The sequence below is a fragment of the Ictidomys tridecemlineatus genome, chromosome 12 (assembly GCF_052094955.1).
Source record: "Ictidomys tridecemlineatus isolate mIctTri1 chromosome 12, mIctTri1.hap1, whole genome shotgun sequence".
Taxonomy (NCBI): domain Eukaryota; kingdom Metazoa; phylum Chordata; class Mammalia; order Rodentia; family Sciuridae; genus Ictidomys; species Ictidomys tridecemlineatus.
In genome coordinates this window covers 55104033-55176121 of record NC_135488.1, presented here as the reverse complement: position 1 = coordinate 55176121, position 72089 = coordinate 55104033, and the positions used below count along the sequence as shown (strand labels likewise).

The 72089-nt window shown below is 38.0% G+C and overlaps 2 protein-coding genes and 1 non-coding gene across 5 annotated transcripts; all 3 read right to left on the bottom strand.

Moving 5' to 3' along the window:
- Window positions 1-13373: 13373 nt before the first annotated feature.
- LOC101956570 (lithostathine-1) lies at window positions 13374-15767 on the bottom strand. Of its 2 annotated transcripts, none has more exons than XM_078029805.1 (5): window positions 15692-15767; window positions 14999-15117; window positions 14529-14666; window positions 13788-13899; window positions 13374-13561 (listed from the first exon to the last, which is right to left on the bottom strand). In XM_078029805.1, exons 1-5 carry the CDS (start codon window positions 15765-15767, stop codon window positions 13494-13496), a joined length of 513 nt encoding a protein of 170 aa, XP_077885931.1. In that variant the 3' UTR covers window positions 13374-13493. The 2 variants fall into 2 exon arrangements, with proteins under 2 accessions (XP_077885931.1, XP_005329464.1); XM_005329407.3 differs by having other exon boundaries at window positions 15704-15767.
- A 13002-nt stretch (window positions 15768-28769) lies between these two features.
- LOC144369586 (regenerating islet-derived protein 3-gamma-like) lies at window positions 28770-31947 on the bottom strand. Its single transcript, XM_078029804.1, has 6 exons — window positions 31871-31947; window positions 31070-31150; window positions 30390-30508; window positions 30066-30203; window positions 29312-29438; window positions 28770-29062 (listed from the first exon to the last, which is right to left on the bottom strand). The coding sequence occupies exons 1-6, from the start codon at window positions 31917-31919 to the stop codon at window positions 28995-28997; spliced, it is 582 nt and encodes a 193-aa protein (XP_077885930.1). The 5' UTR covers window positions 31920-31947; the 3' UTR covers window positions 28770-28994.
- A 2448-nt stretch (window positions 31948-34395) lies between these two features.
- On the bottom strand, window positions 34396-62502 carry LOC101957152 (uncharacterized). 2 transcript variants are annotated; one of them, XR_013428850.1, is made up of 6 exons: window positions 61867-62502; window positions 38320-45071; window positions 37743-37912; window positions 37290-37608; window positions 36756-36882; window positions 34396-36448 (listed from the first exon to the last, which is right to left on the bottom strand). It is a non-coding gene; the product is annotated as an uncharacterized LOC101957152 (transcript). The 2 variants fall into 2 exon arrangements; XR_013428849.1 differs by having other exon boundaries at window positions 37743-45071.
- Window positions 62503-72089: the final 9587 nt, after the last annotated feature.

Here is a 72089-nt window from a genome sequence, read left to right as displayed (position 1 = left end):
GATATATGTGAGATGCAATAAGCTGCAAAATGTCAGGTAATTCTCTTCCCTTGCAGGTAGGATAAACTTAGTGACTTGCTTTTCCCAACAGTAAATGACAAAAGATAGGATGCCATGTTCATGATTAAGTGATTACAAAAGACTGGGACTTCTCTTTTACCTCCACTCCTTTCTCCCTTGCTGACTCTTTCTTGTCCTCTTATAGTTACTGGCTCTGATGGAAAAAAAAATGTATTGTGAACACAGGAAGAGAAATTTGGATAAGCTCATGGGCAAGGAGAAAAGGGAAGCATCCAATCAGAAAATAGGAACAGAGGATCTCATCAAGCAATCCATGAAGAAATGAATTCTTCTAATAACCATGTTGTGATTATAATCAAATCTTTTTCCTGTCAAACCTTCAAATGAGACTACAACACATAACAACAGCTATTCACAGCCTCAACTAAAATTCTGACACTTAGAATTCAGCTAAACTATGCCTGAATTTCTGATGAAAGAAACTACGAAATAGTGTTTATTCTTAAACCACTACATTTTGGGATAATTTGTTATACAACAAAAGGAAACTACCATAGTATAGTAAAAGAACAAGCAAGAGTTTACCTTTGAGTAAACTGTTCTTTTTCTAGGAAAAGCACCAAATTGGATGTATTAACTATGCAAATAAAAGCAAATAGTCATTGTCAGACTTGAATTCAAATGTTTTAAATTGGAACTTAGTGCTCTGGTCATACAAACTGCTTTAGCAAATATTTGCCTCTGGACTTTGTTTTACTTTTTAACAGAGAAATATATATATATGTGTAGTTTTGGCCATCCTATGCCTGTTCTTATTTCTTGACCATATATAAAGGTTCATGGCAGGGGGAGTAAGGAAGAAAGAGAGTTTTTGTCTGAGATATTTGTTCAAGAATGTCAAGCTAGAGCTGGAGATATAGTTCAGTGGGAGATGCTTGCACATCATATGTGAGGTTCTCACTTCAATCCCCAGCACTGCAAAAAGAAAAAAAAATAGTCAAAGACTAATCCTTACTTTAAGCTAGAAGTTAAAAAAAAAAAAAAAAAACACTAGCTAGGAGCTCACCAAATAAAGTCCAAATCAGGAAATGGATCATGGGTTCATTTAAAAAAAATGCTCAAATAAACCATGATCTGGTACATTATTCTCCAATGAGTTCTCCTTAGGAGGGGCATGAAGGGCATGACATCCATTGTCAACAGTCCTAGATTAGGGGTAAATGTATACACTGGAAATAAGTAGTCAGGAACAGATCTTAGGGACAAAGATTTTTCTCCTTTTCAAGCCTTCTACTGTTTAACCTTAAATCTTGAGAAAGAAGGGCATGCTCTAGACCTTGCTCTTTTACATTCAAGGAACTCCTTGGAAATACAGAACTTCCAACCAAATGAATTATAATGTGCATTTTAACAATTTGCCCTGTTGTTGTAAATGCAAATGAAAGTTTGAGATGCACTGCTCTAGAGTTCAAACATATTTCAGCAAGAGGAACTGGCCTGACTCACAACCTGTGAACTGGAACTGGAGAAAGACAAACTCATTTGGTAGTTAAAAATTGATGCAACAGTCCAGCAGCAGAGACAAGGAGGCTTTGCTTCATCAACATGTCAACTCGGTACCATGCTTGATTCCTGCTGGTGGCATCCTTGGTCTGTTCTCTGTCTCTGTTTGGCTTCAGTGACCAGATTTTTCTAGGTTTTTGCAGCCCATTCCATTGTGAGCCTATAGGTTCCACTGCATCTCTACCAGAATTTGCCATATCATGTCTCTGAATCTGGGCAAGTGTTGGATGATTTTGGTCTTTGAGCCTTACTCTGGCCCATTTCCCTACTGCATTCCCATAAAAGAGCTCATGGAAGAATCTTGATCTTCCTTTCCTTTGTATCTCTCTAATACCTATTTGCAGGATAGCACTAGGTAGGGTGGTAGAGGGTGATGGGCATGTACAGGAAGGACTGGGCATGGCATTTGGTACTGAGATGATGATTATAAGCAAACTCACTCACAGAAGTCATAAGATTTCACTGAAGTACATAATAGCTCACCATTAAAACAACAAGAAGTGACAAAGCATATGCTTGTGACTTACAAAAACTGCTAATTAAACAAAATATGTGCATGCCATCAGCTTACTAAATGTGGTGTGCCACCACTTAGATTCCTGGCACCCACAACACCCTTCTACCCCCATCTGCCGACATAATCTGAGCTCTGCAAAACTGCCAGCTCTCCCTTCAGTGAAGTGCAGGAAGGCTCACCAAGAAAGAGAAGTGGGAGATCTTTGCAGGAGATCCCAGACACTCTCTGGATCTTGGTACCAAGTGAGAACAGCTGGTGGCACACTCCTGCCAGCTTCAAGCCCCTAGCTACCGACACCATCAGTCTCCCAATAAACTGTCCTTTGAGGGAAAAGAAGCAATAATTGGGAATGTTTCAAAGTGAGACTGGTTGTTTATTCTTCCTGAGATCCGAAAGCATCCACATTCAACTGCCAAGTTCCTAAGGTATTTGGAAACCTACAGATTCTCTCAGGTAGAAAACTCGTTCCTGTATGAAGCAGAAGCCATTGAGCACTTTGTTCTCGTATTTTGAGAATGTTTCCAGGGTTTTCAAGACATTCTTCTCTTTCCTTCACTCTGTCCCTCCCACTCTAAAACCCTTCAGTTTATACTCCCCCCCCAATAAAAAAAAGTCTCATAAGGAGTTCAGGCTCCAAAGGAATTGGAGAGTGGCTCAGGATTATCATCATGGAAAACCTTAAAATAATTCCAATCACTTCAGGGGACTCAGACAGAACACTGGGATGGAAAGGCCGTGCTCTAACCCATCCTGTAGGAAAACACCAGTATTCTAAGATACTCTGTTTATAGGATGACCCTCTAGATTCCTCTCTCCAAATGACCTTCCAAATAACAGTTCTCAATCACTGTCAGAGAAGATAAGTCTGTGACATTGAAACTGTCCCCAGAATTCTACAGGAACATTGGTCCAGCTCCCCCTAAAACCCAAATTTTGCCTTTCAGGCCTAAATTGTATAAAATTGCAGAAGAGAAAACGCCCTGTAATATTGATTCATCCTTCCTTTGGGATTTTTGTGACTGTATTACCTTTCCTAAAGTAAGCCACTGGAGTAATTATTCACCAAGAACTGCCTTATAGTCATACCTATAGACAGGAAACAGCTGGCAATGAGTGCTGCCTCAACTGTAGTCCAATTTATTCTTGGAATGCATTACCTTAGGCTTTGATCCATAAATATATGAAAAGGGATCCTTTGGCTATTACTCCAAAAGAGATACTCCTCTTTCCCAAATAATAAGAGCCAATATTTATTAAATGTTGAACAAGTGCCAGACAGTTTATGCAGTCTGTACATGCAATAACTTATTTAATCATCAAACCAAATTTATGAAGCAAGCATTATTACATTCCCAATTTTTCACATGATGGAGCACAAAAAACATCACAATTGAGTATCTTAGCAAAGATTACCCATACAGTGGTCTTCAGATTATAGGATGAATGAAGGAAGGACTCAAAATCTCCTTCAGGCTTCTTTCTTCATTAAGCAGTCCTTAATAAATAGTTAAATTGTTTAGAAAGAGGGATCTATTTATAATGAGATATTTGTGATTATTTTTCTAAACACTGCAAATTTTAAACTCAGATAACAAACATTGCTTATTCTGATTAATAAGTTTAGATGAGCTTTTAAAATTAATATGATGCTATGGTTTAGATGTGGTGTCCCCAAAAGCTCATGTGTGAGACAACACAAGATGGTTTGGAGGAGAAATGTTTGGATTATAGCCTTAACCTAAAGAAATGCTAAAGACTTTGCCCAGAGACAATAGAAAAGATAGCTTGAGGGTATCTCAGGAGCTGGCAAGACCACATCCATCTCAGGCTCAAGGGAGTAAAAGTGAAAATTCTCTTGAGACCAGTGGGGAATCCTTCTTGCATAAGGGGATCTAGGAAGCTTTTGAATGCTCAGACACTCAGAGGCTGCTGCAGCCAGGCTCCCTGGAGGCTTGTCCACTCTTCAAGATGGCGGCAAACTTTGACTTCAACCACATGGTGCTGATTCTGCAGGAATGCAGGATGCTGAAGTTAGGGGATCATGGAGGCTTCCACCAAGATTTCAAAGGAAGGCCTTGGAAGCCAGGTAAAATGCAGCAGGGTCAGAGTCTCCTGTGGGCATTTCCTGAGAAATCTAGATGTGGTGGCTTGAGGAAGAAGCCAAAACTGCAGTGGAGACCCCCAAGATTAACACATGCCAGTAACAAAGAACATTGCCCTAGGAAAGCTGCAGGAATTGAGCAGAGACAAGCCAACAGAAAAGCCACTTGGGCTGCAACCAATATGGCCTTGGGGGTGGAGTTACACAAGCCATTTGAAGAGAACATCAGGGAACATGTCCCCCGGAGGCTGGATGTGGAACTACAGGAATTGTTTGCTCATCTATATTTCAGTCTTGCTTTGGTCCTATACCTTCTTTCTATGCCCCTAATTTTGTGAATAACAATGTTTACTCTGTACCATTATATACTGGATACTTGTAAATTGCTTTTAATTTTATAGGAGCTCACAATGTGAGATTGGCTTGAGCCTCAGAGAAGACTTTGCACTTGAACTTTGAGCAATTTCCAAACTGTTAAGACTATGGGACTCTTGGGAATGAAATAAATGTATTTTGCATTGTCAGAAGAGTGTGAGCTTTTGAAGGCCAAGGATGGAGTGTTATGATTTACATATGGTGTCTGCAAAAGTTCATGTGTGAGGGCTGGGATGTAGCTCAGTGGCAAAGCATCTGCCTTGCATTCGCAAAGCCCTGGGTTCGAACCCCAGTTCCAAAAAAGAAAAAAAAAAAGAACTCCACCAAAAAAAGTAAGATTAAAAAAAAAGTTCATGTGTGAGATAATGCAAGAAGTTTTGGGTTATAGCCTTAATGCAATCAGTGAATCAATCCCTGATGGGATTAACTAGATGATAACTGGAGACAGGTGGGGTGTGGCTGGAGGAAGTGATTCACTGGGGACCTGGCTATGGGGTACACATTTTGTGTCTGGAGAGTGGTGTCAAGGCCAATGTCTCGGCTTGGCACCAGAATCACGAGCCACCACACACCTTTGTAGGTTCAAACAGCAGTTCTTTATTCCCGCTCTCACACCGCCTCCACACAGGTCCAGGGGCAATCCCGTTCTGCCGTCTGCCCGCACAATTCACCTACTCCACGAGGCTATCTCCAAATCCCATTTTAGTCTCATGAGAACTCAACGGAATAAGCAGCAGGAACACCCTAATCCCAGCAATAATCTTCAACCTCTAACTTCCCTAAAACCCATTGTCTTAAACTGGCAACGCCTTAAACTCAAGGAGCCCGTTACTTCCTCAAACCTGATCAGCTCTAAACCCGGATCCGCCTTGGTCCTTGAGCAAGGTCACCTTATTAAAGCATGCATGCAATGTCCCATCGAATGTCCTCTAAGCTGCATGGGGTACGCTTGGCAAGGAAATTTCGATGCGTCATTCCTACTTGGTAATGGCCCTCAGCAGAGTGGAGTCTTTGCTTTATGATCATCATGTGTGCTGCTTCCCTCTGCCACACTCTTCTGCCATGATGTCCTGCCTCACCTTGAGCCCCAAGGACAGAATCCAACCTCTTAGGGACTGAAACCATGAGCCCCTAAATAAACCTTTCCTCATCTACAATTGTGCTGGTCAGCTCTTTCAGTCATGGCAGCAAAATGCTGACTAAAACATATGATCTTTTAATTCACTTATTAAGATAGTTATATTTTCTTAAAACCTTGTAACCAGAGAAAGATGTCTTTTTTTCCCCATAAAAAAGAGATCAAGTTGTAATTTTTAGAGCTACCAAAGTATACAGTGAGTTGTCCAGGAACCATGACAGCTGTATCTTTCAAAATGAACAATTTCCTTAACAAATTAAAAGAAAAATATTTAGTTTTGTAATTTTTTATAAATATGAGAGATTTTGCTTTACTTGAAGACTTCAAGAATGCAATGAATTTTCAGATACAAAAGATCTACTAGCTTCAAATATGCATTGTAGCTAGCACAATATAAAAGAGATTTAAAACAAATAATAATTTACATCATTCTCTCATAAAAAATCTTTATTGCCCCAATATCAGCATAAACATTAAGATAGTTATCATTATTGCTTACCTATGTGACTGGCCAAATTCCACATACCTGGTAATACAGTTAGGGACTTTTACTGGCAGCAGTTTGGATTGCAAACTGATATCTTTTTCAGGAAAGCCATTTTTTCTCACCTTTCAATATTTATCTCATTGTCCCCAGAATGTTCAAGGTCCTATCCTCTGACCTAGTTTTACAGTGTTCCCAGAAGTTCATCTAAGGACTTCCCTTTCTATGCCTTCTGGAGGACTTATGAGAGATGTAAAACAGGCTCCTGAACATCTAGTGTTAGCTGTCCTCAGGTTGGACAATTTCTTGATAACCCTCCAATAAGGCTTACGAAGTTTCAAATATATAGCTGATGTTTGGTCATACTGGCCATCTTCCACTAGCTATTCCTTGATTTCAAGCCTGGTAATGGAGATTTTGGGACTTAATGCAGAAAATTCATCTCCCTCTTGTTTTAATCCATGGCAAGCAAGTGAAAAATAGGCTGCCTTCAAAAATTACATTGGAGAGAAAAGGAGCTGAAGTACTACCAGTTGAATGAAGGTCTTTCTGCTTGTGCTTGTGCTATATGGATGTAAGGACACCTACTTATAACTTAGCCTTTCTGTTTCAAAGGCAAGCTCTAGTTGACTTAACACATTTATCTCATGCTCTATGTTCTAGGCACTATTCCAAGTTCTTTACAAATAAGAGCCCATTTAATCCTCATGACAACCCGATAATATAGGTGCTATTGGAACCATATTTAACAAATGAGGAAACAGAAGAACAGAAAAGGACTAAGTAATTTATTCAAGATCAAATAGCTAAACAATTATGCTTCAATGTCATTTGATTATAAAAAAAAACACGTAGCTGACTTCCTTTTACTTAGTTATCTCTGTATCCAACCCATTCAGTTCTCTGGGGCTTGGCTGATTTCAGTAAATAGTGACCCATTAGTCCCAGTCATGGTCACAGATCCCACAAGAAGAGTATAAAAGTTAATAAGCACTTAATCTTTAGCCTCCAATTTTTGTCTGCAAACACAAATATGCATGTATGTATCAGGAGAAGGAGGAATTGTTCTTTTTCATCTTAGCATGGATATGAGCAAGGCTATGGTCACAAATACATGGAGTCAGATTACTTCAAATTATAATGGAGTCCTGGAAGGACAAACACAAGGTTAGGAACCCCACATTACCTGTCCTATATCTCATCACATGTCCATGGGAATAAAGAATGCAAAAACATTCAGAAAAGAACAAGCTATTCCAGAAAACAATCCAAGATCTCTCCCTCCTCTAAATCTCTCTTCCTTGAACAATCAGAAACACGTAGTCTCTAGTCACTAGTTATTTAATTTATTTAGAGTTTAGAGTCTCCAGAAGAGTTATAATTCCTCAACTCCAGAAACAGAACTATTTTCATCTAGGTTCCCTCTTCTGCAAGGAAAGCCTTTCTTGCATTTGAATTCCAAGAGGAGGGCACAGGTAGAAGTCCAGAGGTTCTACAAAGGCATTTGACACAAACAAATCCTGGCATCAGGAGTAACCTTTTCCTGATACACCCTGGGTGTGGTCACAAATTAGTAGGCAAATTGTATAAGTCAAAGACAGGTTTGCCCTTCCCCAGCAACCAGGTGTTCAGTTCCTATTACCCTGGCCAAGACAAACATGAGCAGAGACCCTCCAGAAATCCCCATGAATTATGAGAGAGGGAAGGGCCAAGACTGTGTGATCCTGAAGCAGGACAATCTGAGGGACCCAGGGATAAGAGAGGCAGCAGGACAAAATGCAGAGCATCTCTGCTTGAGGCAGTGGGAAAAGGGAGAAGCAGACCTGTCTGGTCTCCAACATCCCTTTTCTTCATGGAAGCCTCTTATCCCAGCCACGCATAACTCAGAGAAGAGACTGTGGAAGAGAAACTCCTATGGAGAAAACTGAAGAGATGGGGACTCTCACACCTCAGCATTCCCAAATTAATGATTATTCATTTCATGCCACTTCAGAATTATTGACGGATACACTAAGGAGTAAGATAAAGAGGAGAAGGAAGATGAGGGTAACGCCTCCGGCTTAGCGAACTCTTTTGAAAGTTCTAACTTTCTGCTAAATATTTGATATTGACAATTAAAGCTTAAACTATAATTTCCAATGTACTTGCACAATACTTTTAAATGCACTATTTTCTAGGCTACACTATTAGTTATAACAAATACTTTAGTTGTAATTTTGATGTCCTGAAAAATATTTCCAATGTGTTAAATAACGTTAATTCTGTTTTGGTCTCCCAACTTAGAGTGTACATACTGTATGCAAGAAAATTTAAACACAGAAAAAAGAAATGGCTCTTCCAAGTTACACAGGAGGCACCATAAATGTTCCATTTAGAATTTGGGGTCCAGTGAATCAGACACCAGGGCCAGAGTTCTTTACTTGACTACTGGATCACCACCCTGAAAAACTTCTTATTTTATAGCACATCTGGAAAGAATAGACTTTTATAGGTAGATGGAATCACATATTGCTCAACACTCCCTCTCATCAGGACACAGATATTCAGAAACTTAACCAACTTAACTACTATGCAGTAGTTGAAGAAAAAAAAATCTAAAACCTAGTTTGGTGTCCTACCTGATATCCCTTCCACCAATTTGATCTCTTCTTTGCCCTGTAGACTCCAACATCTTTCTTGGGAGATGATGATGATGATGATGATGATGATGATGATGATGATGATGATTGGTTTGAGTTTTGGTTTTTAGTTTTTTTTTATGTTGAAGGTCAAACCCAGGGCCTCACACATAAATGACCAAATAAATGACCTTCCACTGAGCTATACCTCTATGCTGTGATTATTTTGTGAAATCTTTCTATCCATAACACTTTATGCATATGCAATCTGTGGTCACTGACATGTTCTTATCTACAGTCTCACAGGTTTGTAGCTGCCATCCCACTTTCTCCATTTTTCATACTTCAGAGCCAAGCAAGGGCAAACTAAGACTTATAAAAAGACTGTCACTACTTTCTAGTTTTTGGGCTAGTTAACTATTCATTCATCTTATGTTGCTGATGAAGTTTGATTTCTTCCTTTGAGATTTCTAAAATCAATCACTCTGTCTGCTCTCTTCTGTATTCCCAAGGGCTGGAAGATCAGGCCGGGCTCTAGGAAGGATAATTCAAAGCCTGAAAATCCCAGGTTTTTATGAATGAGATATGTGTATATGAGATGGATATGAGGTCTTGGACTTACAAAAGTTTTCTTTAAAAGATTAGACTCACTGTGTCATGAACTGTGTAGCTTTTCTTGCATTTCAATTGTCAAATTCCTGAATAGCTGGAGTACTATCAGCTACCTTGGAACATTAAAGAAACATGTGGGAAATTAAATACATGGAAAAATATTGCATTGTTGCCTTAGCCCAATTTCTTTTGCTATTATAAAACATTCAAGCCTGAGTATTTTAAAACATAAAGGGATTTGTTTAGTCACAATTTTGGAAGTCGAAGAGCATAGTAAAAACATCATCCCTCATCTGATGAGGGCCTTTGCTTATATAACAACATGGTGAATGACATCATAGCAGGAACAGGAAGGAAGAGGGACTTAGGAGACATGCCTGCTCTTTTTACAGTAACTAACTTTCAAAGAAACTACTAGAGTCCTGTGAGAACCACATTAATCTCAAATCATAGCAATTAGAAAAATAAAAAGGTCCAGGGCAGCAGACATTTGTGAAATCCTCATAACAGACTTGTGTTTCTTTAACATGAGGGAGAGTGATTTCAGAATTATTTAGGCATCTTTTAATTTTAGTTTAATATATATATATATATATATATACACACATATCTGAACCATATTCCTAACTGAAACACATGGAACTTAATTAAAAGTATTCTTTCTGAATGGCTCTATTTTAAGGGTTCTGCTCAAGACAGGCCATTAGGGGGATTTCTTTAAGTTCTGAGAAGTCAAAAAATTGCCTTTCTTATCAAGAGCTTCTGGACAGAAGAATTTTTTTAAAGCTATTAAGAAAAAACTATAAATAACTTTTACCTTTGTTGTTGTTTGTTTTGTTTTGTTTTTGGTACCAGGGAATGAACTCAGGGGCTCTTGACCACTGAGCCACATCCCCCACCCTATTTTATTTAGAGACAAGATCTCACTTAGTTGCTTATCAGGTCACTTTTTGCTGAGGTAGTTTTGAACTCGTGATCCTCCTGACTCAGCCTCCTGAGCCATTGGAATTACAGGCATATGACACCATGCCCGGCAATAACTTTTATCTTAATCCCTTTTGAAACTTAAGAGAGATTAGACAAATTCTTAGAAAAGTCTGCCAAAGACACTAAAAAAAAGTAGAAAACAAATTTATAGCTTCCAAATAAATTGAAATAGCAGTATAAAATTTTACTCAAATTAAATAATAATCATGTTTATATTATTTTAGGGATGTGAAACCTGAAGGAATTAAAAATTAACAAGCCTTCAGGGAGTGGATAATTCTAATCTTACACAAACTATGAGTAGAGCCTAAAAAAAGGAAGAAATTTCCCCAATACATTTCATGAATATATTATAAATTTGATATCAGAACCATACAAGAAACTAAAAGTCTACATCAATTACAAATTTAGATGTGAGTGTCCCAAATAATAACTTAATAAATCAAAATAGTCCTGTGAAACCATGTGCTAAGGAGGCTCTAAATGGTCAAAATAACTTTTTCAACATAATCTCAGAAGTAACATCCATCCCTTTTGCCATGTTCTCTTTGTCAGAATCTAGTCACCAGGCCCAGCCTCCCCAAAGAGAAGAGAATTAGATGAGAGCTTGAATGTCAGTGATGGGGATTATGGTGTGATGCTTTATGTTTGACAATTTTGGGGGGAACTGTCAAGCTGTTTTCCTAATGAATTACACTTCTTTCTACTTTCTGTGAGCCTTGTGAGAGGATTCCAATTTCATCAGTGCTCATTATCTGTTTATATCTGTGAGTGTGTAACAGTTTCTTAGTATGGTTTTGGTTTGCATTTCCCTGGTGTCTAATAATGTTTAGCAGTTTTTCATGTTAGATTGGCCATTTATATATCTTCTCTGGGGAAATGTACATTTAGAACCCGTGCTTATTTGCTTCTTGGGTACCTGTTAGTATTGAGGTGTATATGTGTGTGTGTGTATGTATGTGTATATATATGATCTATCTTAAGTATAAGATAAATTATTATAAATTAAGTATCAGACAAATTATTTTTTAAAAATTTCTACCATTCTGTGAGTTATCTTTTTATTTTTATTATTGTCACCTCAAGCACATTTTTTTAATTTTGAGGAAATCTTGTATACATTTTTTCTTTCATCATTTGTGTTTTTGATGACATAATTAAGAAACTGTTGTCCTATCTAAGGTCACAGAGAGTTACTTTTATATTTTCTTCTAAGCATTTGATAACTTTAACTTTTTTTTTAAATAGAGAGTTTTTTTAATATTTTAGTTTTCGGTGGACACAACATCTTTATTTTTATGTGGTGCTGAGGATCAAACCCAGCACCCGGTGCATGCCAGGCAAGCACGCTACCGCTTGAGCCAGATCCCCAGCCCTAATTTTAACTTCTAAATTGATTTATATGAAGATTTTTTTTTATTAATTTATATGTACAGTATAAGAATTTACCAAATTCATTCTTTAGTATATAGCTATATGGTTTCCCAGCAGTTTGTTGAAGAATATTACTCTTCATTGAATTTCCATGATGTTTATCAAAAATTAAATTACCAATGAAAAATTAAATTACAAATGATTTCTGAAATCTAAATTGTATCAGTATTATCTGTGTTTATCATGCTTTTTCTCCACCATCTTCATTACAGTGGACTTGTAGGAAGTTTTAAATTCTGGAAGGCAATGTCCTCCAATATTATGCTTCTTTAAGATTGTTTTGGCTATTCGGGTTGAGTATTAGTTTAGCTATTCTAAACTTTCATATGAATATCAATGTAAACTTGTCAATTTCTGCAAAGGGACAGCTGGAACTTTGAAGAGGACTGATTCATTTATAGATCAATTTAGGGAGTGCTTCTACCTTTATATCAGGTCTTCTGATCCATGAGATAACTTTCCATTTATTTAGAAATTCTCTAATTTCATATAATGCTTTGTATTTTTTGGTATACAAGATTTGCCCTTATTTTAAAAAATTAATTTCTAAAAATTTATTCTTTCTGATGTTATTATAATGAAGTAGTTTGCCAGATGCCCTTTAAATAAATTTTCATTTCTAGCATATGTTTCATCCTAGATTATATTGCTTGCTTTCTTGAGAATATGTATTTAGCTGATGTTGGGTAAAGGATTTTAATGATGAATTTGCTGTCTAGTTAATTTAGAATGGTATTTTCAAATGTTTTGCTTCTGTGTTTTCTATGTGTTCTATTATTGATTGCAGTATATTGAAATTTCCAATTACTATTATCGAATCACCTATTTTCCATTCATTTCAGATCAGTCTCATGTATTTTGGGGACTCTATTATTGATACAATATATATAAAATTATTGTATCTTTCTGAAGTATTAAACATTTAATCGTAATAAAGTGCTCTTTCTCCAGCAACTTTTGTTTTGATTCTAATATGCCAAATACAGTCTATCAGTGTTCTCATGATTGCTGTTTACGTGATACGTATTTTTCTTTCTTTCAAACTATGTTTCTTTGAATATAAGTCATGTCTCCTGTAGATATAGAGTTGGATCTCATTTCTATTGCTATTATAATCCAGATGGACAATCCATGCCCTTTTATGGGACTTTTAAAATAAAATCACACTTAATGGTATCAGTGATAAAGTTTGTGTTTGGGGCTGAGTTGTGCCCCAACAAATTAATTTTAAAAAATTAACCCTCAGTACCTTCAGAATTTGACTGTATTTGGATATTGGATTTTTAAAGACGTAATTAATTATCCTGTATATTTTGTTTACTTCATTATAAATAAGGCCAGAGCCAGTTCATAAACCAACATTTACACTATTTGGGTGGAGTTCTAAAAGTGTCGAGGCGCTAGCATGAGCATGCTCTAGTGTCTTAGTCATCTCCATCACAACCACCCAAGCATTGGCAGTGGACATAGTCAATGCAGAAGACAGCACATGGGAAGAAACATATTTTTTTATTCTTGCAGGGATTCACAGACTGGGGTAGGGAAAGGTACTGAAGGTGAGGGGAACAAATTCAGCAGGGAACAGAGGGTATTGTTTGGATGGGTCTTGTTTAATTTTTGACTTTATGGTAATTTCAGGAACTTTAGCTGTTAAACTTGCAAACAAAGGACATATGAGCCTCACAATTGGTATCCTTCCATAACTTGAATCCTGTAAACCAATGAGAAGAGTTAGTCTGGGAGAATCAGAAAAAATGTAACCCACCCAACTCCTTTCCTGACTCTAGGACTCAGGAGAAGGAACCAAGGGGAAGGATGATTCCATTTCCTGGATGAGGAGGAGCTCTGCTTCCTTTATCCCCACAATCCCAGGTCTTTTCCCAGAGCTAAGCAGCAGAAGAGGATGACAACTCATGTGTGGATTCTCTGCCTCTCACCTGATTTTGCAGTCAAGCTTACACAGTAGCCACGGTTAGCAATGTTTGGGGATCCAGGGGCCCAGGCTTTGTAGGTATACAGGGACCCACTGCTCCAGTGCCAAAGGTGGGTCTAGTGGAAAAAGACCAGATATTCAGAAGTTAACTCAGAAATAGATAGAAATACCTACCATGTGTGGACACTCAGAAATGGGCCAAGATATGACAAAATAAAACTCATCCTCCTCTTCAATATCGAATCCTTTCGTCTGCTCTAGCTCTAAGCTTATCCTTTCTTGGAATGTCCAACTTCTCCCCTTGCCTCTACAAATAACAAGTGGTCTGAATTTCATAGAGCTCCATACAAGTTACAGAAAGTGGTTCCTGATATTTTCCTTCCTACAACTCTCATAATTTGGGATAAATTCGCCATTGCTTATCTTGTTTAGTGTAACACCAGATTCCCCAAATGCCAGTCGTAGATTCTCTTCTACTAGTCTTTTTATCCATATAGTCTGAAAGGGCTCTGTTCTAAAACAAATAACAAAGTAGGTAAGAGAATGACAAAATCCATGAATGCCTGGAACACCCAGGAAATCGAGTCTCAGCTCTTTCCAATGGTCTCCAAAACTCCTCATGCATTATAGGAGCCTGATTTTTTAAGGAAATCATACAAGCTGCTTCTTGAGGTGTCCGACTTAGTTCTGCCCATTCCTTCTCAAACGTGATCATTAGGAGAAAAAAATCAGTTTGCAGACTGACCTTTTTGGGGTCATGGAGGCCAATCCACACACTGGAGTCTGTAGTACCACTCTCCTTAATCATTGAGGCCACGAAGTTGCCCTCGGACTGGGTGAGCAGAGATACCAGGTGGCCTGCATGTGTGTTCTGACAGAAGAGCTGCAGGGGATAGAGGGGAGAGAAAATGGAGTACTCAATGGAAGAGCAAGATTTGAGCAGAATTTTGAGCAGGTCCTCCTCCCAAGGGATGTGGCAGAAAAAGGACAATACATAAAGGGTTCCTGATGATGTTGTCACTACTGACCACCCAGCAGCCCTGTACTGGGAAGGTACAAGATGGTAGGACCATGCAGAAGGGAATATTTCAGATGAGTTATCAGGTGAGTAAGTCATCAGTCTTATATCTCACTGAAGCCACCAAGAGCACCAGAAAATAGCAAATGCCTCCAAATTTGTGTGCATCCCCCTCCTAACTTTCTCTCCTCACATACATCTGCTTCAATCCAGGTCAAACGGTCTTCATAAAAGTAGTAGCAGTGGGAGCCATATGAATGGGTGCCTTCCGGGCAGCTGATATGGTGAATGGGGTGGTGTGCCTCATAATCCTGACCTGGAAAAGAAGAGGCAATTAAAGGAGATTAACAAAGGCTGGGAAAAGACTGGAAGGTGAGGGTCGAGGCTTTTGAGGTTCCTTTATAAGAATATGAACATGCAGTGCTGCAGGCACAGAGTAGCTGCCTACTTCTCTCCTCTTGCATCCTAGCTCCTTCTTTATCAGGCTTAATTTCCTTAAGACAAGACCTCTCAAGGAACTGGCTGATGATTTTCCCCCTTCTTTTCTGGGGCTCTGGCTTCTACTTATCAAGCGTCTCTTGGCTTTCCTTACACAAGTCTCCTGTCTGTTCTCGATCAGATCCCTCAAAAATGATCCCCCTCTTTTGCACATAGACCTCCCTGGCCCTGCCAATCAGATGAACTAATTTTCCAGCTACGGTGGTCATGCAAAAGGTAATTCTAAATTCTTTCTCAAACTCCCTAACAAGGTAAGAGTGCCTGAATGGGGTTAAAGCAGCAATAATGATCATTGATAAATAACCTCTTATGTTGACTCCATCTTTTCCAGGTAGTGGGTGACTGGGGAGGCTGGGAGAGACGTAAGGTCCCTGGTTGTAGTGGGCATGGGCGTGAAAGCTTACCTTGGCTCAAAGACAGGAACATCAGGCATGTGATCAGCATCAAGTATGAGCTGGTCTGAGCCATTTTGAGAAGCAGAGTGTCTCCTACTTAAGGAGCAAATCTACAATCTCTATTAAAGAAAACAGGAAAGAGGGTTCTAGAGGTGGAGATCCAAAGCACCTATTATCTTTTTCAAACCCCCCACCCCCGCCAAATTCGTGAAAAGCAAGAAGACCCCCCTGAGATACCCATACCTTCAAATACTTCTCAAGAGTTTATGCATTATACAGACCAAGTAACTGAAAGACAGCTCTGACTGTGGCTAAGGCTGATTCAGTACTTCTAGAAGTTTAGGTTTTTGTACGAAAAAAACACCCTGTTATCTTCCCCAAGATGTTAAGTGGAGCAGGCTGTTTTAGAAGACCTCATTTACCTGTTGGCTGCGTCTGAAGTGTGCGATCAGGCCAGTCAATGATAGGTCCTTTAGAGCAGGATCTGAGGAAAGAGCCGCATTATGAGCAAAGAAAGGGACAAGGAGTGTCACAGTGCCTACATAGGGCCATGTCACACTTCCTGGCATCATGAGTACCCTCCTTTCTGGTGTACTCTGGGAATGGTTACAGATGAGGTCCCCCTTCCCATAAAGAAGTTGGCAAAATGTTCTAAATCAAAGGCAGGCTTTCTCCTTCCCTAGAAGCAACCAGATGTCCAGTTCCCATGGCCCTGGAAATCACAAGGGCTAATGAGAGGGAGAGGGCAGCAGGAAGAGGGAACAAGAGTGTGTGAGCCTGGAGCAGGCCAATCTGCAGGAGTCAGGGACAGGGGAGGCAGTAGGACAAGAGCATTCTTGATGAGGAAGTGGGTAAAGTAGTTTAAAAAATCAAGTACATGTTTGACTTGTCCAGCATCATACTGTGAAAGAAAAGGTGGCAAAACAACTCTTTTAAAGTTTTTTTTTTCTCTCCTCTTTTCCTTGTCTTTTTAACATTGTGCTCTTCTCTTTCTTGTCTCTGAATATCTACCACTTGCAGATTCCTGTTCAGGCCCTGTTTTGTCAGCCCTTCTGCCATGTCAGTTTCCTGTATAGCCCTGTTATCTTCCTGCACTCTCAAAACCATGCAATCAGTTGAACATTGACATCTTGAAAGCAGCTAGAAAACCCATGCTGTTCTTCTTCTGTTAAGTACACTTTAAGATCAATCAGTCAATTTTCACCTGTGCACCAGGTAGGTCATCAAAGTACTTTCATAGAATCTCCCTAATTAGACCTGCCCTCAGATTCTGACATCTGCTAAAATTTCCTATTGGTTATTTTAAACTTTAATATTTATACTATTTTTATAATTAAAGAAAGCAACAAGTTCAGACCTGGGAACCCTTCTCCAGAAAGTTTTCCCTTAAGCATGGACTGAGATAGGCTTCAGATATACCAGAAGGTGGCTTAAAATCTACTAAGATTTTAGCATTATCTAGTTCTTGGTCCTTAGAGAGGGTAATTATGACTCACAGAAGGTCCAGGCTATGCCTCATATGCTTCTTCCCCTGGAAAGCCAGTGAATTAGTTTAACTTTGCTGTGTTTCAAGTTTTCACTCTCATGCAGGTTATTGACTAAACTCAAGTTTCTTTCCATTGTACAGTGACAACATTGAGGTTCCCCCTTTTCTCACTGGCTGTTAGCTTAGGTGTCAGTAACCTGCATTCCTTGGCAAAAGGCCATCTCCATTCTTCTGAACCATCAATGGGACCATGAATCATTTTGCTACTTTAAATTTTATGACTTCCCTTTGTGCCATCAGTCAAAGAAAATTCTCAGGTTTTAGAGGGTTCATGTAATCAGATGGCTCCACCATAAAAATATCCTCAATATCTCCATTTTTATTGAGTCCAAATCAACTGATTAGTGACTTCAATTGCATCTTCAAGAATCCCTTTGCCAAAGTCTAAAGAACTTGAGACCTGAAAAATTTCTTCTGTGGCATTGCATGTCCTTGTCCCTTCATCTAATTCTCCTTTTCTTCATCCAACCATTAGATTCAAGGACTTGAACTTATGATCCCTTCCTTTTGATATCTTGAGTAAATCCAGATTTTTCAAGTTATTCCAGATAATCCTTATTCTTGACAGAAGCTGAATGAAAACCCACATTTCCATTCTAAAGTGCTATGAAAAATTCTACCCTTCTAGTCTAAGTCAGAATGGTTCCTAGGAAGATTCTCATACCAAGTATTTTCACATAAATTCATGTTGCTGGAGTATTTCTTTTCTTTCAGTTTCTAGTGCACTGAATTGAACATGACTGGATTTTATGTTGCTTAGCTCGACTACATCCATGATATCTCCCCATCTCCAACTCTCAGAGACTGGCTAGCTGAGTAAGGCCTCTCTTGAGAGGCCTCTACCCTTCTCAGTATGGAATCATTGTCTAAGCCTTGACTGCCCTTCTCTCTCTGAGGTATGTACCTCTTGATTTGATTTGTTTCATTATTCAGGGTTTAGAAGGACAGGTAGAATTAGAGAAGAGATATATTTTGTTTCTTATTTTTTTCTCATCATTTTTTCCCTGCTTACATTTTATTGCCTGCTTTCAGCAACTTTTTAAAAAAATTTTGTTCTTTTTAGATATTTATGGCAGTATATTTATACCATACATGGAGTACATCGTATGCTAATTAGGATCCTAATTGCTCTGATGAGAGTTTCAAGGATTATGTTGAATAGAAGTGGTGAAAGATCCCTGACTTGTTCTAGTTTATAGAGGGAATGCTTTCAGTTTCTCTATTTGCAATGATATTGGCCTTGGGTTTAACATACATAGCTTTTATAAGTTTGAGGTATATTTCTACTATACCTAGTTTTACTAGTGTTTTGAACATTAATGGGTGCTATATTTTGTCAAGTGCTTTTTCTGGATATTTTGAGATAATCATGTTATTTTCATCTTTAAATCTATTGATGTGGTGTACTACATATATTGACTTTCATATGTTGAAACAACCTTGCATTCCTGGGATGAAATTCACTTGATCATGTGCACTATCTTTTCAACATGGTTTTGTATGTGAGTTTTGTGCAGGATACAATATAGAGATTAAATTTCCATCTACTATATATGGATTTCCTATTTTCCCAGCACCATTTGTTGAAAAGACTATTTTTTTCTCCAATGTATATTTATGGTGTCTTTGTCTAGTATGAGATAACTATTTAAAAACAAATTTAAAAAAATAAATAAATTTATAAAATTATTTATAATTTATTATAAAAAATAAATTTAAAAAATAGTTATTTATTTTTTGTAAGTAGTTGGACACAATACCTTTATTTTGTTTATTTTTATGTGGTGCTGAGGATCAAACCCAGGGCCTCGCCCATGCTAGATGAGACCTCTACCACTGAGCCACAATCCCAGCCCTGAGATAACTATGTGGGTATGTCTTTAATTCCATTCCATTATGATCTCATAGAATACAAAATAGACAGTATCTGCATTCTATTTGGTAAGAGTTGCTTTCTGGCCTAAGCCAGATAATAATAATCCTGATCTATTTTAGAAAATAATCCATGTGCTGCTGAGCAGAAAGTGTATTCAGTCATTGATGGATGAAATAGTCTAATTATCTGCTAAGTCTAAATTATTAATTGTATTTTTGGTTCTATAGCTTGTTTAGTTTTCTTTGGAAAATCTACCCAGTAATGTTAGAGGCACGTTAAATTCACCCAGTAATATTCTTTTGTATTTTTTCCCCACTCTTTTACCTTCAGTCTGTGGATGTCTTTACCTATAAAGTTGAGTCTCTTGGAGGCAACATATTGTTGGGTCTTGTTTTTTTAATCCAATCTTCTAGTCTATTTGGAATCAACCATTTACATTCAACGTTATTATTGAGAAATGGTTTTATTCCCATTTTGATTTATTTCTGGTTTCTAATTCAAATTAGTTTCTTCTTTGATAGTGATTATTCTTCTAGTGTAGTTCCTCCCGTTGCTGGTTTTTAGTTTTTTTTCTCTCTTCATAAAATATTGAGTACGATTTTAGTGCAGGCTTTCTAGTTATGAATTCTTTTAACTTTGTTTATTGTGAAAGATTTTTATTTCATCATGGAATCTAAAGCTTAATTTTGTTGGGTATAGTATTCTTGGTCTCCATCCATTTTGTTTCAGAGTTTGGTATATGTTGTTTTAAAGCCTCCTAGCTTTGAGGGTCTGGGTTGAGAAATCAGCTGAAATCCAGATTAGTTTTCCTCCAAATATGACCTGTAATTTTTTTGTGTGTGGTTCTTTGTAGTTTTGTATATTTGAGAGATCATGTAAGGCTCCTATATTTGATTTTCCATTTTATTCTTAATATTTGGCAAATTTATTGATATTATTTCATTGAAAAGATTGTTCATTTTTTATTTCTTAGTCTTCATCTATATTTGGTCTTTTCTTATATTTGGTCTTTTTGTGTTATCCTATATTTTTTTAAATTCTCTTCATGGTCTCTTAACATCTTTTCTCCACAATCAATTTTATTTTCAAGGTTATGTATTTTGTCTTTGTTGCCTGAAACTCAATTGTTCTAGTCTATTAGTGATACTTCCCCATTAAATTTTTAATTTGGTTTATTGATGCCTTCATCTTGAGGATTTTCATTTTATATATTTTTTTTTTAGAATCTCATTGATTTTTTGCTTCCTATATTTTCTAATTTCACTCCTTACATGATATTTTACCTAGCAGATCAGTTTGACTAGTAACTTTCTAAACTCCTTCTCTCACATTTCTTCAACTGGGTTGTTGGTGGGTTCTGATACTAAGATATTTTGGTTTATTTGGAACAATAAGTACTCTTGCTTTTTCATGTTATTTGTGTATCTACCCACCTAAAAGTATGGATCTAAGGCAGTGGAGTTTCTACTCTGAATTTAGAGTATCTATGAAGTTTCCCAGTACTTTTCCCAATTTGGGGGGAGACAAATATTAACCAACAAGGCAAATGAGATATAGCGTCAAGCCAAATAATTCCTACTATGACACGTATGATGTCATAATAAACATAAATGATGTAATCAGCTGTTGCCCATGGTTACAGTTTTGAAAAGTAAAAAGAAATGTAGGATGTGAGGAACATGAAGGAGGAGGAGAGAATACAGAAGTTAAAAAATATTAAAGGAAAGAGAGGGAGAGAGAAAGAGAGAGAGAGAGAGAATGAGAATTAGAATTTAGCTGTTAGTAAAAAAGAGAAAGAAAAAACCCTAGAAAACCAAAATATACTAATCATACTGGCCCCTCAAAAGACTAAGCCATACAAAAATAACTGCCTTCAAAAAAGCTAGAAATGAGAAAAAGAGATAAATATGTATATGTATAAATATCCATAAACCATTCAGCTCATAATTAAATGGGGGAATAAAAGGCTCTGGATGAGACATTAAGGATTTTTGTGTCCATTGCAGTGGTCAAAAATTGTCAATGAGAATGTCTGTCCATTGTCTATTCCCAAATATCTTTCTATTTCTTATTGAGATATGGAGTATGTACAAGAGTTTTGGCTGCAGGTTATCAAGTCCTTCCCATTTTTGAGTTTCCTATCAAGTCGGCCATCTTACAGTGGACTGGATTGTGATGTCTGCTCCACCCTGGGGGGGGGAGGGGTCACTGTAGTGTTCTGTGAGAGAAGTGCCTGTAGGTGGAGCTCCTGAAGGTGGTTTTTTGGTCTAGATTTACTCAGGTTTCTTTGTTGAATGATGATCTGAAACTTTGAATCAGTGTATACCTCCAGGGCCCAGCAGCTGTGGTCCATTCTGGAAGACTAAACCCTAGAAATATCCCTTCGGTTCCACTCCTATGGCAGAGGGGCCAATCCTTTGCCTCTCCCCCCTCCATTACCCCTGGGGCTCGCTTTTCCTGGACTTCTTATTTAATCCCCAAACTCATTCACTCCAGGTTCCACACCCTTTTGAATTCCCAGTCAGGCTTGACCCTCCCAGACAGACCTGCAAGTCACTGGTCTCAAGGGGGTATGGGGAGCCAAGTGGGTTTACACCATCCATGTTCCCCTGTATAAAACCCTCTCCAGGTCTTGGTTTTCTTCCAGGTCTCTTTCTTAGGCACACTCTAAACGTGAATTTGATAGGAGCTCAATTTCAGATGGAGCTCAAGTTTGCCAGGACTTGGCACCCACAGCCTCCGGCTCCCATGGAGACTATAATAGGGCTACCGTCTCTGCTCTCTGTGGGGCAGCTTAGAGAGACATGGTTTCTTTTCTGAATGAGAGTATGTACCACACACTCTTCTGGGTCCTTGTCCTATCTTTGATCTCTGAGTTTTTCATACCAAGACACATCACAGACCTCCTAAAAATTCAGGTTCCCTTTACTCTGCTATCCATCCACTTTTTGCCCATGAGGGAACTGCTCTGGCAGGTGCTGGCAGTAGTGGCACCAGGGCAGGTGGTTTCTTATTCTTTTATACCCAACCCTCCTGAGTCCCTAATCTACTTTAAATGTTAGTATTAATTCCTAGTAAAGTTCCCCCGCTAAGTACACTACATTTTTTCTCCCCACTCACCTTACTGAGAAGCTACTTACCTACTTTCTTGGCTTATCACCACAGATCAGCCAGAAAGTGACCTCCTCTATTCTGCTATGGCCGGTACCTCTCTTCTCAATCTTACTTGAGCAACTGCTAGTCACTCAATGAACTCTGAGCCTTATCCTCTCTTCTTTTACATGAACACAGATTATGATGTCAGCAGCACTGAACATTCAAAGTTCTGTTAGAATCTTGCAGACAATCTAGAACTTTAGGACCTCTGAGAGGATCTGAGATACAAGTAAGATAGTCAGTTTCAACAGTATCTTTCAACCAAAAGTGTTAAATGATTTCAAATATTTAACAATCAGCACTTTAAAAAAATGTTATGTCTTTAGAAATGTAGAAAAACTCTTAAAAAAATAGAAAAACTCTAAACTTTCTTCCTTTAAGTAATATTGACGATAGGTTAATTAAAACAGATAATGTATTCCCCAATTTTTATAATGCTCTGGTTTATTTTCTCCTAAAGCTTATTTTCTTAAGCTTTCAAGTTCCCCAATCTATAATCATCTTGAACTACAGAGCATTTTATATGTGTTTTTGTAGAATATTTGTCTTATAGATCCCACTGCCCATTTGAGAAAGGTTCTTGAAAAGCTCAGCTGTCCCTAAGGGAAGAATAAGAAGACTCTCTTGGTCCCATGCAGGACTAGTCATCACATCAAGGTGAAGTTGGTAGCACATATAGATGCTACACCGTAAAGGAAAGGCATTGTTGGACGTGGCTAAGTGGTCCATAGGAGAAGTGAGCTGAGAAATAGGCCAGATCTTCATGGCTGGCAGATAACAGGTTAAAAAAGAACAAGAAATACACATTTTTTCTAGTAGGAAAGTACAATGGGAAGAGCAATAGAAATTAAGAAATGTGACTCAATCCCTTTATTGAAGATTACTTTCTTCCAATGTGTTGCAGAGAAAATTATTTCATGTTGAATACTAAGAAGGTCCTGAGATTTTACCTTCCTTGCACACTAAATCAGCCTGCTGATGTTGACTGAAGACAAAGGACTTTATGATTTACAGGACTCTGAGTAGCATGAAAAGCAGCACATTCACCTTAGTTTAATGTATCCTCAAGTCCAATGAGAGTCATGTAGACAGATGCTTTCACATCTGGTTACATTATAGGAGAGGAACATTCCCTGTAACTGTGCTCTCAGAGCTCAGAGAACTTAGACCACTTACAGTGGGCAGTGAGCAAACCTATCTTTTTGCCTAAAAATTCAGGAGGCACCTTTATTACACTGGGGAGAAAGCGTGACGTCTGTCTTTACTCTGCAGGGAATCATTATCTTTCTCTTTCAGGACTACACACAGTCCTGTCCTTTGCTTGGGGGAAGGTGCTATCTCTGTTTTCAAAAATCTCTCCACAAACATTTTTAAAAGAATCTAGAACAAAAACATCAGTGACCCTGCTTGAAATAAGTGAAGGAATATGGGAGGCACATGAAAAATTGTCTCTCAGCTCTTACTGTTCTTTTTCTCCCTCAATAAACCAAAGGGGCTTTTCCACTTGAGATTGTCTATGATCTTTGTTTATTGTGATGCTGAGGCTAGAACTCAGGGCCTCATGTGAGCTAGGCAAGCACTCTACTGCTGAGCCTATGATTTCTGAAAAAGGGGTCTAATTAGACCCCAATTGGTAGGGGTCTAATGGTCTGGGGAAGTATCTGTGGGAAGTTGGCAGCAGGGAGATGCTGACTATTTGAAAATCTTTAAAATGATGGAACTGAAGAATGAATGCCCATGAAGGATTAGACAACTTAAAAGGAGTTTAAGAATCCCCACGATAATCCTTTTGTTCCCCAGAACTAGGGATTGAATCCAGGGCCTCTTGCATGCCAGTTGTAATTTCAACATCTCATTCAGGTATATAATGTTTAAATGAAGTCATATTGAAGTTCAACTGAAAGAGTTCTTGTCATCTTTTATGTCCTGGTCTGCCACCATTAGCTCTAAATAGACAAGCACTGACCATTTTTTTTTTTTTTTTCCTTTTGGGGAATCAGAAGAACGTGATGGACCATCTACTATTTTTCTCTTCTGTGATTCTCTCCCCAGATGACTTTGTTATTCCCAGGCAGATCTCTTATATCCTTCTCTGGGCCACTTCATCCTTCCTCTATATTCTTTCCTGGGAGACATTTTTTGTCCCAAGGACATGGGAGCTGGGCACCTGGGAGCACTCCGAAAACAGTGAAATTTCACCTTTGCCTGAAGAAAAGTTTGTTCTAATCATAGGAAGGCTGTCTCATGTGGGCAGTCCCAGCCCCTGATGGAGGAGCACCTCCTCTTGCCAGGCATCTCTCTGAGCCCACCCTCCTCTTAGTGACCGGGGCTTCTGTTAGGATGGCCTTAGGCCTGAGCCTAAGCAACTCCATTTTAAAAACTTCATTTTAAAAGACCTGCAGTTTCACCAGGCACATCCACAGAGCCCTCCAGTATGTCCTCAAACAAGTTACTCCCCCCCCACCACCCTGATAAAAGAGAGTGAAGCCACTGGCAGGCTGTCCTCTCCTGATAAGAGGGAAAGTTGAAAAGATCAGGGTGGAGGCCACCAGACCAGATGTTTCTGACCTCAGGGTAAATGATATCACTGAGAAATCCGGTGGTAGCTGATAAGGATTGAAAGGGGGGTCAACCCCCCCCCCAAATATAGTATAAATTATAGAACAAATGAACAGGGATTCAGCCAGCCGAAACAAGGATGCACTCGAGCTGGAGAGCCTGATGAGGACCTGACATCCCACGACTTGTCATTGTTCCTGAGCCTCTGCGTGATCTTCACCGCTCTCAAACTCTACCATCTCATCTGGACCTTGGTGAGAGCCGAAACTCCTCCCTATGACCCCCTCCTCAACCGGTCGGTCATCCACTCCACGCCAGGAAAAGCCTGCCTTGTTTCTGGACCTGATCATCGTGGTCTGAGTGAGTGTACCTCTGCTGGACTCAAAGCCTAAGACTTAAGACCTTTGAAGTTAGCGTGAAGAGGGAATGTCTGCCATTAGCCTGATATGATTGTGTTTTGCAGTGCTTAGAATTAATCTAGAATTGTTTGCTGTGAATTGATGATGATGTCTATTGCAGTGCCTAGCATTAAGAATTGTCGTTTTCTTGATCAAGAACCCCTAGAGGGAAACTGTATTGAGTAATTTGGGTAAATAATGTATTGAAAGGGGCAGAAGTGTGAGGACATTCTTTATTTCTCCCCTCAACTGCGTATGTCACAATTTTGCCCCCTTGCAACAGCTTCATTGCTCATTTGCTATGCTTTTATTTCTGTTCTCCCTCAGATACTGCTGTAATAGTTCTTTCCCATCTAATCTGAGAAAACCATTCAAGTTGGACTGTGAGTAAGGGGCTAGGCAAGGAGGTCCTCTACTGCCTCAATCTCCTTCTTTCCCGCACCAACTTTAACAAATATGAACATTTTCCAGTGTCATTTCTAATGGTTCCACCAAATTCAATTCAATAGTTGTACCACAATATTTTAAGTGTATCTAGTTTGCGAGGGTCTCTACTGTCTTCCGTTTTCATTTTAGAAAAGCTAAAAATAAATAGTCCTTTAAATAAATGATGTTAAATAAATGCTCATAATCATAGTCTTTCTTTTTTCTTTCACTTTTCCTTTTAAAAGAGTCAGAAGACAAAAATGGATGGCAACAAAGAACTGGTTATAGATCCTCTGCATTATTAAGGAATCACTTAACAGCCACTTGGCTTATAGACCCAGAATAGCAAAACTTTTATCATAGTTCTGGGTAAATTAAATATTAGGATGTTAAATCCATCCTTGAAAGAGCACTGAGATCAGATCTAGTATAAATCTGACTTAGAAACATTTTCAGAATATTTAATAACCCACAATATCACAAATTCTTCCAGGTGCTACTAATTCTCTTTCCTAAGGAAAAAGCATGTTTTTTTAAAAATTTTATTTATCATATAAATCTTCTTCCATGTACTTTCTGAAATTACAAAACCTCTCCAGCTTTCAATCAGAAAACCATGTCACCAAACTTTAGGTGTCGTTAAGGTTGGATGCTTACTTTCAGAAGGTGTCTGTGAATGGCTTACTTACACTTATTTGGACAAAAATAAACCAAGGAGCACAGATAATGTAAATTGGCAAAGAAAATTGAAAAAAAATGTGAGGAAAACTGGAAAAATTATATTTTATAGATGACAAGTGTTAACTGTAAACTGACAAAAAGAAAGTGGCTGATTGCTGACTGGAGACTGACAGGTGAGGGATGCCTTCCCTCTCTGTTTATGTCTGTACCTTGATTCTTTTGATAGGAATAATTTGGTGTTTGAGAATTACCAGAAAATTAAAAAGGCTTAAAACATTTTATAAGCCCTTTAATCCTGTTGGAGTATGATACCAAGTCTTACCTTCTCCCAGTTGTCTTCTGAAAAGTGGGTGAATTGGTATTCCCTGACCACCTATCTGCTTTCATTCCTCCATCCCTCTTTCTATAATAGAACCCTAATGTTCTGCCAGGAAAGCACGGCCGTCCCACCTCCTGAGAGGTTAGCTTGTTAATGATCACACCCTAAGACCCCAGACAGCTTATAATTCATGTGATTCAATCAATATAACATATTGCCTTTGCTGTCATTATACTAAGTTACACAGTAATTCAGTTTTCAACAACTGGCCCATCACAAGGAAATTTCTCAGTTTTATCTAAAAAAACAAAAGAGAGAAGCTCAGAACTTTTATAAGTTTACAAAAAGAATTTTTCTTTTCAATACTGATGAGGAATAAGTATTCCCAGTTGCTTCTGGCAACTATCCTAAGCTGTAAAATAAAGTCATTAGGAAAAAAAAAACACATACAGATAAAATGAAAGAGCACACACAAGAGAAACCCAATGAAATGGCAAATGAGCCCTGAGTGAATGAAGTTTGAGGGCTACCTCACTGCTGGATTTTTTCAGTTGTATGATCCCATATACATCTTTATATTTTAAGACCCCTCAGTATATTTCCCATATTGTGTATGAATGAGATCATGCAGTATTTTTGGCTCTGTGCCTAGATTATTTCACTTACTATAGTGTCCTCCATGTTTATTTATGTTGTCACAAATGACAGGATTTTCTCCCTTCTAAAAACTGAATAATATTCTGTTGCTACACTGATGGATATGTAGATGGAATTCATATTTTGGCTATTATGAACAATGCTACAATGAAAACGGAAGTTGGATAAATACTTCTATTCAACATAATAATTTCAATTCCTTTGGATATTTACTCACAGTGGGATTGCTGAATTATCTGGTAGTTCTATTTCCAATGTCTTTTAGAAATCTTTTGCATAATGGTTTACCTTCCCACCATAGCCCCTTACTTCCCGTCCAACTTGAATGGTTTTCTCAGATTATAGGGGAAAGAACTATTACAGCAGTACCTGAGGGAGAACATTTATCTTTCATTCTAACAGGTATAAGGTGATATAAGGTGATGTCACATTATGGTTTTAATTCACATTTTCCTAATCATATAAGTGGCTTGTGGTCAAGTCTGGAGATGGGACGGGCATGAAGATTGAGTCTGTGGGGCTTGTCTGGCATCTGGAGTTTCAGGGACTGGACTGGCTTTGAGCCAATCCTGGCAGGTTGGTCTGGAGTCCAAAGCTGTACAGGAAAGATTGATAACTACTATATACCTGGAGATTAAGTCTGCTGGGCTAGACTTGAGCCTGAGGTAACTGGGGTCACCCTACAGCTTTATCCAACAGAGGGACTTCCTGGCACTTGGGGCAGCCTGTGGAGAAGAAGACCAAACTAGCTAGTGTGGCAGGGTGGGCCTGAGGACTCAACTCAAGAATACCAACCTGGAGGGACTATAGTGAACTGCCCAGGACTTAACTGGGTGAGTCTGCTATGGGGGTCCAGAGCAGATCTGGATATACATTTCATTCTCCTTCCACTGTACACATGATAACCCCCTCCATTCTGTACAGCCTGGGGTTAGGGAAAGGCAATATGAACAATGTAAAACTGTCTTTCTTACCATCTTCTATACACCTCTCATCATTTCTTGTTACACCAATATACTGAAATTTCTCTCCCAGACTCCTTTACTCTTGCAAAGACATGTTCTTGTTAGTAATTTTTTTTTTCAAATGGGTATTTCTATGAGGACACAGTGCTGAAAGTCCTATTCAGCCTTATGGCTAATGTAACTTTCCAAGAAGTATTGTAGTAAACACAATTAGAGCATCTTTAGGGTGGTTACATTACACCATCAGTGACATGGGCTGGGAGAATGAATGGGCCCTGGATGTGTGGGAAAGTAGTGTTATCGTCTGTCCACATATAATCTTCCACAAACACTCCTACGTTCCCATCACACTGTATTGGTAGGGATGAAACATTAAGCATTCGCCCTTAGACCTGAGTGGAATTGAGAAGGGGAAATTTCCCTCCCCCCAAAACTCTTTCCCAACATCCTCAGGGATTTACTAAAAAAAAAATGGTCACAAAATCACACAAGTATAAGTTAAAATTTTTATTATTTCATTCTGAGGTCTTTGTTCATGAAATACATAGAACAGCCTGAAATGAGGGTTAGAATGAGGCAAGAGGAAGAAAGATCAGGACAAACTGGTCGGTTTTGGGAATGTTGGGTGAATAGGTCTTTTTAGGGTAGGCCTTTGTACTTGGTCCCTTGTGCGTGGTGAGCATCATGAGAAACACAGGCTGCTGATTTCCACCTGCCTTAGCCCTTGAATTTGCAGACATAGGGTAACTCTCTGTCACAGCTGTAGTCTCTCCACTTCAGAAATCCTGCAGAGGAAGAAGTAGTAAAGTGAGTGGAACTAGTGGATCTTATAAAGCCAACGATTCTTGTCTAGCCATTTTTACCAGTGTCCAACTCCAGAGGAAGGAGACTTGGAGAAAAGAGATGAGAAGTGATTGGAGAAGTCAAACCAACATTGCGTTTCCTAACTCAGGATGGATTCCTTGAGTGTCAGGCTCAGGAAATGGGAGGAGAGGAAGGAAAGACTGGGCAGAAGTGGCTTCTCTGAGGCTTACCTGAGCTTCGTGACACACCCCCACAATAACCACGGTCTGAAGCAGTGGACGGATTCCTCTCCCAGTTTGCATAATTCAGCACATCAGTGCTGCTCCACTCCCACCCAGCACCATTGGCTTCTTGTCCCTACAGAGCACAGGATGGAACCAGGTAGGTATGTGTATGTGTTGTGGGGAAGGATAGAGATTAGAGCTCTGCTTGCATGACCCCCTAGCTGGACCTTCTGATTCCCCTCACAGCTTCATGGAGTTTGGCCTTCTCCACAGGATACACAGAAGGCTCTAAAGGAATGTTTCCCCCAAATTTCTCATTCCTACAGGAAAATCCTAGACAATTATCCCAAGAACTTTGGAACCACTCAAAATCAGTGAGGAAATAGCTTAACACAATTGATGATGTTTTTGTGACTAGATTCTGAAACTCAAAGATAATATCTAATCTTAAAAGAGAAAATATGTCTCATACCTTCAGGTAGTGATCCCTTAGAATACTATGCTCAGACTCCGTGAAAATTTCCAAAGCCTCATAAGAGCATAATATGAAAACTGACAAGGGGCACATGAACATCATTGGATTAACTAGGGAACCCCACATAACTTAGCTCTTAACATGGCCTCAAGGATTTCCCTTTGCTCGAAATATCACCCAGAATCTGAGCTCTAAGTCCCCTCAGCTTCCTCCTGGGCAGGCATAGAGAGAAGGCCTGGGTGACAATAGCCACTTGAGATGTAACCAAAAGAGTATTGAACTCACAAGTGTGGGATCATGGATCCCAATCCAGACATATGAGTAGCTGTTCACACTGCTCTTGACCAAGGAGGACACAAAGGAGGCTTCAGCCCCACTGAGCACAGACGCAAGGTGTCCTTCAGACCGCTTCTGGCAGGCCAACTGCATGGTTGGGAAGCAAGAAAATAAGAGGGAGCCTGAGATCTCGATAGAGAAAAGCAGGGAGGAGTTTGGTGGGATAAATAGCATTGGCAAGGGTGTTCATTCTCCTCCCAGGAACTGTGGAAGTTGGTGACCTTGCCCCTGGGATACATGTGGCCTTTCCCCTGTCACCCACCCAGCACTCACGTCTGCATCTATCCAGGATTTTGGTGTGGTAAACAAGGCATAGCAGTAGGAGGCATAGGCCTTGGAGCCTTTGGGACAGCTGATGCGTGGAGAGGCCTGTTCCTTCTGGATGTCTTCACCTGGGTAGAGGGAGATACAGAGAGGGATGGGATCAAATGAAGAATGGAGATTGGGGTGGGGAGGATAACGTAGGGAACGTCTATGAGGTCTCCTTCTGGGAGGGAAACCACAATCCCCTCCACCTCTCAGCTCTGCTCATGCTTTCAGGAATCTGCATTCTCACCTGGCCCAGCCATGTTGGGCAGCACCACCTTTCATTTTACCCTTTCCCCTTACTCAACAGTCCACGACTCCTCCCAGCCTGAGCTGACAGTTCCCACACTGGGTTTTCCAATCTTTCATTGTTCCTTACACTGCATTATGGCCCTTTCACACTTTCCCTCTTTAACCCACTCACATAAACTAGAAATTTCTGACAAAGCAGGGAGCCACCTCATTCCATTGAGGATGCATACTCTGGCCTCCCACCACTGTTAGCTGAAGCAAGAGAGGGTGATGGAGGGACAGCAGGCAATTTCCCTGAGTGTGGGCACCCCTCACCTTCCCCCATAAAGGAGCCTTCCTCTTCCTGGGTCTTAATGCTCACAGAAATCCCTGGGCTAGAGGCAGAGAAATCTCACCTTGCACCTGAGACAGGAGCATGAGGCAGGAAAGCAGCATCCAGGACATGCTGGGCAGGGCCATGGGAGTCAGCATCATGTCTGTGAGTGAGGAGACAAGCAGCTCACTGTAGGAAATGTGCTCAGGAAGAAGACATGCAGAGACCCCACTGCGCCTTGCCTTTCTTTGGTCTAATCCTGTCCAGATGTGTTGATCTGAGTGCTATCCATGCCCTTGCATGGACCTGGCATGAACTGGGAAATCTGTATTCTCTGGTCTTCCTGAGAGCTCCCTGGCCAGCCTCTGCTTAGTCCCTGAACTCCTGTGTTCTCTGAGGACTGGGACCCCCTCCACCCTCTAGTGATGTGTGAGGTCAAAGCCTGCAGGGCTCAGCCTCAGCTTCTTTCAGCCTCAGTTCCTTTCGTCACCCACTTACCTGTCTTGTAGGAAACTGGAATGCTTTGTCAGGGCAGGGAAGGCTGGACTTTTATAAGAGGATCTGAGGGAGGGGCATTGAAAGGAGGGGGCAAAACGTGTGTGCAGGCAGGGCTCATGGCATGGATTCAGGAGATTCCCATCAGGGGGAGGAGAATCTTCCTGGGAAAGCTTGGGAATCAGCACAGCTGTTGCCTGCTTCCAGTTAGCAGGCCAGCTCTATCTCCAGGGCAGGTGAAGTTTGAACTTTCCCCACCCTCTCCCAGATATCCCATTCTGAGAAACTCAAGAGAATGAATGCAACCCTGTGGTATAGATTATGCTGTTTTACAGTGTTGCAAATGTTATGGCCTTGGATATTGAAGGAAAATGAATACCAGCAGTACCTTTTAGATCAACCAGCAAGAAGTAGTTCCTGTGGGCATATATGCACATTTCTTTATACCTGTGTAGTAATATATAATACAGGTTAATAATATGAATTGGGTGGGTTAGGGTTAACAATTGGAAGTATAGGTGAGCATGAAGTTGCTGAAGGCAAAGAAATAATTTAAACCCAGGTAAGAAATAATGGCTTAGAATCTAGAGTTAATCTTGTAGGTCAAATGTCCAGCAAGGCTCTCAGGAATAGTAGCTGAATGGACTTGCTTTCCAGCTGCCTCTGTGCATGAGGACTGGGAAGCCCTCCTGGTTCACTGTAATTGTGGGCTGGCAGTTTCAACCTCTGATTTTGATAACATACTCATGGGTCTTCAAGGCCCTTTCAGAGTGGGTTGAAGTTTCAATGTTAAGTATTAGAGTAAAATGTTATTTGTTCCTTTTACTGTGTTGATATTTTGAGTGACAGGGCTCAAGAAATACTGGTTAAATGTCCTGATGCTTCAGTGTTAAATGAAGGTAGAGACATTAGCTTGTGTCCTTATAACCATATACTTGGAAGAAGCAAAAAAAAAAAAGACACTTTCACTTAAATGTGCCCTTGAATTTGATGAAACATAATGGCAACTAAAATGAATCTTAACCCTTTTGTTTTAATTGTCTGCGTGACTCAATGGGTAATTTGTATACAGTGGTTCTCTTGAGAAAAATAAAAACAATTGCAACAACGAATTATAATTTACCTTTTCCTGCAACATCCTTTTTCTTGAAAAACAGACTGATGAAGTTCTAGTATCAAACATGAATATCTTGTTGACATTTTCTACATGTTCAATATGAATTAGTAATTTTTTAAGAAATCCCTGTTTTAATGCTTAGTATTTGAAATAATAGTAACACACATGAATAAACATTTTGGGGTCCTCAATTATTTGTTTTTCTGTACTGGGGATTGAGCCCAGAGGTGCTTCATCACTGAGTTACATCTCAGGTGCTTTTTGTAAATTTATTTCTCATTTTGAGACAGACCAGGCTTGTCTTGAACCTCCAGTCTTCCTGCCTCATCCTCCCAAGTAGCTGAGATAATAGATAAATACCACTGTGCCTGTCCATAGTTTTTAAGAATATAAGTGTCTTATAATTAGAACAGTTTGACTGCTGCTAATTTGCATATAGCACCAACTCCAAGGAATAAAGGAGATGGAGACATATTTTTATGTTACAACACATGTATATAATCAGCAAAGTCCAGAAGGTCAGAAATCCTATGATAGGAATCTCCATTTCCCCACAAAATAAGTATGATAAATAAAAGCAATATAAAACTCTTAACATGTGAGAGATACTCACATGGTTAGATCGTGATTTAAGCAAAACAAAAATAAACACTTTTATGAGATTATTAGGTATAAACTCCTCACTCATCCCTTAAGACATTACTGACCCTCACCTTCACTTAGTAAAGTGTTATGAGTACCCAAAAGAATGTTGCTGTTATTTTATTTAAACTAATATTATCTTTTATCTTGGTTAAAAATGAGAAAATTAAAGTCTTCACTATTCATTTTTCTTGCCTTTTCAATACTTTTCTTCGAAACTATGTGAGTTATTGGATCTCTGTCAATTCCCTTCAGCCGTAAGAACTTTTTACAGTTTTTGCATGCAAGGTTTTTGGAAGTGAGTTTTCTTAGATTTTATTTTGTTCATTAGAGAAAGTACTTGTTTCTCCTTTACTTTTGAAGAATAACATTATGGTCTATGAAATTTTAGTTTTTCATTTTCTGTTTTTCATTTCCATTCATTCTCATGTTTTCTGATGAAAAGTCTAATTATTATTCTTGTTCCTCTAAAGGTAAACTGTCCCCTAAATCACTGGTTTCTTTCAAGATTTTTGTTCTGTTTTGTTTTTGGTAATCTACAGGTTTAATAATAGGCCTACATTGGGGTTTTTCTATTCATCCTACCTGGCATCCCTGAGCTTCCTAGATCTAGGGTTTGGTGTGACCTTAATTTTGGAAAATGCTTACCCACTTTTCAAATTATTTTTGTTCCTTTTTTCCTTCTAGTATTCCTATTATTCTTAAGTTTTACCTTTTATAATTATTTCACAGTTCTTGACTATTCTGAGATTTTTCATTCCATTTTATTTTTGCATTTAATCTTGATAAGTCACTATTAACAAATTTCCAAGCTCACTGATATTTCATCTGGCCATGTCCATTTGACTTATGAGCCAAAGATATTCTTCCTCCCTGTTAGAGTGTTTTCAATTTGTGGCATTGCATTTTTTTTGTTTTGTTTTGTTTTAAATTTGTTCTAATTAGTTATACCTGACAGCAGCTTGCATTTTAACACATTGTACATAAATGGAGCACAAATTCTCATTCCTCTAACTGTACATGATGTAGAGTCACATGGGTCGTGCAATCATACAATGTATATAGGGTAATAATGTCTATCTCAGTCCACTATCTTTCCCACTCTCATACCCCCTCCCCTTCCCCTCACTCCCCTCTGCCCAATCCAAAGTTCCTCCATTCTTTGCTAATGTGGCACTGCATTTTGATTATTTCATAGAGCTTACACCTCTCTGCATACATTACAAAATTTCCTTGCCCATTGTCAATTCTCTTATTACACTAAGTATATTTGTTTTTAAAAAAACATTTTTTAGCTGTACATGGACACAATACCTTTATTTATTTTTATGTAGTGCTTAGGGTTAAACCCAGTGCCTCACACATGCTAGGCAAATGTTCTACCACTGAGCTACAACTCCAGCCCAAGTATACTTATTTTTATTTTTAATTCCTGAGATTATACGTAACTCTACAGTCTATGCCATATCTGAGTCCAGTTCCTGTGCTTGCTTGATTCCTTCCACTATGTTTTTCCTTGCTTTTGAACAACTTTGATAGTTTCTCTTGACAGCTGCACATGACATAATGTGTGAGAAGAACTGAAGAAAGAGGCCTTTATTGTGAGCTTTATGTTAGTTTGTGTTTATTGTTTGCCATAGCTGTGGGAGCAGAAGGTTAATCTTTCTCCAGAGATTTTGTTTTTGTTTCATCTTTTGCCTTTGGGATTCCCTAAGAGATTCTTCTTAAATAGAAGACTCTGTAACATAAACCTTTCCCAGTTATCTGCTATTGAATCCCTGTTATGTAGCAGTCTCTATATCAGGAGAAGCATAAAATCTTATGATTAAATCTCAGTATTTGTGTGGGCCTGTGTCCTAGAGCCATGACCTTCAAAAGTATTTTTCTATCTCTCACTACTTTATGTAAGACAAGAAGTATGGAGGTGGCTGGCATTGGGTAAATACCTTACCCATTGTATAGGACTTCACCCATGGGTATAGGACTTTAATATGGTCTTTCTACCTGGAAGTAGATCTTTGCTATGGAAAATGTTTTAGTCCAACTTCAAACGGTTTATTTTCTTCTCCCTGTGCCAAAGTCATGAGGGCGATTACTCTTGATCCTTCATTGTGAGAAACTGGCAGGTCCCTGGAAGAAAAACTCATGCAAGTTTGGGTTCCTTCCTAAAACACCCTTCCTAAGTTTGGATGCTTTCAGGAGTTTCTCATTTTACTGCCAATCCCCGCTCAACATTCAGTAATTTCTCAAAATTAGCATTTAATAATATGTAACAAAAAATCCAACCATTATGTACAACAATGATACACCAACAAAACTGGAAAAAAAAATACCATCTAAATATTCCTAACACTTCACAGCTCTAGAAGTTTCTGGTCCAGATAAGCAGAAATTAAAAAGGGCTCTATGTACTTAAGTGCTGTGCACATATCAAGGAACGGATTTGCTCTACTACTTCAATTCTCTATTAGTCCAAAGAAAAGTTGTTGGTTTTAAATGTGTACATTATTTTTGCATGAGTGGTTAAAAGAAGGAAGTACCGACATGCAATCCCCATTATGTCAGCATTGTAACTGGAAACCCAAGTTTCTCATGTCTTACTGTAATCTGCAAAAGTCACAATCCAAGCAAAAATTTGTATTCTCAGAAAATAATTTGAGAAGCACTGTATAAACTATGTCAGGCTTCCCTAAAGCTGTTGGTGTCACACCATGGAGAGGGACATGGGCAGTGGGTGTGTGGAAGAGCAGTGCCATTGTCATCTGTTCCATAAACACACTGGGCAGGTATAGGAGAGCAGGATTAGGCATTTTCCCTTGGGCTTGGATGGAACTGAGAAAAGGAAAGTCTTTTTTCCCAGGCACTCTCTTCCCCATCTTAAGGGTCTTTAGATACCAAAGCATACAAGTATAATTTAAGACTTTTGTTTATCTCTAAGACCTCAGGCTACAAAAAAAAAAAAAAGAAGAAGAAGAAGAGCTTGAAATGGGGGTGGGAAGACGACAGAAGAGGGAAGCTCAGGATGAGGTGATCAGGTATGGGGGTGTTCAGAGAATGCTTCCTTGGGTGGGTCTTCACCTTGGACTCGTGTTCATGATGGAAGTATGCACGATTTCCGCCTGTTGGTTTCCCACGTGTCCTAGTACTTGAATTTGCAGACATAAGGTAACTCTCTATCGCAGCTGTAATCTCTCCACTTCAGAAATGCTGGAGAGGAAGAAGAGATAAAGTGACTGAGAAAGGTGGATTTTGTGATCCCAGAGAAGTGGCATCTCAGTTTCTATCCCAGACTTTTAGATTCTCTCTCATCTTCACCAGTGTCTGACTCCAAGGGAAGAAGACTCAGAAAAAGGAGAGATCAAAGGAGATAGGAGAAGACAAATCAACTTTCTTTTTCTGCTTGCATGAATCAAAATTCAGTTTCCTCTCAGAAGGATTCCCTGATGGTCAGGCCCCAGAATGGTTGAGGAGAGATGGGAAAGACCTGGCAGAGGTGACACCTCTAAATGCTTACCTGAGTTTCGTGACACACTCCCACAATAACCACGGTCTGAAGCAGTGGAAGGATTCCTCTCCCAGTTTGTGTAATTCAGCACATCAGTGCTGCTCCACTCCCACCCAGCACCATTGGGTTCTTGGCCCTACAGGGCACAGGATGGGAGGTGAAGAGTTCTGCTCACATGATTCCCTAGCTGGAATATCTGATTCCCTCCCCATGTTCATAGAATTTGACCTTCTCCACAGCTCTCTGTTGGGACACTCCCCCTGAATTCCAGATTCCTAAAGAAAATCCCAAACAATTATCACCAGAACATTGGAACCACTCAAAAATGCTATGAATTTGCTCGACATAATTGGTGACGTATTTGTGAATAGGACTCTGAAACTCAAAAACAACATCTATTCTAAAAAGAGAAAATATGGATCTCATCTTCAAGTCATATTCCCACAGAATAGTATGCTCAGACGACCTAAAGATCAAAGAACTGATTTCCAAAGCCTCCTGTGAAAATAGTGTAAAAGTTGACAACAGGCACATGAACTTCACCTTGTGACAGAGACTTCCACAGAACTCAGGTCTTCAGATGGCCACCAGGACTTCCTTTCATTCCAAATGCCACCCGGAATTTGAGATCTATGTCCCCTCAGGTTCTTACTGGGCAGATATGGAGAGTGAGCCTTGGTAACCACAACAGCTTGAGATAGAACAGAAAGAGCATCCAGTCTCACCAGTGTGGGTCATGGAGCCCGATCCACACATACTGGTAGCTGTTCACACTGCTCTTAACCAAGGAGGACAGGAACTGTGCTTCAGCTTCACTGAGCACAGACACAAGGTGTCCTTCAGACCACTTCTGGCAGGCCAACTGCATGGTTGGGAAGCAAGAAAATAAGAGGGAGCCTGAGACCTCACTGGAGAAGGACAGGGCCAAGGCAGGTGTGGGGCAAAGGGAATTAATAAGGATGTTCATTCCCATCCAGGAATCCTGGAGATCCTTACCCTGAGACGCACGTGGCCTTTCACACCTAACCCCTCCACTCAGCACTCACAGCAGCATCTATCCAGGATTTTGGTGTGGTAAACAAGGCATGACAGTGGGAGGCCTAGGCCTTGGAGCCTTTGGGACCAGCTGATGTGTGGAGAGGGCTGTTCCTTCTCAATGTCTTCACCTGGGTAGAGGGAGATACAGAGAGGGATGGGGTCAAATGATGAGTGGAGATTGGGGGGAAGGACAACTCAGGGAGTGTTATGAGGTCTTCTTTTGAGAGGAAAACAATAATCCCCACTACATCTCCTCTTTACTAATGCTTTGAGGAATTCTTAATCTCAAAATAGACCAACTATATATTGGAGAATCTCCTTTCATTATGCCCTTTCTCCATATTCAATAGCCCATGATGCCTCCCACTTTGGGTCCTCCAGTCTTTCTCCTTCCCTGTAGTTCACTACTGATCTTTCAGTTTCCCTCCTTTAGAAATTTAACAAAATGGGAAACTACCACAGTGGGTCTGAAGAAAGGCAGGAAGATGAAAGGATAGCAGGCAGTTTCCCTGAGTGAGGATATACCTCACCTTACCTGATGAGATACCCAGGAGCCTTCTTTCTCTTCTTAGATCTGAACACTCACAGATAGTACAGTGATAGAGGCAGAGGAATCTCATCTTGCCCCTGAGACAGGAGCATGAGGCAGGGCAGCAGCATCCAGGACATGCTGGGTAGGGGCAAGGTTGACAGCATGGTGTCTATTAGTGAAGAGACAATCAGATCACTGAGGAAAATGTGTCCAGAGAGAAGACATGCAGAGACCCTACTGCCTCTTGTCTTTCTTTTGTCAAGAACAGTATTGGGTACATTGATCTTGGTCATATTCATTCCCTTCTGTAGGCCTGGAATGAATTGGGAAATCTAAAATCTCTATTATTTCTGAGAGCTCCCTGGGTAGACTTTTCTGAGTCTCAGATCTTCTGAGAGAACAGGTGCTCTCCTCCACCTGCTTTTTTAATCCCAGAGCTTCTAGAATCCTTGCCATCCATATTGCATTCTTGCATTCCTACTTACCTGTCTCCTGGTTCCCTGGGATTGTTTTTAGACTCAGGAAAGATGGATTTTATAAGAGGATCTGAAGGAGAGGCATTGATAACAATAGCAAAAATGTTTAGATATGACCAAGGACTTTTCCTGGCAAGTGCTTGGAATTATTATAGATCCTGATTCTTTCCAGTTAGCATAGCAGCATTTCTACCATTAACAGAATTAATTTTTTTTCTCTTGAACTTCCTTGTCTCATAAAATTTATTAAAGTTTTAAAGATACAAATCCAAGGAAGTTTCTTCAGACATCTCTCAAGCATTTACTTCTAAAGGCACATACATTTCTTTTTACCTTGTGTGGTAAGATTAAATAAATCATGGGTCAAAAATGGAGGTGAATATAAGAATTAAATGTGGCAGAGATGGGTAAGGACTTAAAAAGAAAGTGGACCTAAGATGGTGATGGTCTGTCGCTTAAACATGTTAATTTGTTTAAAATTCTAATTATCTAATGATCAGATGAAAGGACCTACCTTGCCCTTTCTTCTGAAAGATGTAGCTTCCCTGATATGTAATGACAATGTGGCAGAATAAGAGACAACGAGGGAGCACAAAGCAAAAGTGGTACTATGATCAAGTGATGCAGATCAGAAGAAAATAGAGACTTAAAGAAGTCACAGCAGGATTGCAGAAAATTATAAATCTTAACTGATTCACACATAATCCAGATCTCTACTGCAGTGGGGTGCTCACTATTCCTAGGCTAAAAGGGAGCTCACCTGCAAGATGGTCATTTGGTGTTAGATTAAAAGCCAGTTCCATTGTATTCTTACTGAGAGGATAGCCAGCTTCGTGTATGTATATTTAGGGGAAAAAATTAAATTAGGTTTACTTCTGAGTCATCAATTTGGGCATCTCAGAGAAATGTACTATGTGATCATATACTGTGGTTCAGGTTCATTTTTGCCAATCTAGGTAAAGGGTAGGCTGAAGTTTTCACTCTATCATAGTTATAAGAGAAATTGTGCACAAGTATGTGCAGTGAGGGGGTTGTAATGAGATTGTACAATGAATTCATAATTTATGAACTCAATTCCAAAAAGCCAGGATTTTTTCTTCTTTTTTACAAATGGACATGAAAGTATGTAAACACAAAACAATTACTGTAGTGAACACTTTATGAACAATTGTAAAGTTTAAAAAATAAAATATCATATCAATGTGATAGTTTAGATGATTGGAGAAATAACTAGATTAAAAGATTCATTTAAGAAAAAGTGCATAATAGCAATCACAAATCCAGAATGGCATATGTCTCCAACATTGAAACATCCAATATTCCAGAAGAAAAAAAGATTTTTAACATTAAAAGATTCTAAAGTATAAAAACTAAATCTAGCAAGTAAACTGAGTCTTACTTAGTGAGTCATCTGAGGGAAAATTGAGAAAATACAAATATGGACTGGTTATCTGGTTATACTAGAATTTAAAATTTTCTCTCTTGTAATAGTAATATAGTTAAGTAAAGAGTTCCTTACACTTCAGATATTTATTATTTATATTTTGATTTAGAGTAAAATTATCATCTTTGCAGATTTCAAATTCAAGAAAATATGTGTATGTGTAGAGAGAAAGAGGGAAGGAGGGAGGGAGAAGGAGAGAGAGAGAGAGCGTGCACAAGCAAATATTGTGAAATGATAGCAGTTAATAACCTAAGTGAAGGATAAGGAGGTTCGTACTTACTTTCAACTTTTCTGTGTGCTTAAAATTTTCCAAAGAGAATATTATAATTTAAATAATAAGACCCCACTCAATGATAATAGATGCAGTTTTCCAATCATGATCATGAAATAGAAATAGTAAAATGGAGCAATTTTTGTTTATATTAACACATTAAAAGGAAAATTTACAAATCTAAATAAAATATCAAAGTATTATAAATAAGTAATAAAAATATATGAAGTGTTCCACTGTTGAGCTACCTAATATATGACTGTATGAATAAATAAAACAAGGAAACACCATGATATAATCAATATTCTATGCCCAATCAGAAAAAAACAATTGCATCCTTAGAGTTAAAAAGAGTGACCTAATCCCAGTGGCTCAAGAGGCTGAGGCAGGAGGATCAGCAATGGTGAGGCACTAAGCAACTCAGTGAGACCCTGTCTCTAAATAAAATATAAAAAAGGCCTGGTTAAGTATCCCTGAGTTCAATCTCCAGTACAAAAACAAAAACAAAACAAAAGAAAGAGTGCCCAAGTTACCAGACTCTACCTTTCAAAGTAGAGCTTGATTAGCTCCGAAGTTGGAATACCTGTGCGTTCATATATCTGCAAGGTGGTTTGCTTCAGGCCAAAGCAACAAGAACCTTCTATCTTCAAAGGCATGAGCCAAGTTATGGGATTTGTCGTGGTCTCTTTTCCTTCTCAAACTGGGCTTGGTTTACTCTCCTGAATATTCCCCTTAGTACACATATGGCAGCTAAGCTTAGGTCCTTCCACAATCGTCCATTAAAATTCATTTGTTTTGTTTTTATTTGAAAGAATGTGACATTGATAATACACCTTCAGGTTATAAATATCTCTAACTGCAATTTAAGACTTTTGTTTCACAGGGTGACTCATTAAGACTGAAATTGAGTCATTTTTGTTTTGTTTAGTTCTTTGTAGCAGTACTTCCTAGCTCAGCGGTGAGAGGTTTGTTCAATATTATACCTACTAGGCTGAAATTGGGTTATTACAATACACTTCTTGGCAAAAAGAAATCTTTATTCCTGGAATAACCAAAGTTAAATTTTAAGGAGCTTTGCTTGCCAAAAGATAAGATAGCTCCTTGTATGTTTTATCTCTATTATCTTCTTAGTCAAATAATATTTTCAGATAAGCTGTTATATAGTTAGTTTTAGAATCAAGAAATGATCCCTTTGCAAAAGTTCAATATATTTGTTCCATGATTAGCAGAATGCAGAACACTCCTGGAAGATGGCTTAGCAGGGCCCATAGTCAAAAATAGCCTTGAAATGTATCTTAGTGGAGATTTATCTGTAAAGCATCCTTCTTTTAGATATATTAATCATAACTCCAGGATGTTACCTTAGTCATTTTATCTTATCCTAAGCCTATCAAGAGAAATGAGAAATTATTAAAATGATGTTCCATGTATCTTCTAAAATAAGGCAGAGTGACAAAACTTTCAAGTCCCGGAAGCCAATAAGTAAAGTTATCAAAGAATTGAAATGCTGATGCCACAGTTACTGGAATTTGGGCAGTCATGTGTAATCATGAGTAGTAACTATTTTATGACCTGTGTAGCTATTGGAGGCAGTAAAGTTTTTATCAGAAAATTGTGTCAATTTTTATTTGGTTTCAAACTGTCACATTGATTTTGGAACAGTTTCCTGCTGCATGTCACATTAGCTCTTCTAATACAACTACTGGGTATTTTACAAAGCCTACTGCTTTATTATTAAGCTAGTCATAATACAAAGTTTTCTTCATTGGGGAAAAATTGAGATTGTTTACACCTGATTATTATCAACTATACTCACATAGCTTGATCATAAAATAAAAATAGAAAAATCTTCTATAACCAAATTGGTTTTATTTTTATTATTAATTACTTTTATAATATCTCAAACATGTATATCCTTACAACCAAGAATTAATGACCATACCTTGACATCTTTTGTGTGTCTTTCATTGTTTAAAGAGATAAAAAAGCAAAAAGAAACAGCAATGAATAAATAATAAAGTATAGTCCATTTATATCATTCCTAAGTCCCATTTATCTTTCTATTTCTCCATGGAGAAAAATTGAATGTTAATAATTTTTCTAATTTAGGCTTTTAATAATTTATTGCATAGAGATATACCAATAAAATATCTGTAGTATGAATTCATTTTTTAGGTTCATATACATATATCCTATTTTATGTAACATTCTGAAACTCTTTTGTTCCTTCAAACATAGGATTTTTATATTTATCTCACTGTCTACAGTGAGATAAATAATTCTTAGTTATTGACTTTAAAATATAATATTTATTCACATATATATTTAACAACTATGTATTCAATTCTCCACTGGTGGAAATTTACCATATTTTATTGACTTAAAAGAAAAGGAATTGGTCACACTTCAAAATCTTTGAAACTCAACTCAAAGTGGATCAAGGACCTAGGAATTAAACCAGAGACTCTGTGTCTAATAGAAGAAAAATTAGGACCTAATCTTCATCGTGTGGGATTAGGCCCCAACTTCCTTAATAAGACTCCTATAGCACAAGAATTAAAACCAAGAATCAATAAATGGGATGGAATCAAACTAAAGTTTCTTCTCAGCAAAAGAAATAATCTCTGAAGTGAACAGAGAGCCTACATCCTAGGAGCAAATTTTTACCCCTCACACATCAGATAGAGCACTAATCTCTAGGGTCTCTAAAGAACTCAAAAAGCTAAGCACTAAACAATAACAACAACAAAAACTAATAACCCAATCAACAAATAGTCCAAGGACCTGAACAGACACTTCTCAGAAGAGGATACACAATCAATCAACAAATATATGAAAAAATGTTTATCATCTCTAGCAATCTGAGAAATGCAAATCAAAACTGCTCTAAGATATCATCTCACTCCAGTCAGAATGGTAGGTATTATGAAGACAATAAGTTTGGGCGAGAATGTGGTGAAAAAGGTACACTCATACGTTGCTGGTGGGACTGCAAATTGGTTCAGTCAATATGGAAAGCAGTATGGAGATTCCTTGGAAATCTGGGAATGGAACCACCATTTGACCCAGTTATCCCTCTCCTCAGTTTAACCCAAAGAACTTAAAAACAGCATACTACAGGGACACAGCAACATCTATGTTTATAGAAGCACAATTCACAATAGCTAAACTGTAGAGCCAACCTAGTTGCCCTTCAGTGGATGAATGGATAAAAAAAAATGTGGCATATATATACAATTTTACTCAGTATTAAAAGAGAATAAAATCATGGCATTTGCAGGTAAATTGGAGAAGATAATGCTAAGTGAAGTTAACCAATCCCCAAAAAACAATTGCTGAATGTTTTCTCTGATATAAGATGACTGACTTATAGTGGGGTAGAGAGGGGGAACATGGGAGGAATAGATGAATTCTAGATAGGGCATAAGGGTGGGGGGTCACTGAGGGGGCATGGGATTAGCAAGGATGGTGGAATGTGATAGACATCATTATCAAAAGTACATGTATGAAGACATGATTTGGTGTCAACATATTTTATATACAACCAGAGATATGAAAAATTGTACAGTACATGTGTAATAAGAATTGTAATGCATTCCACTGTCATTTGTTTTTTAAAAAATCAATAAAAAATAAATAAAATCTTTGAAATCTGAATATAGTGCAAATAGCAGCAAATATGTTTTCCATCTTTGCTATGTAGGTCAAAAGTAAATAAACTTCTATAAAGGATCAGATAGCTCTGTGAACTGTATCTGCTCTGAGGTAACTACCCAACTCTGCCATTGTGATATGAAAGCAGCCAATGACAATAAATTGTTGAACATGTATGCATTTTAGTCCAGTATTAATTATGAACATTAAAATTTAAATTTCATATCATTTTTCTATATCACAAAGTATTATTCTTCTTTTGATGATTTTCCAACAATTTAAAAATACAAAATATTAATTCATGGACCACGCAAAAACAGGCAGTAGGGCAAATCTGGCCCACTGACCAGTTTTGCTGTTATGTGCTTTATAGAAAAGGAAAAAAATAATCAAATAATAACCATAAAATAATAAATTAATTACAATTTGATAACAGCTTTGAAGGACAAATACACAGGATTTTGAGAGTATAAAACTAAAGAGAACTGGTCTTCATAGAGTGAGAATAAGTTGATTTATTCCAAAGTTGATTTTGATCATTTTATTCCATTTGGAATTGAGAAAGTCGTGATTAGTTAATGAATCCAGACTAACCAACCGTCAAGAAAAGGACTCAGGAAAAAAAAAAACATTAATTTCAAGTGTACTTTCCTCCAGATAGTTTAACAAGTTCAGATGAATGTAAGCAGCACTTGAGGAAAGAAGCAGTTTAAAAACAAACTTCAGTTTTGGAGACTCTTTTCCAAAGTAGTTTCTTCTTGCCTTCTCAAATAAAATCTGAATTCCAAATGAAACTTACATTCAAGAACATTTAAAGGCAGATTAAATTTCATGTCTAAAGTCCATGTCTCCATCCATGGTCCACAATGAATATGTATTCCCAGGAGATGTGGGTCTTGGTCCAAAGTCCCTGTGTAAGGACAGAGATAATGTTCAAGGAAAAGGTCTAAGCTAAATTTCCATGGTTCAAGATTTTGTTCAGATTCTAGGTCAGGTCCAATAGCAAACCCAAGATCTATGTAAAATCAATCCAGTTCTGAGTTCAAGTTTCAGAGGTAGAGGTTCAGGGTCAAGGCATAGTTCCAAAGCCCAAATTAACTTCTATGTCTAGGATTAATAAAACATGTCCATGTCCAATTGCCACATGCAAGGTCATGTCCATGTGAAGATCTAAAGTCTAAATTCAATGTGTAGAACTAACCTCTAGTCCATAACCATGGCACATAATTAAGTTTGGTTCAAGGTACTGGACAAATAACGAACCAAATATTTTGGTCTTATATTCAGTTCTAATGTCCAAGTTCAGGTCCTAGGTTCAGATCGATATAAAGTTAAAGCTAAAGTCAAGACCTAGGATGCAAGACCTGATCCAAGGTCCAAACTTGAGTTAATAGTTCAAAGTAAAAATGAAAAGTGTAAGGTTCAATTTCAATGTCCATATTCAGTACAGGTTTATAGCCCAGGTCTATAGTTCAGATCCAATGCACCCATTCAAGGGTCCCAGTCCAACATCCAAGTCCATGTCCATGTCTCATGCCAATTTTAAATTTCAAGTGTATTTAGGTTCCTAGTTTTCCTTCCCTCTTCTTTTCCATAACATCTTCTTTATGATATCCATCATTGTTATGGTTTAGATGTAGTGGCCTCCAAAAGATAACATGTGAGACAATGCAAGAAAGTTCAGAGAAGAAATAATTGGGTTGTAACAGCCTTAGCCCAATCAATGACTCATCCTTCAAGTAAAGAATAGCACTGTGACAAATTTACCCCGATGATGTAAACAAACATCACCTAGCTTCTGGACTTTAATACTTAATGAACTCTAATATCTTGGTCCTAAATATAACTGGTGAACATTTTTTTTCTGCTATTCTCATCCATCTAGCTATAGGATTTATGAAAATACAGACTAGAAAACCATATTCAATATCTCTTGTTAATCTATACTAGATATAAAATCTTTACTGGGAGATAATTAGCTATTATATGTTATTACCAATAAAGTGACAAGGTCAGAATCGGAAATTAGATTCATGATTTATGCATACATGTATTCTACCAATTGCCTTCAAGAATATTCTAAAAAAAATCCATAAGTAATCAAATCAAATATTAATAATACAGTTTGTGAAAAATGAAATTAACACAAAACATTTAATAAAATAAAGCCCAAAGTCAAAAAGAGGAATAAGCATTGTAACTTACACCAAAAATATACCCAGTACATAATGATTTTCTAATTGTAGGGAATGGAAACACATAGCTCACAGTAAAATAAATATGTTTTTTTTAATCACACAAATTCATATTCATGATCAACTTGTAAATACACTAATGCTCACCCCCCAAATAAATTGCAAATTAAAGCTACAGTGAATCATATAGTGTCCTTCTGTATTTTCTTTTTTTTTTTTTTTTGGTGGGGGTACTGGGGATTGAACTTAGGGGCGTTCAACCACTGATCCACATCCCCAGCCCTATTTCATATTTTATTTAGAGACAGGGTCTCCATGCTTAGTGCCTTACCGAGGCAGAGGCTGGCTTTGAACATGTAATCCTCCCATCTCAGCCTCCCGTGCTGCAGGGATTCCAGGATGCACCACCATTCCTGGCTTTCTATTCAATATTTCTGGAAACCTAAAGTAATTTTTAAAAAGTCTACTAATTAAAACAAAACTATTCTGAATCAATCAAATTGTCAAAGATTTAGATGTTTGATTATGTACTGAACACAGGACTGTGTAAAAGTAGAATCCTTATACATGAAGGGAGGGAAGATAAATTGATGTCATACTTCCCCCTGAATAGGGCAATTTGGTCGTATTTATCAAAATTAAAAATGCATACTCCTTTTGCCCTATAGTTTTACTTCCCAATATATCCTATCTACACAATTGTATACGTGAAAAATTAAGTATTTTTAATGTGGCTCATCACAAGAGTATTAGTAACTGAAGAATAATGGAGATAACCTAAATATGCACCTAAAAATATATATTGAAGAAGAGTGAGGGGCTGGGATTGTGGCTCAGTGGCAGAGCACTTGGCTCTCATGTATGAGGCACTGGTTCAACCCTCAGCATCATATAAAAAAATAAAATAAAATAAAGGTATTGTATCCATCTACAACTAAAAAATATATTTTTAAAAAAGAAGAGTAAATAACTTGGTATCATTATTCAGTGAAACACAATCTATATTCCTTGAAACAGAAGTGTTTGGGAATTTAGAACTTTTGGATTAAGTAGTTATGTGGTAACATTATAATGCATGAGACTCCCAGAAAGATCTGAGCTAGCAGATTAAAAATCACATTAAGTGTCATGTACAAAAACCATAAGTATCCTCACTTCGGGTCAGTAGTACAGTTTAGAGAGGGTGATAGTTCATCACTAGAATAGGCAGAATAAATCCCCCTTAAAGATGACCATGTTATAATTCCTCAAATCTGTCTGCAGACTATATGGCATTACCTTATGTCACATGCATTGTGTTAAGTGAAAAAAAGAAACTTTACAAATGCAATTAACAGTATGCACATTGACTGGATTATCGTGTATTCTCTGTGTAGGACCAATCTCATTAATTCATAAACTTTTAGAAACAGGTAACTGTCTCTACCTGGAAGAAGAGGAAGGTAGAAGAGATGAGGATGAGAGATGTGGCAGAAAGATCATCTCAGAGAAGGACTGTGCACCATGCCTGGCTTAAAGGTGAAGGGATCAAAAAGGAACTCAGCTGTCCTTAAGAGGCATAGAAATATCAAATATCAGGTGGGACACACCTGAGATCTGTAATCTCAGCTTCTATGCAGCAGGTTGTAGCAGGAGAAGTCTAAGTTTGAAGCGATCCTGTGCTACTTAGAGAGAGATCCTAAAGAAAAATTAAATTTGAAAAGGTCTGGGAATGTACCTCAGTGGTATAATGTTTGCCTAGCATGTGTAAGGCCCTACATTTGGTTCCCAGAACAAAAATAAATAAATAAAATAAAATAACAAAGACTTGATTCTTAGCACCACACAAATAAATGAATAAAACAAAGGCCCATCCTCAACTAAAAAAATATATGTAATATTTTTTAAAGTTAATTTCTCAATAGAAATGATATGCTCATTTTAATAGTTACATTCAGCCAGAGAAATTATCTGATTTTTCTTTTTATAATCTTTTTTTTTTTTTTTTTTTGGTACTAGGAATCAAACCCAGGGACTCTTAACTTCTAAGCCACATACATCTCTGGCTCTTTTTATATTTTGAGACTCCCTAGCCCTTTTTATATTTTGAGACAAGGTCTTGCCAAGTTGCTGAATTCATCAGGCTTTGAATTCAATGATCCTCCTGCCTTAGCCTCCAGAGCTGTGGGATTATAGAGGTGTGCCACCCCACCCAGTTCTAGTCAATTTCTTAGTCAGGAGTTAATAGTCACATTTTTTTTCCTTTAGAAATTTCATTCAATCCCATTCTTCTCATTTAAAAAAATAATGAGAAAACCGAGACTCAGAATAGTGAAGTGTTTTTCAGTCATGCAATCCTTCCTCCAGGGCAGCTTCTGCTTTCCCTGGGGGATGCTCTAGTTCTGTCTCTAAAATAAAAGTGGCTAGAAGCATAGCCCTATTTTATAATGAAAACAAATAAGCGGACCAAAACATCTCCTAAAGCCATACTCACATTTAAAAATAAAATAGATCCATTGTTTAAGGCTCTAAGGTAAAAAATTAAAATTCTTTCACCTAGTTTTCTTTGATTTAAAACCATGGCATATGTTTCTAAACTGAAATTTAATAAAAGAGAAATTAGCAAGCTCTCCTTTCACAAAAGCCTGGCTCATATCATCCAAGTAAGAAACAATGTAAATATGAAAAATCAGAAAGTGTCTTTCTAGCAGCTGAAATGATGCACATTTTGTTTTCCTCCATCCCATATTTCCACCAAAACATGGATTTCGGTGGCCTCCTGGCCTTCTAAGATGAACAGCTCATGGTCATGCTCCTCCAGCTGAGTCTGCTAGACCTCATACTGTATCTTCCCCCTTTCTCATCTCCCTTGGCTCTATCATACTAGAAGGCACAGGGAGGTATAGAGACATCTACTCTGCTCACACATAAAGCCAAAAGACATTCATAACTACGACAGTGACTCATTGATTTCTGGCTCCAAGTTAAAGCACAGTAAAACCTGTACCCCCTCCTCTCTAAACATTGTCATAAATCTGGCTGTTTCTACACAAGAAACCATCATAATGATGGCTACATTTCAAGACAGAATAGTCAATATACTGGGCAAGTCTCCCATCCATTTCTCGTAAGCCATGCATGAAATTTATGACCCTTCTAACTTATCATCACTCCAGGGATGTATTGATTTTTTTTTAAACTACATAGTCGACATTTGGATTGCTGGCTCCAAATGAAACTGTTATTTAATCATCAAAATCATATCATGCTTTACATTTGTAAATGATCAGCAATCTTCCTTATTGCACCCCACTTTCTACAGGCTTCCAACTGAGAGAACTGTGACTTGCGGCCTTTATATATGAAGGGACAAATCAACATTTTTTTTCAATGTAAAAGCTCTGTTGAGTATTGTTATCCCAAAAATTCTTCAGATGTTCTTCCAAGATTTCTCCTGCCTTGTACTCAATCAGACACTTAATGTAGGACCTGCTGTGAAGGAACTTTGAAGATGCAATTAAGGTTATTAATTACCTACTCTTGAAATAGATTATCTTGGACTACCTGGGTTGACCCAATGTAATCATATGAACCCTTGAAATCATTAGAGAAGACAAAGTCAGTCAGTTAGATATGGCAGAAGGCAGGAGAGATGAAGCAGAAGGCACAAGTGCAGAAAGGACTCCATCGGTCATTGCTGTCTTTGAACACAGAGGAAGAGAAGCATGAACTAAGGAATATGGTTGTCCTCTAAAAGCTAAGATCAACTCCCAGCAGATAGACAGCAAAGCGGCAGGGATGAGTCCTTCTGCCACAAAGAACTGAATTTAATCAATAATTTAACTGGATTGGCAGCACATCTTTAGAGTCTGCAGACATAAAGACTATAATCCTACTGACATGTTGGCTTCAGAATTGTGAAACCTGGAGTAGATAATAACTGGGACATTTTATGCCTAGACTTTTCACCTATGGAATTCTGAGATAACGAAAGGGCATTAAGATCCAACACTTGGGATTATCTGTCATTAACTTTCCATTACTCTTACAAAATACCTGAGAGAATCAAAAGGAGGCAAGGTTTTGGTTTTGGTTTTGGTTTTGGTTTTGGTTCATGGTTTCAGAAGTTTCAGTCCATGGTCATTTGGTTTCATTATTTCAAACTTGTGATGGTACATCATGGTGGAGTTTCAGTCCATGGTCATTTGGCTTCATTGTTTCAAACCTGTGATGGTACATCATGGTGGCGGCCTGTTCATCTCATGGTCCCTACAAAGCAATGACAGAGAAAGGAAGGGGCTGGGTCTCTAAATTTTCCTTCATAGCCAAACTCCCAATAACCTGAATTCCTTCCATTGGAACTCATCTCCTGAGAGTTCCAACACCTTCCAATTGTGTGGAAGGCTGGGGACCAAGCCTTAAAACCATGGTCCTATGGGAGACATTGAATATCTAAACTATAACAGGGGCTACTAAAAAAAATTAAAACTAGTACAAACATTTAACTATTTTTATATCTGAAGTAAAAATTTTCTGCATAATATGATATGTTGTGTGGGATTCATATAAATCTTGGTATCTTCTCTGCCATCTTAGTCATCAACATTCTTAACTTCATCTGCCTCATTTAATCATCTACACCACCATGTTCTCCTTGTGATGAACAACGGTGATACTGCCATTCTTAAATAAGCATATCCAAAGATTTTGGCAGGAAGTGGATCTTTTTCACCTTTTGAATTGTCATAGCATCAAATGCAGAGCCTGCCACATACATAGGTTTTCAATAACTGCTTATTGATTTGAATTGATTTTTCCTGTGATACCAAATGGAATTTTAGGTCATTTTCTTTATGTGAACTGATACTCACCAGTTACAGGACTAGGTGACTCTAATACAACCAGCCACTAACCAGCCCTCTGATTTTATAGACACATATTTATGAAATAGATTAAAATTCTTGTTAAGTCTTAAATTTCAGAATATAGCTAGAAGTCAGAATGCATACAAAACATAGGAGTCAGAAAAGAGGGGGTCAAATATTGGTCTATAGATCTACAAATGTACCTATTGATTAATTTGTCACATGTTCCAATATCAATTTCTGCTTTAAGTCTAGATCAGAGTTCTAAACTGACTTTGGAAATTCATCAAACTATCCAGATTATTTCCAAAACTACTCCAGGGTTTCCTCTATGTAAACAAAAGCCTTTACTAGCTAGCCAGCTTTGCAGTTTAAGGCAAACCATTGAGATCTCCTCACCCCAAGAATAGGGAGGAAGAGTGAGAACTGTGGCTGCTGTCATTGATAAAAATGGTAATGTCTTGGGAAATTTCCTTGATGCAAGTGCACAGCTCAATCCATGTTCACAACTTGATAATAAAATAGAAAGTCTCACAAAATTGAGATGCTTAAGTCATAAAATTTATTGAGACAACTGAAAGCATGGAGAAAATACAAGGAACAAGATGGAGGTAATTAACACTGGGAAAGGACCACATTACCTCATTTGGAGGTACACAAAATCTGTTGCTGAGAAACAGATTATACTGGAATCTAGCAGCTTAAAGTAATAAATACAAGTAGCAAATTGTGGGCTGGAAATGCAAGAGAATCCTGGAACAGAATAAGCAACTAGAATAAAACTGAGGAAATCTGACTAAATTTGGACTTTAATGAAATTGTGTGTATGCGTATGTGTGTGTGTGTGTGTGTGTGTGTGTGTGTGTGTGTGTGTGAGAGAGAGAGAGAGAGAGAGAGAGAGAGAGAGAGAGAGAGAGAGAGAGGGAGAGAGAGAGAGAGAGAGGGAGAGAGAGAGAGAGAGAGAGGGAGAGAGAGAGAGAGAGAGAGAGAGAGAGGTGGGGGGTTGACTCTTTACTTCCTCTATATTTTATTCCAAATATGTTAACTTTGTTGCTTATAAAATTCAGTGGAAACAAACATTCTCCCTCAGATTTTTAAGTGTGTCAATCTATTTCTGGAATTGAATGTTTTCTAGAGAAAAGTGAGAATAACTTAATTTTTTCTCTTTTTGTTTTGTAGAATATCAGATTTTTTTTTCACCTGGATTTCAATGGTCCTTTATTGATATTTATGTTGCTAAACTGTTTACTTCCTTGTTCTTTTCTGGGGAATTCTGGGCATTCCTCACATCTGTCCTCAAGTCACTGTTGTTGCTTTTTCATCTCAGGTCTTCTCCTTAGCACTTTGTTAGTTTCAAACTTGTGGTAAATTTTGTTGTTTATTTTCCATTTTTTTTTCTTGGTAAATAGATGATACCTATGTAACACAGACAACAGAGACCAGAGGATTTATAATTTGTCCAACTGAAGAAGAAAATGGGGGAGGAGGAGCATGGGAAAATTAGTCAAGGAATAATAAAAATAAAACTTTAAAATAAAATCAGGAACTACGTGACTATGGGGCCTTCCAGGGACATTGTGTTCTGGAGAAGAGAGAGGGAGAGGGAGAAAGAGAAAGGGTGAAGTGGGGGGAATATTACTTCCAAGAACCCCTAAAGCCAAATAAATGGGCTTCAAGAATTAAAAAAAAAAAAAAAGAAAAGGAAGAAAAGATAGATGTCACCATTATGATAACCTTTCTTTCATCTTATGTTTCTAATACCTTCTATTTTCAGTACTCTCTTCTTTTCATTGAAAACCGTGGTCCTTGAAAAAATACAAAGGCATTTTTTTTGCAAAAGTTTTCTTCTGTTTCTTGGATTCCAACATATGTTCTTCATTTAATTTTTGCTTACAATATTCTCCATTCTTCTTTGGTTGGACACGTTTGGATATTTACAGAGATCCAAGGCTAGCTAGTCTATGCTTTTTATTCATCTGTGAATAGAAGAAGTTATATCTGTATCATTATTTTTGCCCTAGAAAAATACTTGAGGATTCTACTCAACTCCTCTCTGTTTCCCTGGATACTTTGCATTTTCCGCCTGAGTTGGAAGGCTGTGTATTGGTGGTTCGTAATCTGTTACATCTTGCGTTGCTTGGGTGTGGGAGGTGGCAGCGGTATCCAGAGTGTGCTGGCAAAAGGAGCAGCTGGCAGCTGGTAACTCTAATTCCGGTAAGCTCTCTCTTAGTACTTGCCAAATTTGAAGTCCCATCTGCCTGGGGGCTGTTCAAGCTCCCTGGATTAGAAGTCTTGGGCTACCTCAGAACTCATCCCTTTCCTTGTTTGGAGGAGAGCAAGTTACTTTTTTTAGGAAACCAAGGAAGGTAAAACTTTCTTGTGTTACAGAGTCAACTTAATCTCAACTGACTTTCACCTGGACCAACAAACTTGAACCCCAGCTTATTATTATTCAAATTCTCTACCTGCTTTCGTTAGGATTATTTAGGGATCTTTGTGAATGAAAACAAAAATGGCTTTTGCAATGGGGTTTTCTTATTGTTGTTGGAGATTAGTTTAGATAAATAAAAATACAGTAGCTGGGCCAATTTTATAAAGGATTGATCCACTACCAAGGACCTAATATCTCTCTAAATCTGCTCTTACTGCTACATGTATTGTTGAATATTGTTAAAGCTGATTGATTATCACCTGTGTCTTGTTACATTATTGTCTTTGCTTTTGTATGTGTTTACCTTTTTGTTGTAAAAATCAAATTATCCCAATGGGGAACTCCCTTTGTATCTCTTCCAATCCTTATTATTTAAAATGATAGGCTGTTTGTGGTCTTTTTGTACTATCCACTTTATATTTGGATCTTGCTACTGGGCTCAACATGGGAAAAGCTCTACACCCATCTTTCTCTGATTTGATCCAAATTTCATGTATCTAATACAAAGTTTGTCATATGGACCTGTGGTAGTTTGATTAAAGATGGATGTAACATTCTCTTTTAGGCTTTGGTTCATTCATTCCATTGGGTTGTTTTTTTGGAAAAGGGAATTAAATAAATAAGCATTTTTATTCTCGCCAAAAGTCTGTCAAGAAAGGAACAAAGGCATTTATTAATTTATTTGACCAGTGATATCAACAGTGTATTAAATCCAAAGCACGAAGCACAAAACCATAATGACACAAATTACCTGCCCCCTCTCAACAAAATCACTGACAATTATACTTTAGGACTAAGAAGGAGAGGTCAATCAAATCTTTACAAGATTTTCAGGTTTGCCTTTTTTGCATGACGCTTCTCTTCTGTTGAAGGTAAGACCATTCTTTTTTTTTTTTTTCTTTTGAAGCTGATCCTAAAAGCAATGAGATCTGAGTTCAAAAGACTTTTAAAGTATCTTTCTAATTCTTAAATGAAGTTCTGAAATATTATTTCATCAATTCTACACAATTTTACCATTGTAAAAACAATGGACAATGTTGCCCCCACTGGGTTAATAGTGATATTTCCATAAATAACACATAATGATTAGGAGATTCCTTCCTGAATTCAGAAATGTATGACAAAATGCATCTGGAAGAACTGCAGAAATCATGAGTCTTCTGGTTTCTTAGGCTCAGTCAAATCTGAAGGCGCTTAAAATTCCAGGTGCTAACAGTCACAACTGATTGCAGCAAATCCAAGCTTAGCTTCTGCAAACCTGCCCAATCAGGCTGTCTGAGTTGGGTCTCTTTCTCCAGGAGTTGTGGCTTTGTAATAGTCCTTTGCCATTCCTTGTCTCTAAATTACCAGCACACCAAGTCTTCTGCAGATGTTGTCAGTCTTATTGGGTCTCTTTCATGTCCTCTCAATTTTCCAGCAGGGTCTTGAGTTTTTGAAACTTCCTCACCAATCTTGAAAGGAAGTTAGTAGCTCTGGTTAATTTCTGCATCCCTTGCCATTCTCTCTGCTCTGGATTTAGAAGAATATTCACACGTCTTGCTCGGATTTAAGAAGAGTGAGTGATAATGTTTGGAACTGTCTTGTGTTGTCTCTTACACTTGTTTGGCTACTTCGTGGAGAAATGGTTCTATACAGTCGTTGATATTATCATAGCCTACTTCTCCCTTCTCATTGTTGATCATGGGATGCAACTATTATGCTTCATCATCACTTTGCTGGGAGTCATTGGTGAAAAACCATAAATTGCCAATCTAAATACAATGGTCAATGGATAACGTTGAACTTGATGGCTGCCTTCAAGGTCAATGCAATGGGATATATTTTCAAAGGACAGAGGATAGACCAATACAAAGAAACTTTGTGAGAGAATTGTGGGAAACACAGAAAAGCATCTGTTACATATGAAACATTTGGAGCCTCCTCCACCAGTGAATACACACAGTCTGCAGGTGCTACTGCAATTTCTTCATTATAGGCGATTTTTTTTTCAGGATAAGAAAAATTAAATCTAACAGCTGTCATATCACCCTAGAATGAAATCTATTTTCTTATGACACAGGAAGCCACGAACAGCCTAATTAGGAAGAAATGACTACCGAGGTTAAGATTAAAATACATGAAGGATTTTGTTGTTGTTGTTGTTGTTGTTGTTGTTATTTTACCTCTACAAAGCCTGAAACTCTCTGCAATTCTTTGCGCTAGCCCATCTCAAATTTTTAGTGGCTACACTCAGAAAAGTAAGGAATTTGGTGAGTCTTTTATAAAGCTCAATTTCCTCAGTTAAAAATTTCACCTGTAATTGTATTTTTCAAGTATTTTGAGGTATTAGAATATCTTGTTTTTATGAATAACAATGAGAAGTTACAATAAGTTTTATTTTATTTTGCACTTCTTCATTTTAGTTGGTTTTTATTTTGTACTAGGGATTGCATAGAAAAATGCTTTACCACTATGTAACACGCCCTAGCCATTTTTATGTTTTTTATTTGTTTGTTTGTTTTAATTTCAGGTCAGATCTTGTTATGCTACTGAGGGGTCTTGCTAAGTTACTGAATGAAGCTGGCCTTGAATTTGCAATCCCTCTACCTCCGTCTACAAAGTTGCTGGGATCACAGACAGGTGTTTGTTTTGTTTTTAATAAAACATTGAATTTTCTAGTGCACAAAATTCAAAACCTAGAAAAGTCACTGTTCTATTTATCAGTACTTCAAATACTAAAAATTTCCTCCAGTTGTTCAATGCCTGACGTAGAAGAATAATTAATAAATATTTTTTATGGTCATTGCTATTCCCACAAGAAAACCCATCATTTGAGGATGTGGGATTGTGCTCTTCTGAGTTTCTTTTCTCACATTTGGAGATAAGGAAGTGGAGAATGAAACTGGCAGTGACTCTTAGTGAGGGAAACGGGAAGATGTATACTGTTCGTGTGAGAGTGTGTATAAATAACAAACCCTTGTCAGATACATTTCATATAAGACAGTGCATAGACAGTTGCATCTGTCTCGTAGGCTGGAAAACTCAAAAGTTCCTGCTCATTATACAGCCACTTTCTGAGCAAAGGTGCTGCAGGTGGATTACCATTTTGCATTACCATACTTCATACCAAAATATCTTGCCACTCTGGCAATATCTCATTAGACTAGAGAAAGATACCTGTGGTTTTATTGGTGACGAAGTGTCCTAGAATGAAATCTATGTTCAAAACTTACATAAAATGTGATAGTGTCTAACCAAGGCAGATATATTTTCCTCTTTGTAGATCTGAATTAAAAACATTTTGAAAAGTAGCAAAAGTTTAAAAGTACAGACATAAATTCATCCGTACATTCACTCATCCTACCAGTAAGCATTGCAGAAGCCATGTCAAAGGAAAGAAGAAGTGACAAGAAAAGGAAATAAGAGAAGCCTTCCTCCTAAGAGATGAGCACTCTACTTTCCATTGGTCTACCAGGATTTCTGTGGCATCCTGGATTAAAATGATTTCACTTTTGTGTGATAGTGTCTGGGTTTTCTTTTATTATAAGAAGTAAATCTGCCGAAGCTAGCTGAAGCAAAAGAAAAAAAAATTACTATGAAGGTCAGAGCTTGTCTGATCAATAATAGGAAATCAGATCAATAATAGGAAAAGTATTCCGTACAAGGAATAACCTAGATCCCAAGTCTCAGTCATCAGGCTGCTCATGGTCTCTTGTTCTTAACCTGTGCTTCAGTCCTCTCTCAGAGCATTTCTTTTTAAGAAGAAACTGTAGACCTGATTTCTCTCCTTCTTCTATCACCATGGAGTATACAGTAGTAGCCCATCTTCCTGTTACATTCTGACCACAGGAAGACCTTAACTTCTCTCAGGGTCCATTCCTATTTCTAAGGAAGTGTTTTAATTGTCTTGACAATCTATTTTTTTATTTTTAAAAACTTTATTCTTTTTTTGTCCAGTATTAGAAATTGAACCCAGGGCTTCCTGCACATCCTAGCCAAATACTCTACCACATTGTCAGTCTGTTCTCACTTTAAGTAGCTAGAAAAGGAAGGAATTTCATTGGAAAAAGGCTTGAGATTAAAAAAATCCAGTAAGGATCCTCCATAGTTTTCCTGCATTTCTTCCCCGCCCCCAGAATCATCCCACACATTTATTTTATTTTTTGATATATTATACATATATAGAGTATAACTTCTCCTGGTTGTACATGATACTTCTGTACATGATACATTGGTCATATAATCATATATGCACATCCTAATTCTCCATTCTTTCTTTTCACTCCCCTTTTTCTAATCCAAAGTAGTTCTGTTCTTCCCTACCCACCCCCTTATTGTGAATTAGCAAGTTTTCCTAACTTTGGAAAACACGACCTCTTGGTTTTTGAACCATGAAAGGCCATAAAAAGGTAACACATTTGCAAATGTAAAATCTTTTCTCTGAAAAAAATTCCAATAGTTGGTATTGAAAACAATAGTGGAATGGGAGCATTTGTCTATGATATTATGTCCAGAGGACATAGAAATACCCAAATCCATGTCTGATATGTACCTATTTACAAAGCCCCTGATAGTAGAAGGACCAACAAAAATAATATCTTAACATCCATCACATTTTAATTTTTAAGTGTCTGAATTTTAGATACATTGTGCAACTAATAAAAAGAAACTTAACAGAAGAGCTGTGAACTAATAATCACTGGTTGCACATGCATAAACTTAACCATAGGGGGTAGTTTTCTATCCATCCTAGAGAGTCATATACATTTGTAGTACATTTTTAACTCGTTATGCATCTTTGTCATTTAAAATCTGTTCAAAAGATTACACTGGAATCACTGTAGTAAAAAATTTATGATTTCACAGAAGGCTGCCTGCTAATAATCAAAGGCAATATGAACTGCTACACATCTTGGATTACATTACAGGATGTTCAAGAATTTCTAGTAGGAAAAGTAGTTGTAACTGGTTAATGGTCCATAAATGTCTGTCACTTAAACATTGGCCCTTTTTCTGTCAAAACCTTTGATTTAGAATCAGGAGATATATGACTTATTAGGAATAACACAAACAGAACAAGTTCAACCAAATATTAAATGCAAATAAAAACCTACTATTCTTCAACCAAGCCCCAGACTTGAAAGTACTTAATAAATAAAGATCATAAACATGTTTATAAAAAGCAGTGTATCATAGTGATAATACAATGCTCAGTCAAAAAGATTCAAAAAATGTTTAAATACAACGCTAGTTGATGAAGAAGAATATAATATGTAATTATGGGCTGGGGATGTGGCTCAAGTGGTAGTGTGCTCGCCTGGTATGCGTGCGGCCCGGGTTCAATCCTCAGCACCACATAACAACAAGATGTTGCGTCCACCGATAACTAAAAAAAATAAATAAATATTTAAAAAATTCTCTCTCTCTCTCTCTCTCTAAAAAATAATATGTAATTATATGGGTATAGGAATATTATTATCTATCAAGAGTTTTAATATACTTCCCAAAGTATGGCAGCAACATTGTATCTTATAGTACAATGCACTCTAAGTAGATGAAATATCAGAAGTAATTTTGCCCCTCACTCCAAAAGGGTTTTAGTTGCTGGGCTTAGTCCTGGGAAATCTCTTTTTACTACGCGGACTGGGGCCAAGATTCTTTCTCTTGCTTCAACTTCCAATCTTCAGAGTTTGCTTTGGCTCATCTAAACTTCTGGCTGCCTGCTCCGAGGAAGCAGAGGTGCCACCTGGGCACTTTGCTTTTATAGCAATTGCCCTACTAGCAAAGTGGCTATCTCTTTTGCTATGACCTAATCAAATGGAAAAATAGCATTCCCCTTGGAGAAGAGTGAGAAGGGGATTGCATAGGAAAGCAAAATTAAAACTTAATTCATGTCCATTCATGACACTGTCCACACACACACACACACACACACACACACACACACACACACACATACGACCCCGTCACACAAAGTCTCAATAGTTAACAACAAATATATGCAAGTCTCCTCTTACATTTGTAATACTGGCAATTTCTTTTTTTCTTTTTAATTGATCTTTCCAAAGTACCAACTTTTGTGTTTTATGATGTCCTGTAATATGCTTTTGTTTTCTATTTCACCTATGCCTGGTTTTATATATATATATATTTCTATCCTTCTACTCCTTTAGAATTTAATATACTTTACTTTTCATTGATTTTTTAAAAATGGAAGCAAAAAATATAACTTATTAAATTGGTAAGATGAGCAAACCAATGTTGATTCATTCCAATATTATTATTGGGAGGTAGTGGAAGCTTTAGGAGGTAGGGCCTAGTTGGAAGAAGTTAGGGCACTGGGAGATGTGCCCTTATAGAATACATTGATATATTGGGACCCCACTGCCCTCCCCCCTCTGCTTCCTAGATGCCATGACATAAGCAGTCTCCTCTTTTACACATTCCTGATGCCATGCTGTTCTGCCTCACCTCAGCCCAAAGCAACAAAACCAGCAGACCATGAACTAAACCTCTGAAACCATGAGCCAAAATATTTTTTTTCCTTTTTAAAGTTGTTTTCCTCAGATTTTTTTCCATAGGGGCAGAAAACTAATACAGACCCTACTAATACAGACCCTCCTCATGATACTTTAGCAAGGACCCAAAATTTAGAAGAGATGCTTCCTTTCTCCCTCTTGGCCAGCAGCATATAATACCTTAGAGGTACCCTTCCCCTCTGAGATATTAAATTTGATTTTGTTTAACTTTGTCTGTGATGGTCTTTGGCTAATTAGGCTTAAATAAGAACAAGGCACTTAAATCCTGTCTCTCTCATCCTTCCACCACAGGTAATCCAGTTTTGGTTTTGACTTACTAGCCTAAAGAGCTTGCTTTCCCTAGAAATCAAATACTGTGACCCCCCCCCCGCCAGAATCAGCAGTATGAAAATCAGGCATTGTAAAAATAAACAGGTCTTTGCCACACTTTCTTAGCCCAAGATTCTCAAGGTGTTCTTCTCTATCATTGACTTTTGGTGGTGGTTGTTGTTCATTGCTAATCCCTAAGTGAGACATGGAGGAGTGGGTGATAGTATGTGAAGAAGTAAGTTGTTGTTTTCATTTTAGCACAGAAAGAAGGCCTAACATATGAAGGTGGGTCAAATATCACTAAAGAAAAGTTAAAGAGCCTCAAGTATAAAAGGGAAACGGTTTGCAAGAATGTAGAAATGGGTGGAAGCGGGGTGGGGTGCTCAGATTTATGTATCTGGAGCTGAAATGCAGTCCTGGAAGGATACATGACATGTTAGAATTTTCAGTGCTTGGATGTTCCCAACTCTTTTCACACAATCAGGCCAAGCTGAGCAGCTCTGAAGTAGAAAGAAGCCAACTTATATAATTCTGCCTTTGGGGGGGATCATTGGATTTCTGCTTTTAATAGCCCTTAAATTTCACTCTCTTAAACTTACATATTATGGGACATTTTTTTTTCTTTCAATGGAAAACTATGCATTATCTATAGCTTCCTTTATGGGTTACTTGATTCTAGCCATGTAAATAGAATTTAGGTAAATGGAGATATGTCCACATATAAGCATGCATAAATATGTATGTATGTTGTGTTTGTGTGTGTATTATGTGTACATGTATTTATATTCCTATCAAGCGGTGATTTGGCTTGTTCCCTAACTAACCTCCATCTTGCCCGTGGAAAATCTAGTTTTGCACCATTTGTGTTTCAATTTTTTTTAACTGATATAATTTTGTGATATTTAACTTTTCCTTTGAACTAGTTGTAACTTCGGCCCAGGACCCCCTACTATATGAGTAAAATAAAATCTTCAACAGGTTGAGAGTCTGATTTTTACCTTTTTCTTAAAATGATCTTTGAACAGTATTTATTTCATAAGGATTGCCTGAGAGAAATTCATATTTTATCATCATTATGCTCTGATCCACGAATAAAGAATTGAATAACATTAGGAATTTTGTTGAAGTTTCTCAGAAATTTTTCAAAATGTTCCACTGTAAGGGTCAACTTATTTCACTTTTCTGCAAAGCAAATATGTTATACCATAGGAAAGCTGAAATCATCGCATCTCGAAAAAGCCAGCTAAGTTTACTTTCAGAGATGGCTTGGGGTCAAGACTCTGTGCCATCCTCCGTTTTGTTTTGCATAATTATTGTTTAGGGATGCATTCTCCTTTATATCTCTTCTGAGCATCTCTGTGGTTCTGATTCATATTTATAGAGAAAGAGAATTAAATGTATCATTTACCTCGTTGCTGACAGCATCTCTTCCCCAGATTCTGATGTCCTTGGAAGGTTTGCTTTCTTTTCTCTGGATCTGTTTTTTCTCGTCCTCCTGTGAGTATCAGCCCCTAGGAGAAACTCTTGTGATCATTCCTCCATACTTTGAAACATGCAAAGTGCTGAAAATCACATTATTCTCTCCCTTTCTTGTACTCCCACATCCAGGAAACCTAAAGGAAATAAACAAAGAGCATCAAAATTAGAACAGAGACTGATTTATCCCAAGTTTGCTGTAGCAAGGGAGTCAGCCACCATCCGTTAGATTTGGCAGAGTCTCAAAGGCAGGAAGCAGGGGAGTGGGAAAGCTTGATAATGAAAAACAGGGAAGTCTTTGGAGGTTGCTCCTAAGGGGAAGCTGAAAGTGAGTTAACAAGATGTGGAGCAGCTTATGTGATTAATTTGAAGATCGCATTTGGCTCTTTCTAACTGTTGTCAAATGGAAACTGGGAAAACATATAGAGAAGCTCTCAGGCTTTGTCTAAATCCTAACTGTTGTGGGCCAATTGTAGTGCAATTGGTCTGGTTTCTGGGTTTGCTGCTGCTGAGGTTGTGGATTAGAGTTCTATCATTATGTATTGTCCTGTTGCTGTCCATCTGTATATTTAGTCTGTCTCTGCCTAAGATCTTTCTGCAATTTAAAATGATAGCTATGAATCTAAAGAGATGTAAAAGAAAAAGAGTGTTTCAGTTACCAAGGATTTTAAGCTTCATAATTTGCTGCAGATTGATTCTGGTTGCTTGTACAAGTGACCTGGACACTGCTGTCTTTTATGTACATAACATATGAGATTGTTGCATAAACCTTGTCAGGTAGGTTTTAATCTCTGTTGAAGATAAGGGTAGTAGAGTTCAAATATATCAACAAATCTGATGTAAGTACAGCTAGAAATGGGACACAGATATTTTAAAACCCATATTCTAAATCTGTTCTCTAGAAAGAAAGCATAGAAGGGTATATATTGAAATTTTAACACTGGCAATTCTAAGTATGTGGGCCCTAGGATAAGGCAGTATTAAATTTTCCTTTACACATTTTTAAAAATTTTGTATATATAAAGTCAATAATACAAATAAAAAAAACAACAACAAACTTAATTCTTCCTGAAAACCATAATAATTTTCTTCTAGAAATCTAATTTATAAGGTATTTCATATACTAAAAATCCCAAAGAAATTAACTTACCTCAGATAATAAATACATATGAGTTATATGAAGAGTGGCTCTTTCTTATTATTTGCAGATAATAAAAAGGAGCAGTGAAATTATATAGTCTGAAGAGATATTCCCTTTAAGTAGGCATTTAGTAAACAGTATTAGTACAATAGCTCTCGGTTGATATTCGGACCACTGGTACCTCTTATGTATCTAAGCTATTATCTGGTAGTGATGGAACTACTAATATATTTTAGGCATAATATTGGTGCCTGGGGTTTAAGATAAATAGCAAAACTACAATGTTTAAGAAATCTAGAGCTTTCTGGCTATTAAAATATAATTTTCCCAGATTGCCCCTTGAGAAAAGTTTGTCTGAAGTGCAATATTGGAACTGAAAATCCTGTTTTCCTGTAACATAATTGTCAGCTACTTTGAAATCAACACATTTTGTGTACTTCTGAAGTTACCATTTTCTTTATTACAACAGAATAGCTTGAAGTTGCACAGCCTCTACTAAGTCAAGCCTCTGCAATATTTCTGTAAGTTTTGGAAGTGAGAGGGCCTTTGTTTTTCTTTTTCTTTTTTTTTTTTATTCCAACCCACATCCTTCTGTTGAATGACCCAGCCACTGTCTTCACATTGCTCTATCATGGAACACAGCATCCTAGTATTTAACCCTCCAATGTGTTAAGTGTGCAAAACTTTGGAAGCAATTGTTTATGAGCAAAAATTGAGAGAATAGAAAATGGTCCTTGTCTTATCCACAGTCCAGTTGTGCCAGGCCAGTGGAATAGGTTGCATTCAGGTTGAACAAAGTGCCCAGAGGCAGCTTGGAAGACATGATTTATTGAGCAAAGCTTACAAGAGATCAGTGACTGCTCCAAGAAGAATTTAGTGGTGACAGGTTAACAGATAGCACCTCCAATCCTCTTAGTGCTTTGCCAGGCAGATCCTCCTCTCCCTCATTGGGTTCTGTCCAATACCAGCTGACTGGACAAGTCACAATGCCCTTGGTTCCATGCCCATCCCCACTCAGAGGGGTTTTCTATGTCTGCAGGCTACAGCAGCCGTGTCAAAGTATCAGCTTGCTTTGTTTGCTTGGAGCCACTGTCCAGGTATACAAGCAAGAAAGTAGCTTCTACAGATAATACTAACCCATCCTCACTTGCAGTACACGTAAGAGAAGACCATATGTAAAGGTCGGGCAAGCGTCGGAGGAAGAGACCACCAAGAGACTGTCTCATGCAACAGCAAGGGGTTTATTGGGGGTCCAGCATGCTGGGGCTCAGAGCTCACTTGAATAGAGCAAAGAGCCCTGAGAACAGTTTAAGCAGAGCTTATATACTTTCCTGGGAGAGGGCAGGGAGGGAAGTTCATTGACGGGTCAGGGGTCAGGGCGAGTGGGCGGTTTGCATGCAACTGGGTGCAACTGCAGTTTGGCAGTTGGGGACAAGCACAGTCTGGGAACAAGATTAGCAAACAGTTCTCAAGACTATTAACCTTTCACATATCCTTCAGGATAATATGTACCTGGACTTTCTGGCCCATTGATCTTATTGTTTCATTAACTGGGCTAGGTTTTGGGGAACAGAAACAGATCATTCAGAAACATGAAGGTTTACTGTCCCCTTTCTTCAGATGATACTGTCCTGAAGCTAAGTAAACACAGATTAGTATATTTTAACAGAAGACACGAGTGTCTTTCAAGTTCTTCAATTCTCACTGTGGGTCTTGATCCTCAGCAATCAATTCCATTGCTGCACCCCTCCTCCCTTTCCTCCCTCCCCTGCCCCATGTCACCATGATGTCTGGAATCTCCCAGGGCTTCCCAGGGCTCTAAAGTGGCATGACTGTTTTCTCCTCTGAAAAGGAGTCAGTCCCCAAATCCCATTCACTTCTAATTTAGGAAAGCAGTTTAAACCTCTCTCTCTGTGGATTATTTTAAGCCAAGTCCAGGCCCAGCTTTATCTCAAAAGACAATTTTAAGAAAATGCCAAAAATCCTGACTCATGCACAGATATAAGAATGATCAAATGTGGAGGATCTTATTTAATTCATATTATATAAAGGAACTAGCTTAAAGGAAACTTTAAAAACCACAAACACATAGAGTAAAGGAATCAAAACTGCAAGTGGAGACCCAAGGACTTTTTCCACAGTGGGAAGAGGTCAATGGAAACGCTACGGGACAAGATGGAGTCTGGACATGTTCAACAGTTACCTGCAATTTAAGAAGGTACAAAACAGCTCAAAGAAAATAATCAGGCTCTGGAATCACACTGTCCAGACAGAGGGCATGATGAACACAGAGCATAATTTTTCAATGAAGTACATGTTTCCTCCTACACTTCACATATCCAAAAATTTACTTACAGGCACACACACAGCTGAAGAGTAGGTCATTAGATCTGGGTCCTTCCTATACTAGTCTAAGCAGTGACCATGATCAAAACTGGAAGGGAATAGCTGGGCATCAAAAGAAGTAATATGATGATTTTAGACAACTTTCTTTTTCCCAGTGAAGCCCTACAGTAATCATTTCATCTTTTCCATCTCATTTGAATTGTAGGAAATGTGCCAGCTCTCTCTTTCCATTGTCACCGGAGGTAGAAGAGGCTGTTGAAATCTCTGGTTATGGAGTCTTTCATCATCTGTGATTCGTCTCAAGCCACTTAATGTTGGCACAGATGTTATTAAGAGCAAAAGGTTAAGACTTTTAATTTCTTGCCTATTAAGGAAATGTTTCAGTATTTAAAGCAATAATAATGGGGTGACAGAATGTCGGAGCCAGAAAGAGACTTAGAAATTATCTAGTTCAATACTATATTTTACAAATGAGGGTTCAGAGGTCCCAGAGGGTAAGTGACCTCACAATATCACACTGAGGGCTGGTGACAGCACAGGTCCCAAGACTCAGGAATGCCATGTTGACCCTATTGTGTCTTTTGGCAGCTGTTTCTGATCTAGTCTCTTTCTTTCTTTCTTTTTATTGATTTTTTTTTAAATAAATGACAACAGAATGCATCCTCTCTCTACAATTTCATAGGGATTTTTTTTCTATTCCTAATGTTCCTGGGGCTTAATTCTCATAAATACATATGCTAATTCCTAGCTAAAAATGAATTTGTTCATGGTTGAAACTTTTTCTACAACAAGTAATTATTTTGCTAATATTTTCCAGTACTGTCTATGAACTCAGAAAGGCCGTCAACATCAAAGAAACAAATTTCTTATGATGAAACAAGTATTTACAGAGATTTTAAAACATGTTCACATTACTTGATATTTCAATTTTGTCCATTTTGTGATGCTGTGACAGAAATTTCTTGGATGGCGATAGCTCAGTGGTAGAGTGCTTGCCTAGTACACTGGATTTGATTCTCAGCATCAAATATAAATAAATAAAATAAAGGTCCACTGACAACTAAGACCAAAAAAAAAAAAAAATTCCTGCAGTTCTGGATGTTAAGCTCAGTATCCAGCCACTGGTCAGTTCAATTTTATGGGAAGAGCTGCATTCTGTCCAAGATGGTGCTTTGAATACTGCCTCTGCTGGAGAGGAGGATTATTGGCTTCATGAATCAGAACAGAAGAAAGCAAATCCTCTCCCACAGCCTTTTTAATCCACTGATGAGAGGAGAGCCTTCACACCTCAATTTCTCCCATTAGGCCTCACTTCCCAACACCTTTGCATTGGGGATTAAATTTTAATCACATTAGTTTTTTTTTGTTGTTCTTTAATTTTTATTGTTGGTTGTTCAAAACATTACATAGTTCTTGACATATCATATTTCACACTTTGATTCAAGTGGGTTATGAACTCCCATTTTTACCCCGTATACAGATTGCAGCATCACATCGGTTACACATCCACTGTTTTACATATTGCTATACTAGTGTCTGTTGTATTCTGCTGCCTTTCCTATCCTCTACTATCCCCCACCCCCTCCCCTCCCATCTTCTCTCTCTACCCTATCTACTGTAATTCATTTCTCCCCCTTGTTTTTTTTCCCCTGCCCCTCACTTCCTCTTGTATGTAATTTTGTATAACCATGAGGGTCTCCTTCCATTTCCATGCAATTTCCCTTCTCTTTCCTTTTCCCTCCCACCTCTCACCCCTGTTTAATGTTAATCTCCTTCTCATGCTCTTCCTCCCAACTCTGTTCTTAGTTATCCTCCTTTTATCAAAGAAAACATTTGGCATTTATTTTTTAGGGATTGGCTAGCTTCACTTAGCATAATCTGCTCTAATGCCATCCATTTCCCTGCAAATTCTATGATTTTGTCATTTTTTTAATGCAGAATAATACTCCGTTGTGTATAAATGCCACATTTTTTTTAATCCATTCATCTATTGAAGGGCATCTAGATTGGTTCCACAGTCTTGCTATTGTGAATTGTGCTGCTATGAACATCGATGTAGCAGTGTCCCTGTAGCATGCTCTTTTTAGGTCTTTAGGGAATAAACCGAGAAGGGGAATAGCTGGGTCAAATGGTGGTTCCATTCCCAGCTTTCCAAGAAATCTCCATATGATTCTATTCACATTAGTTTTGCAGGGGACAGAAACATTCAAACTCTGGCACCAGGCAATATATATAGCTCAATATATAAATTATTCTAAATATTAGATTGTGATGAAAGTAACCCTGTCAACTTATGAGGCTAAGACATAAAAGGTTTATTCGCTTTTGTATGGTTTTCTCTCAGGGCATAGCTTTTGCTGGCTGCAGGTTCCATGTAAAAAAATAGGCTCCCTTGAGACACCATCCTGGAGAGACCACATGAAGTGGTTCCTGTGGTATCACAGTGATTCCAGACGACAAATATTTGAATTGTCACAGGACTGAAGAGGAAAAAAATCTTCAAAATGACTCAGGCCCCAAGCAAGAACTACCTAATCACTCCTGGTCCACACCCATCACTATGAAAGATAATAAGAAGCCATTGTTTCTTTACACTATTAAGTTTGCAGTGCTTTGTTACTCAGCAATAGATACTCGGAACAGCTCCTTTGAGAGGCAGCAAAATGTCCGGACCTTGAAAACCTCTGAGTTCAGCCATCGACAAAATTGCTGAGGTGCAGAGGAGTCTGCAGTTCACCAGCATGCTGTTCTCATTTCTTCAGCTTGACTGAACGTACAAGAGCTCATTATAGTAATCCACTTTTCAACAGAGAAGTCTGAACTGATGATAAAACCCAGACATTCCACTAAGCATAGTTCCTAGTTTCCCATGGCAACCTTTGTTGACACGGAAGACATCACCATTGCTTGGTGGAACTTCGCACAGGAAAGGTACAATGAGATATGCCACACTTTGCTATCAAATTTTATCCTAATAAAATTCCACGCACCCTGAAAAGCTCAGGATAGTCTAATATTTAGCACGAAAACACATCAATCAATGATAGAACCTGGTTCAGGGAAATAAAGTGACTTGTCTGGGAGCTCTCTATACATCCACTGCACAAGATTTTAAATGCCCAGCCCTTCCTGGTTTTCCTCCCATTCGACTTTAGAGGCTCTAGTTCCTGCCTTTTAATGACCTCAAGGAGCTAAAATTTCTTCTTAAAATAGTCTTTAAATTATAAAAAAAAAAGATCTTTTTAAAGCATTTTTTGGTTCAATTTTTCTTTATTTCTTTGTTCATTGAGCCACCGTCCCAGCCCCAGTCTGCCTTTAAATACACTGAGAAGCAGGGCCCCCTGATTTGGAGCCACACAGTCAATATCTCCCATTGGTCTGACATCTAGACATTCAGCTGAAGATAAACAGGGCCAGTCCTTAGGAAAAATGTGAGGCCAGCACACTGAACAGGAAAGAATGACAATCATCAAAGAAAATTAAAAATAGACTTCTCATCGAACTTCAGCTAAAGGCCACTCCAATCCCTGAGTTTTTTCACTACGTTGTCGGTTATGGTGCAAGCCGATTTGAGCTGTGTTTTCTCTTTTTAGCCACCAGAGGTATCTTATGAGTCATTGACACTCTCCCATCTTTTCCCTTGGAAGATCCAGTGGAAAGTCCTTTTCTGGTCATAGAGCAGAATAAATCATTTGCACCATCTCTTCAATAGAGAACAACTAAAAATTCCAGATATCCTTTTAAAAACATCACTCTAAAAGCATCAAACATATGACAAAATGGTAGGAAATTTTTATGGTGAAATCTGAACCTAAGTACTAAGGCTGTTTTTGTCCTGAGGACAACTGCACAACAGGTGAAAGTGTATATCAATTTTAAAGACTTTTTGAACATTTTGAATAAAGTTCTTTGGAGGAAATTAGTATTCAAGAAGATCAGGTCTATGTAAGGAGGTAGTCTAATGGGAGACAACCACCTCTTTAAAGATGGAACCCCCTAAAGATATTCCTTAAGGTAAGGGAGACCCAGAAGTAGATGCCCATGTACTTGCTACCTTCAGGGAACTATAGGAAAATTTGCTTTGGAATTGAACATTATGAGAATCTTTGAGATGTTTGGATCACAGCCGAGCCTCATTTGAATGTGCAGTTCCAATCTCCATCACTTAAGTTATCCCTCCCCCAACCAAAATCACATTTCTAAAATAGGATGTAAGAATAAAGCAGCCCTCCACATGTCTGCAGATTGGCAGATTGCTCCTCTATCTATCAGCCTCTTTAAGTCCCCAGGCTCCTTTCCTTTTCTTCAAGATGATTATTCATAAATATTCCTCTTTTTGCAATAGACTGAATAAAATCATCTTAATTGTACAGTTAATTTTTCTTTCATAAGTGGCAAATAGACTGGTTCCACAATTTAAGTGAGCAAATGATACTTGGAATGGATTTTTTGAAATATACATCAAGAGTCTCAATAGGACCTTAAGCTAACTAATTCATGATTGGAAATGAAGTACATCTCATCTTGAGGGGAAAAGATATGTTTAGCCAGAAGCAATTTGACCTAATCATTAAACAAATCTTTTAGGTAACCCTGAATTCCTGTTAGTAAGGAGGATATCAAGTGTAAAGCAAGAGGAAAAAGAATAGAAGTTGGAAGGTACATGTACTTGGAGCTTAGAGTGTAACTGCTATTCTCAATGGATACTTCTTGGACTCTTTCACCTGAATCTTGACCATCAATCAAGCCACACATCCTCTTTTAAGTTTTTTCTGGGTTGGTATGTATCTGGTTCCAGTCCAGGACTTTCTTCATTTTTTCTTCCCAGGATGGCTATGAGTAAGCTGTTCTGATTTCCCCCATTGAAACCTGGGCTATTATAATAAATTATTTAAATTTTAATTTATGGCTACAAGATGTGGAAAGATGGCTAATTGGGGAGGTATGACATATTAATTTTGTTTTCCTCTTTGACTGAGACTTGATGAGTAGATCAGAGTTATGTGCTTGTCTAATCAAGATATTTAGCGGTGGTATTCATATGGGTATGAAGAAGATGAAAGGGATACATGATAATAAACTTAGTAGGTTTGAACAAACAATAGTTTGAAGTATTCCGACATAGAGCAATCTATGTTTGGATGGGAAAATATGCATTATCTATTTTGGCACATCCTTCTGGGTTATCAAATTCTAAACTTATATTGTCTTTAAAATTCCTTGCAAGTTGATAGTTTGCATAGTAGACATGGAAATTATTTCTACTTTGATAGCATTTGAATTGACTTCCTCACTGATGAAAAAAACTGGTTTCACATTTATATACAATTCAATTGATTTAACTCCATATACATTTGTTCTTTATATCATTTTCCTTTGAACTGGCTATAACATCTGCTTGGTTCTCTCATTAGGTAAGAAGTAATCGTTCAACATGTTTATTGTTATATCACTAAGTGATAATTTTACCTTTTTCTGAAGATTACCTTTTAACTCTTAAGACTCAAAGTCAACAATATTACATACTGGAATCAGAAATACTGCCCTGTGTTTGTAGTTAACTTGTTGATGAGCAAGTGTCTACTCCAGGAAGCTAAGACTGTGAATCAATTAAGAGAGCTTATTTATCAAGACCGAAAGATTGTTCCTCAAGGATCACTTGAAGAGTCTCAACTCACCAGCCCACTGATCCAAAGCTATTAATAACATTCTATGTTTCCCAACTACATTAGCACCCTGCCATGCTAGTCTTGATTCGAAATCACCAAGTTTAGGCGCTAAAAATCCTATTTACAGCTTTCCTACATTCCTTTGGGTAGGACATCACCAATTCTTTTTCTTTATCCTCAGATTCTTTTTTTTCGGGGGAGGGGTACCAGGGATTGAACTCAGAGCACTCGACCACTGAGCCACATCCCCAGCCCTATTTTGTATTTTATTTAGAGACAGGGTCTCACTGAGTTGCTTAGTACCTCACTGTTGCTGAGCCTGGCTTTGAACTCTCAATTCTTTTTCCTTAGCTTCCTGAGCTGCTGAATTACAGTTGTGCAGCACCTCGCCCAGCTCTGCCTTAAGTTTTAAATCCCTTTCTTGACTGATAAGCAGATTTTCTTCTTGATATTCTAGGTAGTGTGTGTGTGTGTGTGTGTGTGTGTGTGTGTGTGTGTGTGTGGTGTGCACTTGTGCTTATATGTGGTAGGGTCATAGAGATTGACGACAGGAATTATGATCCATAGTTGTTGCTGCCAGGAGACACACAAGGTACCCAGTTTAGGATTATGGAATCCAGCTACCTTTCTTTTTAATTTCTTTTTTTTTTTACCCTTTTTTTTCTTTCTTTCTGCTTTATTTATTTATTTATTATTTTTATTTCTCCTTTTATTTCATTTAGCAGAAGTTAAGTCAGATCTCTGCTCTACACTAAGGATCCAAGTCAGGGTTTGTCAACATCTAGCATAAGGTTGCACATATATTAAGTGTTCAAAAATATTTTTCAAGCCAGGCATCATGACACACGCTTATAGTCTAGCAACCTGCAAGTCTGAGGCAGGAGGATCATAAGTTTGAGGATTGGGGTGTAACTGAATATTACAGCACCATTGCGTTAATCTCCAGTACCAAAAAAAAAAAAAAAGACAAGTGGTACGAGATCATTAGCTCTAAAAAGT

Coding starts and splice junctions, on each gene's coding strand:
- LOC101956570 (XM_078029805.1), bottom strand. CDS start 15,767: ATGGCTCAGACCAGCTCATACTTGATGCTGATCACATGCCTGATGTTC. Junction 15,118..15,691: donor GAGCCAAGGTAAGCTTTCAC/GCCCATGCCCAC, acceptor CTTCTTTTCCAG/GTCAGGATTATGAGGCACAC. Junction 13,562..13,787: donor AAGCTTGACTGCAAAATCAG/GTGAGAGGCAGA, acceptor ATTGGTTTACAG/GATTCAAGTTATGGAAGGAT.
- LOC144369586 (XM_078029804.1), bottom strand. CDS start 31,919: ATGTGCATATATGCCCACAGGAACTACTTCTTGCTGGTTGATCTAAAA. Junction 29,439..30,065: donor GGATCCATGATCCCACACTT/GTGAGTTCAATA, acceptor TGTGCTCTGTAG/GGACAAGAAGCCAATGGTGC. Junction 29,063..29,311: donor GGGTGTGTCACGAAGCTCAG/GTAAGCCTCAGA, acceptor CTTCCTCTGCAG/GATTTCTGAAGTGGAGAGAC.